At 35.8% G+C, this 60,948-nt stretch overlaps 1 protein-coding gene across 2 annotated transcripts; it reads left to right on the top strand.

The window, feature by feature from the left end:
• The first annotated feature begins 1,035 nt into the window (after positions 1 to 1,035).
• On the top strand, positions 1,036 to 43,509 carry TSC10A (NAD(P)-binding Rossmann-fold superfamily protein). Of its 2 annotated transcripts, none has more exons than XM_089802265.1 (4): positions 1,036 to 1,642; positions 11,279 to 11,426; positions 11,825 to 12,116; positions 43,098 to 43,509. In XM_089802265.1, exons 1-4 carry the CDS (start codon positions 1,100 to 1,102, stop codon positions 43,105 to 43,107), a joined length of 993 nt encoding a protein of 330 aa, XP_089658391.1. In that variant the 5' UTR covers positions 1,036 to 1,099; the 3' UTR covers positions 43,108 to 43,509. The 2 variants fall into 2 exon arrangements, with proteins under 2 accessions (XP_089658391.1, XP_089658390.1); XM_089802264.1 differs by lacking the exon at positions 43,098 to 43,509 and adding an exon at positions 32,701 to 33,098.
• The last annotated feature ends 17,439 nt before the right edge of the window (positions 43,510 to 60,948 follow it).

The raw sequence follows: 60,948 nt of genomic DNA, 5'->3' as shown, positions 1-60,948 counted from the left end.
GCAAGCACCAACGTAGCCAAGAGTATGAAGGAAGCAAGGATGCAAGCACATATGCAAACTCTAAGGAGACGTTGTATCACATCCCAAAGCACACCAACAAAACTCCTCCCCAAATTCTCAGTCATAAATACTATATTATTAGAAATATTAAATATGTCACCATACCCACTAAAACATCATCAATGAGTATATTCCCTCTCCAAATTATCAATACAAACAACATAGCCATTGCGTTTCAACAAAGCTACATAAGTAGGGGGGTCCAATACAATTTCTTTTTTATGAAAATGCTAACTAAAAGTCATTAATCTATTTGACATATACCAATAGCCACACACTTGTGGCCTTAGCAAAATTTGTAGACATTAGTTGAAGTTGAGTAACTTTATTAGTATCCATAGTGTATGTCCACCACTATTGATAAAAAAAATTATTAAAGGAAAATGCATTAGTTCTTAGAATAATTTGCATTAGATTAGTTGGAGGAATTTAGAAGTGGTTGGAGATCATAATCAATTATTATGACATATATAAGTAGGTATAAGACAACACATCTAAATGACACTTTTTATCCATACATACCTAATTATTTCACAATGCTCAACTTGACTATTAAGATAGATTTTATAAAAATATAATAAGTTATTTAAAAAAAACAAAACCAAATATTTCAATAAATCTAAAACTACCTCATTACAATAACGAATTCCCAATTTAAAGTACACAAAATGCTATAATACCCATGATAACCTTGACCTAATCTAATATTTACCAGTCATTCAGAAGTACATATATGAAACCACTAAAATACAGGCCGTGCAATATATATTGCAAGTCTAAACTTTTAAAATAAACTATACAATAAAACCACACCTACATTCTGGTGGCCCCATTGCGATTTACGCAATGTAACGGTAACGTACTCGGCTTTGAATTCGATCCCGACAGGGCGCTGGCAAGCCAGGTCAAATCACTGCGCTCTTCTTTACGATCTTCATCAACTTAAATAGCAGCATTTATTGCTTTGGTGCAGTTGTATCGACATTTATATTTTTGGGTATCGAAATCTATGGAAGCATAGCTTACACTCTGTAAATCAATGGCGACCTTGAGTCTCCTGTATCTGGTAGTATTAGTCCTTCCGGTTTTCATTCCTCTTATCCTTCTCGCTGTTTTGTGGTTCATAGCTCAACCACGGCCGATAAAGGTCCCTATCAAAGGCCGCCACGTGTTCATAACAGGAGGATCGAGCGGGATAGGCCTGGCTCTGGCCCATGCCGCTGCCAAAGAGGGCGCCAGGGTTTCGATCCTCGCACGCAATCAGGACAAGCTAGAGAAAGCCAGACAAGAAGTGTTGGATTCCACGGGGCAACAAATCAGCATTTTCAGCGCGGATGTGAGAGATTTTGAACAGGTGAAGGAAGCATTGGGGGAAGCAGGGCCCATAGACGTGCTGATTTGCAATCACGGCGTTTATACGCCGCAAGAATTGGATCTTCAGCCCCTGGAGACCATACAGGCCATGATGGACATCAATTTTATGGGAACTGTTCATCTGATTAAAGCTGCCCTTCCTCGCATGAAGGACAGGACGGATGGGCTGCCTTGTTCGATTGCTTTGATGTCTTCTCAGGCTGGCCAGGTACCATGCAAATTTCATGAAAACTCTCTCCATTTAGTCACTTTCGTACGAGGCTTTTTCGAACGAATATATCTAGATAGACATTCGATTAGAAATCGCTTAATATGTCACAAGTTGGCTAAGCCGTTGACAAGGAGACGGTATAAATGTTATGAGTTCCTTAGCCTTGAAAGAGTGGGTCATATATAATTGGGAACTACCCTTTACAACAGTAATTTTCTCGAAAACTTATTATAGTGGTTTCTACCAAGATGGCCCCCAATTCACTGACATCTCTCTCAACCCCTCACTTTTGGCCTTGACATCAGATATGACAAAGGAGCTTCTTATAGTTCCAGTTTGAGTTATAGATGTAGTGTGCTCCGTTCCAATATAGTTTATTGAGAGTCCAACATTACATACATGCAAACACAATTAGACAGTATGGAGTGACCTCTTGGCATCCTTTGCAGAAGTTCATATTTGATTACGCATAAATCTATCCGAAAGCTAGACCACACAAAACAAAACTTGCTTTGACTAGTATGCCTGGGAATAACCATTTGATTGGAAAACAAAACTTCTAATCATCATAGTATGCCTATGTATTTTGTGTAGATTAAAAACGAGCTGAGAAACATAATGAAAAACAACTACTAAAACATAAAAAATAAACAAGAAGAATAATCAAAGACACAAGACACAAGACACAAGACACAAGAAGTTATAGTGGTTCACCACAACTTGTGGCTACATCCACTCTCAACAGGGAATCCATTTCATTATTCGTCAATCACTATGCAATACATGACTATGCACATGTATTTATACAATTATATTGAGCTAGAGGACGAAATGAAGGGAATGCGAAGGGTCATGGGACAGTTGGGCTTCACAGTCCCAACAATCTCCCCCTTGAAGTCCAACCAACATAGCCATGCACTCTGAATCCCCTGTGTTCCATTTCTAAATTCACAGCAGTAACATGCCGGTCAAAGACCTGAGAATCGCCAAAATTTGTTCACAAACAGTACGAATTAGCCTTTGCCATGATAGACCTGAATCAAAAACCTCATCTTCTACAACATTCACATTCATTAGACTGTATTCGCCAATAAAACTTTCAGCTTGTGCAAAATGCACTCCATATGTTCCTGTTTTGTGGCTCCCCCTTAACAGAGTATCATAAAATAGATCAAGATCATTATCCACCATAAAATTTACCTCCATTGCTAAGGCCACGTGGAGTTGCATCACAAAACATATTGCCTTCACCAACTGTACCATGTGATGACAAACTACCAAATAATAGCAAGCATATATGCTTTTGTAGGTCTCAGCTAGAACATTACTGTTATTAACCCCTGCAACCTCTTTCATACTGACGTAGGCAATGTCCATTGTAACTCTTTTACCGACTTCTGTATTATGCTCCGTCAACTTGTCAGTTTCATCATAACTAATGCACCTACAGCCTTTTACAAGAGATGATAATCCTATTTTTATCTTCTCTGCACCCTGATTTTTACATCCAATCTGCAGGCGGTCCTCCAAAGTTATCACAATTATGGTATTTACAGAGCCACAGAGCTGCATGCAGCAGCAACCCACATATGTTACTAAATCCTTCCCTGGAACTGGCATCGCTTCCTCAACCCACCAGTCCTTGACCAGGGCTTTCTCTATGGCTGTGGGTAGGGGAAGGAAAAGCCACGAGTACTTTGGCCATCTATCTGGGCCTCATTACCTTAACAATTTTTATAACTGGTGCAAAAAACTCTTTAGCAGGTAACTGCGTCCCAATACCTGGGACTCTTGTTTCTTGTATTGGTCTCTTCCCAATAAACAACCACAGAAGGTATTGATCTCTTCCCCTCTGCGTTGGCTGCATGTTGAGGAGTAATGTTTTGTACCTCAGGAATCCCTTTTACCAGCCTCAGCTTTAAGGCAGATTCTTGTCCAGCTGCATGGTTAATTTCTAAACTAAACTTCTGTAACTCCTCTGAGTTGCACCATCGAGAACTTTCTCCAGCATCAACAAAGACAACATTAAGCAGATTCGATTGAGGAAAACGAGCCACAGATGTAGGCATAGTCTTAAGTAACGAACAAAATGGAATTAGGTTCACAGTACAAGCAGCAACAATCTTCCTGTGCTCAATATCAGTTAAATAACTTGGTATTGCAGTGCAACAATCTACAGTGTACATCTTAAAAATGGCTTTTGTTGTACATATTCGCTTGGATTTTATAATTGGCTGCTCGGAATCTCCATTTCCTTCTATTTTTCTCTCAAACTCACTGTCTTCTGTATCTAAACATAAATCAAACTTCTCACTTGCCAATTGCTTTTCAGATCTCATGCTACACTCTTTTGTAAAGTTTCTGCAAATTCTGTACTAAATAATTCAGACTTGTATAATATCCTTGGTAGCTGAAATGAACTTCTTAATATTCTAAGTATGGAGGAGTTGTCAACTTTTATTCTGAACTGAATGTTATTTATCTCTGCAATAAATTCGAATTGGTATTATTGCTTGAGGGAGCAGATTTGTAATTATTGTGTGTCCTCAAACTTCAATAATTCCTACCTTTAATACCATGACCAAAGGGCATGTCCCTCAAAGGGACATGACCCTCCTTAGGTTGGCTTATACTCCTCTCCAAAAATCGGTGACTTCAAGAAGATGACTAATCATAAACACAACTAACATAATATGTTAAGTTAGGCTTAACATTAACTTATCCTAAAAATCACCGCCCATCCTAGAGGTGTATGACATATATATAATGTCTTGAAATGATATTAAAGGAAGAAGACTAAGTGCGGTCTGCACTCTCAGACTAGCATATTATCACAGTTATAAACTTAACACTCCCTCTTAACTTGATAATCATACTGAGAGATAACATATCTAGCATCATCAATTACGATGAATAAGCATAGATTGATACTCTATATCTATTTGAATCTTCTTGAGCAAATGACATCATGGAATACATGATACTGAATCATATAACTATCTCGTGATATGACTTATCACTTATACTAGTGATGTCAGTATTGCATGTAATGCAATACACACAGGATAAAATCTGAAGAATGATTAAATTCTTCATTTGTCTGGGTTGGGACTCACAGGTACTGGTAACCCTATATCACAACTTGATCTTGAGTTAAGATCTACTAGAGAACAGGATAAAGTTTGAAGAATAAATTCTTCCTTTATCCAAGTTACGATTAATAGGCATAGAAATGCTTATTAGTCACAAATGATCTTGAACTTACCTAGATCTAATAGTAGTTCTATACTATTCAATACATTATCCGAGGGATTGTCATCTCTCATAATGTCTTTTATACAAGTATTCATTACTTCAGAGATCGTCATCTCTCATAGTGTCTTTTATACAAGTATTCATTACTTTAGAGATCAATTAATAGGCATAGAAATGCTTATTAGTCACAAATGACCTCGAACTTACCTAGATCTAATAGTAGTTCTATACTATTCAAAACATTATCTGAGGGATCATCATCTCTCATAATGTCTTTTATACAAGTATTCATCACTTCAGAGATCATCATCTCTCATAGTGTCTTTTATACAAGTATTCATTACTACAGAGATCGTTATCTCTTAAATAATGAATACATATGGTGGAGCCCATAATAGTCAATAGCCTGACAATAAAATTATTTCATTAATAATTTAAAGAATACAAATGAATTACAATTCAACCATACCAAGACTTTTTTTGAAGTGATCTATCTTCACTCTAGATAGAGGTTTGGTGAGTATGTCTGCTATTTGATTTGCAGTGCAAATGTATTCCAATTTTACAATATTCCTATCTACCATATTTTCTTACATAATGGTAAGGAATTTCGATACGCTTGGACCTGTCATGAAAAATTGGATTCACCGAAAGCTTGATGAAACTTTGATTATCACAATGAATAATCATAGGATTCATGGCTTGCCCAAATAATCCCACAATTAACTTCCTTAGCCAAACCGCTTCTCGAGAGGCCATTGCTGTTGCAATGTAATTGGGCTTCTATGGAGCTTTGAGCTATTGAAGACTGCTTTCTTCATATCCAAGATATCATTGCTGATCCTAAACTGAAACAACATCTTGAAGTACTTTTTCTGTCTTTAACACTTCCACCCCAATGTGAGTTAGGGAATCCATGTAAATCTAAGTCAACTTTCTCATATTTGAGCCCAAGATTAAGAGTGCCTTGTAAGTATCTCATAATGTGTTTAACTGCGACTTGGTGAATCTCCTTTGGCTCACACATAAACTGATTTAAGGCATTAACAACATAGCAAATATCAAGTCTTGTATTTACCAAGTACATAAGGGATCCAATCATCCGTCTGTAGAGAGTAGAATCTATGGAAGGTGATTCTGCTGCTGCTTCTTTAAGTTTATGTAGACTAGTCTCCATTGGAGATGACATAGACTTGCAATTCCACATTCGAAATCACTTCAAAATATTTGATGTATACTTCCTTTGATTAAGTATAATGCTGTAGAATTCTGTTGTACTTCCAGTCCTAAGAAGTAATGAAGGAGTCCTAAGTCGTTCATCTCAAATTCTCTAATTAGATCTTTCTTGCATTGATCTATGAGATGATCATCACCTGTTATTAGTAAATCATCAACATATAGTATCAGAATTACAATATCATTTTAATCTTTTTTATAATATAAATTTAGATCGGCTTCATTTTTGGAGAGTCCTAAGCCGGTGAGATACTTATTATTTCTTTCATACTAAGCCCTTGAAGCCTGCTTAAGCCAATAGAGAGCTTTCTTGAGCTTGCAAACGAAAACGGTAGGATCATGAGTTTCAAATCCTTTAGGTTCCTCCAAATATACTTCTTCTATAATCTTTCCATTTAGGAATGCTGTTTTTACATCCATCTGATGTACTTTCCATCCCTTCAATGCTGCAATTGCTAGGACTGCTCTTACAAAGGTATATCTGGCAACAAGAGCAAAAGCTTCTTCATAATTAATCCCTTCTTTTTGAGAGAATCCTCTAGTTACAAATATAGCTTTATATTTCTCAATGCTACTGTCAGTAGCATGCTTTATTTTAAATATCCACTTGGAAGAAACAACAGATTTTCTTTTAGGTCTTGGAACAATTTCACAAATATCATTCTTCATAATAGATTGGTATTCTTTTGCCATAGCTTCTTTCCAAGCTGTATGTTTAATAGCATTTGAAAGATTGGCTGGTTCTTATTTGGACAAATCATTCATGTTTGCTGTATAACTAGAAAATCTTTTAGGTCTTTGCTTTCTTTGACTGTTCCAGAAGGTGCAACAAACTCTTGTGCTTCCTCGATTGTTTGAATTGCCCAAAGTGGTCTTTTCTTTGAATTTTGAGTTTCTCCAAGATTTAGATTTTGAATTTCATCTTCAATTTCTTCTATGTTCTCCCTCTGAGACTCAGACTCAGACCTAGGTAAAGGAGAAAGAACCCAATGTTGTTTCAGAACTAGGTAAAGGAGAAGATTCTTCAGAACTTAGGGCTCTTTTGAATGTTAGATCTTCTTCAAAAATAACATCCCTACTAAGTTCAATACTTTCTTGTCCAGGTATGAAAACCCTATATGCTTTAGATGTTTCACTATACCCTACAAAGATATCTTTCTTCCCGGAGGGTTCTAACTTAGTTCTCTTTTCTTTTGGAACATGGATATATACGGGGCACCCAAAAATCCTAAAATACTTATATTGGGTTTAACCTTAGTAAAGGCTTTTTCAGGAGTTTTATCTCTAAGGTAAGAGTGAGGGCTTCTGTTTGGAATATAGACAGTAGTACAAGAGGCTTCTGCCCAAAGATAATATTCTAGATTTTTATCAAATATCATAGCTCTAGCAGCTTTTATAATTGTTCTATTCTTTCTTTCTGCTACCTTGTTTTGTTCTGGATTATAAGGAACGATGTACTCCCTCTTAATTCCTGTTTCTTTACAAAACCTTTTAAACAAATCAGAGGTGTATTCCCCTCCATTATCAGTTCTAAGAGTTTTAATTTTATGTCCAGATAAGTTTTTAGTTAATGTTTTGAATTATTTAAATCTCTTTAGGATTTCTTCTGATTCTTTGCATTTTAAGAAGTAAATCCATGTTTTCCTAGAGAAGTCATCTATGAACAAAATATAGTACTAGAATCCTCCAAGAGAAGGAACAGACATAGGTCTACATAAATCTAAATGAATTAAGGTCCACATAAATTTAAATGAATTAATTCCAAAACATTGTTGGTTTTTCTAGTGCTATCATGAAATGGACTTTTGGTGTTCTTACCCAGAGTGCACCTTTTGCATATGCTTGAGTGGTCTTTATTTAGTTTAGGTAAACGAGTAACCATCTTCTCCATAATTGAAAAGGTTTTGAAATTTAGATGTTCTAACCTTCTGTACCATATTTCATTTATGTTTGTAGCTTCATGAATTAAAGCTTGAATGGGTCGACTAGGTTTTGAATTTAATTCATACAAATACCCTTTTCTTTGACCAATCAACTTTGCTTTCTTAATTAAGGAGTTCTTTGCCCAGGTTATTACTTTACCGTCCATGAAAGCAACATTATGTCCATCATCTTCAAGTGTTGTAATCGAGATTAGATTTCTTTTTATTCCTGGTACGTAGAGTACTCCTTTGAGAAGAAGGGAATTTCCTGATTTTAGTTTCAAGTTGCAATTTCCAATTCTTTTGATAGAATGTGTTGAATTATCACCAATGGTGACTTCGCCATTAACCTTTTTTGATATAGAGTCTAGTGCTTCTTTGTATCTTGTTATATCTCTAGAAGATCCACTATCAATTACCCATGCTTTACTTGAGATTTCATTTGATAGTGATGAATACAATACATGATTCTCGGGATCATAGTTATCTTCTTCCTTGGTAACATTTGTTCAGTTTGCTTGTTGTTTAATAGGACAATTAGATCTGTAGTATCCAAACTTTTCACATCTTGAACACTTTATTTTGGATAGATCTTTCTTGGGTTTGCCATTCTTTTGATTTCCCCTTTTCTTCTTAAAATGCTTCTTTTTGTCCTTATAGGAGTTTGTATTAAGAACATGAAGTTCTTCTTCTTCTGTTTTCAATTTCCCTCCTTTTTTTAGTTTTCTAGATTCTTCTTGAAGACAATCTCCCTTAAGTCTGTTGAAGTCATGAAGTTTATCTTTGGCATTTATTTTTTGTGCAGAAGTTTCCCATGAATCTGGTAATCCATCTATAGCCATCAGTGTTAGTTCCATGTCACTAATAATGGTTCCTATATTTGATAGTTCATCTCTTATGCCGGCAACCCTTAGGAAGTAAGAATTCATTGATTCTCCTTTCTTTATTTGTATGTGATTTAGTTGCCTTTTCAGTGCGAGAACTCTAGTTGCATTGTTGACCTCATATGCATTTAGTAATGCATTCATCATATCAAATGTTGTCTGATTTTTTTTAGCATAGGTACAATATCATTCTTTACTCCATCTAATATGATCTGAATGGCTTTTCTATTTCCTTTACTCCATATAGTTTTATGAGCTTCAACATTAGGTTGTTTGGATGTTGAACCAACAAATTGTTTTCCATCATTTTCTTCAAGAATCATCATGATTCTGAATTTCCAGGCATCAAAGTGTTCTTTCCCATCAAACCTGTCCTCGGGTCTGATTATATATGCCATTGAAGATAGGAGAATGATGCTATATATAAGGTCTGATTACTTAAATTTGCAGAGCCTAGGTTCGACTACCAGAGCTCTAATACCATGTAAAGTTTCTGTAAATTTTGTACTAAATAATTCAGACTTGTATAATATCCTTGGTTGCTGAAAATGAACTTCTTAATATTCTGAAGTATGGAGGAGTTGTCAACTTTTATTCTGAATTGAATGTTATTTATCTCTGCAATAAATTTGAATTGGTATTATTGCTTGAGGGAGCAGACTTGTAATTATTGTGTGTCCTCAAATTGCAATAATTTCTATCTTTAATACCATGACCAAAGGGCATGTCCCTCAAAGGCAGATGACCCTCCCTAGGTCGGCTTATACTCCTCTCCAGAAATTTGCAACTTGAAGAAGATGACTAATCATAAACACAACTAACAAATATGTTAAGTTTAGTTTAACATTAACTTATACTAAAAATTGCCACCCATCTTAGAGGTGTATGACATATATAATGTCTTGAAATGATATTAAAGGAAGAAGACTAAGTGCAATCTGCACTCTCAGACCAGCATATTATCACAGTTATAAACTTAACATCTTTGGCCTCCTCTATCTCCAAAGTGGGCTTCGCAAATCTCAGGATGATCAATAGTTTGGACCTTTCGAGATTGTTCCACTGCAATTAATGCATTCCACTCTGCCTCTACTTTTTCAATCCGTAGCACCAAATCATCAGACTCTTCATTTTTTGGCATATCAAAAACTTCTAGATCTTTTACAACAGACATTTCATCTGCCTTTTCATCTTCTTCTATCAGGAACTTTGCATGCAGCATCCTATGAACTCTAGAAGCAAAATTAATTTTATCATTGAAGCTGAAACCAGAAGCAAGAGAAGCCATTTCAAAAATGGTCAATACCAGATCCTTTACAGACTTGCCTGTTTTGTCTGTCATTGCCCTCTTCTGCAATTCTTCCATGATGTTTTTCTTATTGTACGTATTGCCTATACATTCAAGAATTGCACTCAGCTGAAATTTGAGATCTTCAAAGTTTTCTTTTGGTTCAGATGTTGGCTTATTTTTCCAGCCATCCCACCAGTGCACATGGTGATTACTTTTGCTCTTTGCATGCAAAACCTCACTCTCTACTGAGTTTAAGTTCCCAAGAAATTCGTTGATAATGAAATCAACTTCATCTTCTTCCATCTGTGCTCAAGCCAATCTGGCTCTGATACCAATTGTAGATTCAAAATGAGCAGAGAAACATAATGAATAACAACTAAACTAAAACATAAAAAATAAACAAGAAGAATAATCAAAGACACAAGACACAAGACACAAGACACAAGACACAAGAAGTTATAGTGGTTCACCACAACTTGTGGCTACTTCCACTCTCAACAAGGAATCCATTTTATTATTCATCAATCAATATGCAATACATGACTATGCACATGTATTTATACAGTTATATTCAGCTAGAGTACGAAACGAAGGGAATGCGAAGGGTCATGGGACAGTTGGGCTTCACATTCCCAACATTTCGAACAATCTCTGGAGTGGCAGTCCAGAGTGACATCCTTTATTGTCATAGATTTCTCCTGAATTCTATCCTTGCATTACATCTTGAACCCAAGGCTAGCCATTTAAACATACTAGAATAAAAGGCAAGGTAGAGGTATCTAAGCCCTTTCTGTTTTTGGGTCAGTAGGAAATTCCGTCCTTTATGGCTCTTTAGTCCTTTATGACTTTGCGAAAACATGTAAATTGAGATGGCATTAATAAACATTAAGAATAATATTCTTCATTTTCACCTTTGGTTCTGCTCGGCTCAGCATGGTTCTAAATTTGACTTTACTCTGCAGTTGCAGAAATTAGACTGTGATTTGATGATGGTCAAAAGTGTTTATCTTTCTGAGATTAATCCCTGTGATTTGTCAATGAAAAGGTGGGCGTATATGGATATACAGCATATTCTGCAAGTAAGTTTGCTCTTCGTGGTCTGGCTGAGGCACTGCAGCAGGAGGTTATACCACATAATGTTCGTGTCTCTCTTATTTTTCCTCCAGATACAGATACTCCGGGCCTAGTTGAAGGTACTAAACATTTCCGATGTTCATGAATACATTGTATTGTCATACATAGAGGTACTGACAATTTTTTCATGGGAAGTACCAAAATTGAATATTAAAACATTTCTTATCCTTTTCACATTGTTTTCACTTTCCAATCTCAAATCATTCATTGCTGACCTTTGAGCGTGTTAGCAACCAAGCTGTTATTTTCTGTATTCTCTAAACGATAGTATCTGTAACCGAGATTTGTTTGAATACTGGAAACCATACTAAATATAACTTAGGGTCATCTGGATTAAACAAAATGCTATTTCCATACCTTTCAACAACTACTGATATCTTCTGTTTCATTATTGTTTTCCCTAAAAAACCCTTGTGTCTGTCAATTATGAAAGAGTGGTATGGTTGTTTGATTGCAGAAAACAAAATGAGGCCAGAGATCACAAAACTATTAGCAGCTTCTTCCAGTTCCATGGATGCTAAAGAGGTTGCAGAGAAAACTTTAAATGGCATCAAGTCAGGGAAGTTCATGATCACATGCAACTTTGATGGGTTTATGCTGTCTATTGCAACTGCGGGGATGTCTCCTCAGCCATCAGCTACCATGGCATTTCTTGAAGTCTCTGCTGCAGGCCTCATACGGATTGTTGCACTATGTATACTCTGGGGTTGGTACAGTACTGTGCAGAGATGGCACAATAATCAAAGAAAGTAGGTTCTTGCACTTTTATTCCATTAATGTAATATGTTATGTTCTGTTTGAAATTTCTGTAGAAATTATAGCACTTTTGGGGAACACAATGAATATTTGTATGCCAGCAATTTGGTCAGGAAATGAACTTATTCCCCAAACAAAATGGAGTGAATTGTTTGAAGCTGGATCATTTCAATTGTACAGCTCAAGGAATTTGGATCACTTGGTATTCCCATTTTAACTGTCAAGCATTTGCTACAATGTTCTATCTAGTAATGATAGTTGTTAGATGTGATTAATTTTTGTTAGAATTACCAACAGCATTTTGTATACTCAACTGTCTGCTGAGACTTAAATGCCCAGATTGGCCCAAGATAAACAGTTTATTAGTATCAGATATAGCTTTTTAACCATGAGAGGGAGATGTGTTTGGCCAAAATTTTCTTGGACTGTAACACTTAAACTGTAGAAGTTCCATTGGGATCATGAAGTGTTTCAATCTAAAAGTTCTTAAATTTGAGGGATGGCATGCTTGGATGAACTTCAATTTAATTAAATTTAATTTGTTTCAGCTAACATGGAATTATATTTGCATGGATAATTGAATAGGCAAGTGAATCCTATATTTGACAAGGAGCTGTCCTTGACCCTTCAGAAAGTCCTCTATATCAAGATATATTCAGATTGTGATATTGCTATCAGGATTTAACTGTGTAGTTTTTGAGTCAAACTCATTGACCCATATATAATGAGTAGTGATTCACACATGAATCCATCTCCCATGAGAATAAATGGAACACTTAGCACTCATCGGATCTAGGTATCTCTGTGAGCATCACCTAGATCTGATGAGTGCTAAGTGTTCCATTTATTTTCATGGGAGATGGATTCATGTGTGAATCACTACTCCGGTGCTTCACCTCTATGAGCATCACCTAGATCCGATGAGTGCTAAGTGTTCCATTTATTCTCATGGGAGTTGGATTCATGTGTGAATCACTACTCTTTATATATGGGTCTATGAGATTTTGTTCTTTTGATTGGTAAACGGCTGAAGCCTAGACTAATTATTATTATTTGTTAGAATTAATTATTATTATATGTTAAGTGAAGGTAGATTCAAACCCAAGACCTCTCACATGAGAGGCCCGCAAGTTACTGTTGTGTTGTAGGCTTTTGCCTACATATATGGGTCTATGAGTTTGACTCAAAAACTACACAGTTAAATTCTGATAGCAATATCACAATATGACTTGCAGTGGAAAATACCTCCTACTTATTAATATTCCCATGTCATGTCCAAAATCTGCCCTAGACATGCCAGTTGTGAATCTTGAAGGACGTAGTAGTTCTGTGAAGATATATAGGCTAGAATTCAATTAATGTGGCTGATACACTTATGATCAAATGGAGGGGATGGAAAAACAAAAAAAATTGGAGGGGGTGGAATGTGAATTTTTTTGGAGTGTCACATGTCCCTCAAATCTAGGGAGTAATCCTAAAAAGATAAGAAATTGTAAGTCTCGATCTGGTATTACTTCAGGGTTTTATGCCAATCAAATCTTCAAGAGCCAAAGCATTTTTTTTGGATGACAATATTGAAATATTCAGTTTAAATAAAAGCTTATCTTATTTCTATTTGTTGATGTTTGGTAGTTTCAGTCGGATAAAACTATGGCTATACGTAATTATATATGAGATCTAATTACATATGAGATATAAAATTATAATGTGAGAGAAATTAATTTAATAATGATATATATATAAATTATCTAATTAATGAATAGACATGTCCCTTGATTTATGGCCTATTCTCAATATATATATGGATGTTGCGTTTGGAACATACATACCACATATTATGGCAGTACTATTATATGTGCAGCAGATCCAGGAAAAGTAACATTGTATCACAGCCAGACTGCAAATGAAGAAGCATTCTGTATCATGGCAGTTCTCGTGGCAGCTTGAACACTGTTATCGTAGCCAACATGTCTACCCAACTTGTCTTATATGAAACTCAAGAGTCTCCTGCAGCAGTCTTGTTTCAGCGTTATGTAATGAGTATTCAAATAATATCATAATACCATGGAGAAGTTGATATTCATTGATACATCGTAGAAAGGGAAACACAAATACATAGTGAGTAGAATCGATAACAATACAAAAGATTCCTGTTAAATGCTGATAAATGACACTGGATAGTTCGCAGACCAACTGGAGCAGATTTCCGAGTCACCAAAATCATATCAATGCAAAGGGAAAAACAAGCTAATAATCAATGTGTAATATTGTAGTGACTTCAGTATCATGCGTACCATATAATTAGTGGCTAACATATTAAAATATATAAGAAATAATTATGAGGTGCGATTAACTTATCTTTGAAAAGATAATAATTCATTAACTGATCAAGAGTGTGAAAAGATGTGTTTATGGAGAGGCATGAAACGTAACTCCAAAACTGCAAACAGTTCCTTTCAATTGATAAGATATAAGAGGGTAATCAATCATTTTGGGAGAGATATATAAGGATAGAGTGCTTTTGAAATAATCACTTCTTGTAACACAGGGATGAAGATACTATTACTAGAGTAGCGATAATAATATTCAAACATCGCAGTGATGAATACACTATGTTCCGATTTGTTCGCTAAGTTCGTACTATGCTAACAAAGATGTTCTTAATGTCGAAACAATAAAATGAGTTAACGACATTAAGATTTTAAAATGAGTTTGGTCTTGAATGAAAGGAGGCACGCAATATGAATTCCCAACTCGGTAGAAGGAATGTAATTCCAAATAACCAAGACAATATTCCAAATAACTAAGACAATATTTGAAAAGTCACTATTGATAGTGGTTGCTATGGTAGCAGAAACAAATATTATCATCACCAAGCAAGCTCTAAGGTGAAGGACAAGAACGGTGCCATCGAGGACTTCCTATTGACCACCAATAGAATTCATGGATGGTTTGTACAAACCAACGGGTTACTACATGCATGCACCCTACGCATGTATTGGCTTAGTAATGTCGACCAAGATGAATAATTTAATAATAACACTACATATGTTGAATTGAGAATTAAAAATGATCTATAAATAAAATAATCAAATATTCATATTATTGGTAATATGATAAATCTTAATGTTTATATGGAGGCATTTTTTTGGTTTTTTAATCTGATGCATATGAACCTTCATTGGAGCAACTTATACATATAAGTATTTAATTTATCTACTCATTGTAGTCTCACTTATTTTTATTTATTTATTTCAGTACGTTCTATAAGAGATATTTGCTTTGATCTTTTTTTCCAAGTACGTTCTTGCAGAAAAGGGGAGACTGATATCAGATTCAAAGGGAGTGACACTTCTTCTAAGGTAAAGGAGCTCAAAAGATTGATGTTTAGAGGGAGTCTAACACATTTGTTTGAAGGAGTGGATAGAGGACATCTTTCAGTTGATCTTTGAAGATCTTGATCATATCAAATTTAGAGGGAGTATGACACTTCATCAAAGGCAACTTTGGTTGAGGAGCTTAGATGATTGATTTTCAAAGGGAGTTCAAAAGTAATTGTGTGTGACTATATGATTTTAATGGGCCTACCCCGGGTGTACATCATGAAGAAGTGACAATCTCCAAATGATGTCACTTGTATTTGCAGAAGTTATTGAAAGGTGACTATCTTTACAATAACTTAATATTCTATTATGATGGATATCTTATGATGTCTATGCAGATCATGATGGATTATACCATGCATGGTGATGTTTCTATAGTAACCATTATGAGAATGTGTGTGCACATACCTTATAAACATTTTTTGAGTATAGGTGAATGTTATGCAAATTGATGTTCTAGAGGCCATTACACATAGTACGCGGTGAATATCATATGACTTGATGTTCTGAAGGCCATTATTCACAGTATTTGGTGAATATCTTGTAATTCATTTTGGAGGCCATTACTCAAAGAGTATCTAGTGAATATCATATGTTGATATTTTGGAGACCAATACTCAATTGTGATATCAAAATGGTGAATATCATATGTTGATATTCTGCAGACTATTACCTTATTGGGTACATGGCGAATATCAAGTGTTATTTTGGAGACCATTACTTAGAGTATTTGGTGAATATCATATCTTGATATTTTGAAGGCCAATACTCATGATATCAAAATAGTGGATCAAAGATATTCTTAATGTGTCATTCTTAAAGATTGCCAGTGGTGTAATAATAATGGTCTTGTGTTTATCCTCCCTAGCTAAGAGGGAGTGTTGATGTTTGGTAGCTTCAGCCAGAGAAAACTATGGCTATATATATTTATATATGAGATATAATTACATATGAGATATAAGTTTATTATGTGAGAGAAATTAATATAATAATGATATATATATATTGAATAGACATGGACATGTCCCATGAAGGGACACGTCTATTCATGGCCTATTCTCATATATATATGAGGATGTTGCATTTGGAACATACATATCACATATTATAGCAGTACTATTATATTTGTAGCAGATCCGGAAAAACTAACACTATTGAATATATTTTAGAAGGAACAATATAGAAAATTCTTTGCAAAAAATGTTCAAGATTTGATGACTCTCTTTTGTATGACAATATTCATTATTTTTAAAAGTGTATTTGTCTCCTATTGAGTATATTTTAGAAGGAATCATGTAGGAAAATCCTTGTAAAAAATGGAAATAATTCTGAACTTTCATGGGGAAAAAAGTGTCTTGAATAGCTTCCTGCTACCTATATGCAAGCAAGATACAACTCTTACCTTTACACCTCATACATTAGACTACCCGATAGCCAATCAATGGGGAAAGATGGGCTTAGGGATTTTGTGTTACACAAATGTATATTCATAAGAGATTAATTACAACATGGAGACAAAGTCTCCTCATATAGAGAATAATTCAGAAGAGAATAATTACAGCATGAAAGTTTTCATATTATTTGGGAACTAAATAAAATTATATAACTAAAACTTGCCTAAAAGACTAAATATCTAAAATATCTAAATGTCTAAATATCTAAATGACCATTAATGTTAAATACTGTATTACCCTCCCTTAATGGTCATTCTACTAACTACCCAAAAACTTTCAAATCAAAATGCATAAAAGGCTAATTCCTTCTCCTTAGGTTGCTTTGCCGCATGAGCTTGCCGCCAAGACTCTCCTTGGCTGGTCTCTCGAGCGGCCAAGTGCTTTCTACAAAATCTTTGGATCTGACCAAGCTTCACACAATAGTGATAGGTGATCTTCTTGCTTCTCAGATGCGTGCTGTCCTTTCTGCTGAGTGGACATGCCTTTATATGTGGTAGAAAATGCTTGCTCGACACTAACCACGTCACTACTACTACTAAACTGCTGCCTCAACCTATCTTGTTGCAATAGCTTAATGCACAACTCGTCAAATTTCAAGTTAACATTAGTGGAGGTAATGTTGAGTGTTTCAACAAAGTGTTCATAGGACTGTGGTATACTTAACGTAATCACTACCATGTTATCCTCTTCCATCTTGCGACCAATAGTGTCCAGTTGATTGTGAGTATCCTTAATCTTCATAAGATGCTCTCGCAAAGACATCTTCTCATCCATTACAAGAGAAAATAACATATTCTTCAAAAAGAAAGCTCAACTTTTATCCAATGTTTCATGAAGATTGTTCAGGTGCATCCAAATCTCCATTGCAGACTTGCATACTTCTGGAAGCATCTCATCAGTATAAATATCTTCAACCACATAATCGCTTCTTGGTTACATTCATCAAACTTGTCTTGGTCTTTGTCCACTACTATAGGAGTAGAGTTACCCAGAACAAGCTGATCCAAGCATTGATACTCAAAAATTGAAAGCATCCTACGCTTTCAGGTATTGGAATTCTTTTTGTTGAACCACTGATTTCCCTCCAACATGATGTTGGCCAACGATGCTATCCCTCCCATTTTCCTATGCACAAAAAATGAGGCAAACTCAAGCTTTACAAATTGCAATTTTTCTATCAAAAAACAATATAAATACCTTTAGTGAAGAGCTAGCACAAATCCCATGACAAAAGCACACCAAGTACAAAACTTCATTTTTTTTTTGTAAATAACTGTAAAAACCATTTTGCAAACCTTACCTTTCATCAAATTTTTTTCTCCAAAATCTTAACTGGAACTGAAACTCGCCTGCAACATAACACATCTCTGCATAAAGAAAACTTAATCACAGAAACCCAGAAAACAACAGCATACGAAAAGCAAGAAATCCACGATTTTTAATAAAAAACCAAGAATTTTTTTTTGGTGAAATTCCAGGTAGATAGAGCTTCAATTTTTATAAAAAATTCAAAGAAAACATCCTGAGCTTTAGTACCATGTTACAAAAATGTATATTCATAAAAAGATTAATTACAATATGGAGACCAAGACTCTTTATATAGAGAATAACTCAAAAGAAATGAAAACTTTCTACAAGATTGACAACAAGAAAGTTTCCATATTATTTAGAAACTAACTAAAATTAAAACTTGCCTAAAATACTAAATATCTAAAATATCTAAATGTCTAAATATCTAAATGACCATTGATATCAATTATTTCATTATTTGTTTGTTGGGATGATTAGGAAAGAGAAGGGGAAAGGAGCTCATGCTCGCATTTAATTTAAATTGCAAAAAGGTAAGGGTACACTATTGCAAATCACACTGAGAGATGAGGGGGATCCTTTGCTTCTTGCTTTGTATGTGGATGATTTGGTGAAGCAAATCTATAGGAAGCATATACAAACTATAAACAAGATCTTGAATCTCTAAAGAAATTTGATCGCCAGATGGAATTACTCAAGATTGGAAACAAGGTTTTTCTTTCTTCATTCCAATTGTGAAATTCTAGAGGGTTCTCATCTCGAAGAACTTGCGATTTTCCCCTTGGATGCCTTAGATTGAACAAATTGCCCAAATTTAAATTTTATGCAGAATACATCTGCTGTGCCAAATTTCTACATCACTCCACCATGCACATAAGCCATAGACACGGTTCTCATAGTGAAAGTAGATCATTTGGGTTTAATGTTTGAGGGGTCATTACAAACTAGAAGGAAAATTGAAATGGCAGAAGTGACCATGACTATCATCATCCATTTCCCAGACCTGGTTTTTGTTTTTTGGCAAAGGTGATCAAACTACAAATAACAACAGGAAGAAATCGCCATGCCACAAGTGCAACTTACTAAACACAGAAACACTACAGAAAGTGAAATGCCAAAAGTGCCTTTGATTTTTCATCATCCATTTCACATACTTGGTTTTTCTTTTTTGGCAAAAGTGACAAGACTGCCAATGACAACAGGGAGAAATACCCATGCTATAAGTGCAACTGATCAAAAACAACAAGACTATAGAAAGCCAAATAGGGGTCAACATGACCTTAACAAGGCACATCAAGTAGAGATAGAAGCAAGTAGAAGATGAAAAGCTGTTGAATAGCACTGAAAACGGTGCTGGAACATGTTACCTGTTAAGGAGTTTTGTTAAGTAAAGAGTGGACATGAATTTGGCATTGCAACAAAATCAAGTGCATATGATATGTTCAATTTGAAATATATCGTTTAGAACTAGGCCTTATTCATTTATGGATCAGAGGGCAATAGGTTTTATAGAAGTCAAAGGAACAGCTATTTTCCCAATCTTGTCAATGGGGTTTTGTGAGGAAGGTTTCTTGTTACAATTTTACGAGTTATATGCACATGATTATTGGTGTTGAAGGAATATGTCATGAAACAATATGACCCTTTTGAGTGTAACATCCACTTTTCCCAGGTCTTAATTAACAACTAACATATTAAAAACTACAGTTATTACTTCATTTTCATAGGAAGACAGTTATATCAGTTATGTTCATGTGAATGAGGTTAACAATTATAATTACTTAAACAAAAACTCATCTGAAAATAGCATCAATGAATTTGCTATGGAAATTAAAATCTACATAACGTGGAATTTGATCCAAAAAATTAATATAGGGATGCTTCTACAATCACCCAGATTAGTCCACAAATATCACTTAGGATCAATTGATGATTACCATTAAATACCATTATATCAAAATCAATGACGATTACCATCAAATACCACTATATCAAAATCAAATGACGATTACCATCAAATACCACTATATCATTTAGGGCATCACATACCACTGTATCAATTAGGGCATCAATTTTCATTGAATCATTTAGGGCATCAGATACCACTGTATAATTTAGGGCTTCAGATACCACTGTATCATTTGGGGCATCAATACCACTATATCGTTCCTTTTCTTCCGATTGCTTAATTGTTACCGACAAATGTTTGAATGCATAACTTATCTTTATCTGATGCATGTCCGACATCTTGTGGAGAGGCGAAACATTGTCAGGGGCTTAACCACCCAACCTCAGACCATAATTTATTCTCACACAATCTCAAATGAGAAAGACCCTTCCTATCCGGAATAGACATGTAACACCTTGTCATCCACTAAGCATCCTGGTATCTAATCACACCACTTGATCAAGCATGAGCTATTAAATGATTCCTTTTAAAAAATGATAAACATTGTTGTGTTACATCTGATTTTGTTTCATGTTATTGCAGATTCACCTGTTCATCTTTTCCATGGCTATACAACCGGTGAGTCCTAGGTGTTCGGAATCTCAGAGCAATTCGGCTCTGTCCGTTGATTCTAAACTGAATCATAAATAATATATATTCCAGCTTATCACAATCTGTGATTTGAAGAATGTGCTCTTGAGATTACAGAGAATATCATTTGAATTCCAATGGCATATTAAATCATGATTTCACAACATGGTTACTTGGCTTTTTATTTGCCATAGATAACTCCTATTAAGCAAGATAATTTACAACATGTCATAAGCTGTAGCTTATTGCTATATAAATTGGAATGCTGTAGCAAATTTGGTAGAATTACATTGCAATATTTGGTTTTAGGTTAATCACATAACTTGATATATTTTGAAAGAAGAATGGAGTTTTGCTGAAATTATAACAACTCGCCTTGAATGCCTGTTTCCAGTATAAATGTTGCTCACGATTTGTGCAGATCTTCTGAATAATCAGAATTCGTGGTTGGAAAAACAATGCAAAGATTACTAATTGACAGAGCTATCGGGTGCCAAGGTAGACGTGGTTGATAATGTTGAGAAGTCGGGTGCTTGAAACATATGGAAGTCGAGTGCATGAAAAATAAATGTCAGATGCTTGAAAAGACATAAAAGTTAGGTGCTTGAAAAACATATGGAAGTTGGGTGCATGAAAGAATAGATATATATCCGCCTCTCACTCTTCACATCTATTAAAAAGAAATAATGTGACTCCTTGGCTTCCATAACATAAATAATATCTTGGCTCTTTGAACACCAAATAAATGAGCCAAGTGTTCAATCAGTTTCAAACAAGAAAAGAATAAAAAGATGGAAGAAGATTGAAGGCTATAATTCAAAAAATATTATAGTTTATATCTATCTACGTACACATAGATATATTAATGAGGTGGCATCATTTTATTATAAAGAAAATAATATTTTTGGTGCCACTTTATATTTATCTCTGTGTACGTACATAGGTATATATATTGTTGTTCGTGAACATATATTAAAATAATATGGAGAAAGATCAATCAAAACCTTTAAGGTATGTATTATATTTTAATTAAATCATTTTATCTTTTAAATTGTTTATTTAATAGCTCATGTGGTTCCATCGTTTGTATCCTGATGTTCAAGTCTCTAGGTCCTCAACCATGGTGATTCATGATTCAGACCCATTTGCCCAGTGATGGTGATACTTTTGTGCCTAATTCTTTTTTAACAATGCTTCCACCCCTTCGACGTGCTTCCTACAAGGAAATTCTCCACAGTTAAATCATAACAAGTTATTTAGTCATAAATAATCATAACGACTAGTTGCCTTTTCAATTCTATGAATTTGTGATAAATAATCAATAAGCATGTTATGTTTACATGAAATTATAATGACTAACCATCTTACCATTTCGCAGGATTATAACAAATTTAACTGTCAACTGACTTCATGTGAACCTCAACAGCTATATGAACATTTTAATTTAGGTCAAAAATTGGGATGTAACATTGAGAGCAAGAGTAATCAACACATAGAGATGTTTTCTTTATGTAGATTAGCTCATCTAGAATTTTAGGCACACAAATAAACCTGCTTTGATTCCACATGTAGCTGATGCAAGCATGATACAAACATACTCTAATTCTACTTTTAGAGCATGCAAATTACTACTCTTTGGCTATGACTTATTTAGGGAACACTTCATGAAGGATTGTATTCAATCAAAATTCAAAATACATGTTTGGGCTACTACCTCAATCATCTGTGTTTGTGTTGTCTTACAGCTGGTATTTGAAATTAAATACCATTTACGTAAGTCAGACATATTGATCCAATCCTCCTCTTCTTAGTACCCTTTCTTAATATTTTCTAGATGGTTTTCCAAGATGGAAGCTGTAGATATGATGGTCACTTTTTGTTGAAGGGAAGTTATTCCTATGACTGTGGAAGCAATGAATTTTGTTAGATGGGGATGAGTCCTTAGGTCTGTTCTAGATGCAATACTCTATGACATGTTTGGTGATGCCCCTTTGAAATCCCCCCAGGTCCTTGATTGGACTAGAAACAACCAAGAGGTGTGGGAAATGCCCTCCTATGAACAAAACAACAATATATAGCAAGGAAAATTTACTATTTAAAATACATGTTTGAAGTAGTAGGGCTACTACCTCAATCATCTATGATTATGTTGTCTTACAGCTGGCATGTGAAATTAAATGCCATTTACATAAGTCAGAGATTATTGATCTAATTCTCCTCTTCTTAGTACCTTTATTTAATATATTTCTAGATGGTTTTCTCTAATGGAAGCTGTGGACATGTCATTTGATCACTTTTTGTTGAAGGGAAGTTTTTGCTTTGACTGTGTATTGACGATAGTTGTGGAAGCAATGAGCTTTGTTAGATGGGGATGTGTCCTCAAGTTTGTTCTAGATGCAATCCTGTATGACATGTTTGGGGATGCCTTTGAAATCCCTCGAGGCCTTTGACTGGACTGGAAACAACCAAGAGGTGTGGAGTATCTTTCCTATGAACAAAACAACAATAGATAGCAAGGAGAATTTAGTACTCAAAGAAAAAGGGCAATCGACAGTAGGAAATTAGTGGAAGTTCACTGAGGGGGGAAAGTGTAGAGACAAGCCACAATGAGTATGAAAATGCTCAACTAAAATTGAAGAAATTGACTTTGATTGGGAATGGCCAAATGGTATTAGCAGTACAAGACTCGCGAGTCCTGAGCCGAGGTGGGCAAAACGAAGCGAATGGCCTCTAGAATAGGACTCACCGAGGTAGCTGACTCGGTTGACTCACCGAGTCCCGTCAAGGAAGCCTCGGCTGGCGAGTAGCATCCAAAGAGGACATTGAAACAAAATTTTAATGTCTTTTTTTTGTGTTTTTGGTTGGTAAAACATGAGTAAGACATAAAAAGGTCATTCTATCACTTGCAAACACAAAGAATAGAGAAAGAAGAGTCAAGGAAAGAGTATTGAGGTTTTGAGAGATAGATTAGCAAATTGGTTGGCTCTCATTGATCTGTTGCTGATTGTTTGTGCCAATTTGTAGCTTGCATCTAAGCATATTGAGAAGAGTTAAAAAAACATTGGGGGAAGGCTTATTCAAACTTGGGTTAGATTTCCATTTCTAGAGCAAATTTGAAGAGGTAAGATACTTCTTTTTTTGTTATTTTGCAAATTTTTTTACAGTCATGAATCTTTTTTTGTTTGTATTTGTTTGGACTCTTTAAATTTGTTCCATTTTATGCCGAGGAAGAACTTGAAAAGTAAGCAGCCCTAGTATGTGTAAATTCAATTTTCTATATTCTAGATACTTATTTTTTTTCATTTATGGTATATTGCAGTAGTAGCAACATCATGTCTCAACTTGAGGGTAGTGAAACTAGGCCTAAAACTAACCCTAATGCTGACCTTAGTGCAGTAGCAAGGGATAGGGCTTGGAAACATGCCATTCCTGGCCATAAATAAGGAGTTGTGAGATGTTGCCATTGTATGATAACATATAATGGGGGAGGCATTAATAGATTGAAATATCACATTGCACATATACCAAGACGTGATATCAAAGCATGCAAGGCGGTCTTTCAAGAGGTTATGTGTGATATGCAAGCTCTCTTAGAGCAAGCTGCAAAGAAGAAGGAATAAAAAAGAAGAAGAAGAGATTAGCCGGAACTAGAAGTGTAGAGGGCTCTTCAAGTTATCATGGACACGGTCACCCTCCAGTTCCACCTTTTAGTACCACTGTATCTCAGACTGTGAGCATTGAGCCTTAGGTGTGTAAGCAAAGATCCTCACTTGATTCCATCTTTGTTCCACGCACAACTCTAGGTGCACAACCATCCCTTGAGAACATAGCTTGCAATAAGGAGAAGCATGAGCAAACAAAGTTGGCACTTGGAGATTTCTTATTCTACAACAACCTTCCATTTAATGCAACAAGGTACTTAAAATTTTAATTTTTAATTTGTATGTCTTCTCTTGCTTGCATTAAAAGTGTACTTATTAGTTATTTGTTTATTTAATTTGTTTTAGGCCTCCTTATTGGCAGATTGCCATAGATGTTGTTATTGTGGTCTGGGGTTCAAAGTCCGTAATGATGAGGAGCTAAAAGGTCCTATTTTGGCCCATTGAGTTGCTGATGTAAAAGTTGAAATTGAGGAACAACGTAAAATATGATTCGCGAAGGGTTGCACCATCATGACCGATGGTTGGACTGATAGAAGAAATTGAACACTACTGAATTTTCTTGTCTCCTCATCATGTAATTCCATATTGTACTTAGAAAGTAAGAATTTAGTAAGCTAGTTGTAAATTGATTGATCATTGTGATTGTACTAAATTTCTTTATTTTTTCTTAGGTTCCACAATGTTTTTGAAATCAATTGATGCCTCAGGGAAGACTAAAAATGTTGAGTATCTTTGTGAGGTAATGGAGGAAGTATTAAAGGAGGAGGGTGAGGAGAATGTGTTGTAAATTGTGGCAAATAATGCCACAAATTATGTTGCTGTCGGTAAACTTCTTATGGAGAGGCATTGCCACTTGTTTTGGACCCCTCGTGTTGCCAATTGCATTGACCTCATGTTGGAGGATCTAGGTAAAATTCTTTGGATAAAAAAAAGTATAGAGCAAGCAAGAATATTCGCAAATTCATATATAATCATACTCGGGTCCTCAACCTTATGAGGTAACATACAAAGAAAATAGAGTTATCTCGTCCAGTGGTCAGTAGATTTGCAACCAATTTTCTCATGTTGAAATATTGTCTTAACGCAAAGGTGGTTTGAAAGGTATGTTTGTATGTGAGGAGTGGACAAGTTCATCATATGCAAAGCTCAATGCAACAGTTGAGGTGGTTGATTGGGTTTATGATGAGAGTGGCTTTTGGAAACCCGCCAAGGAGATTGTGGAGGTAATTTTCCTTTTTGTGCTCATTTCTATTTCATTTCACTATTTTTGTTAAAGTTTTAAACACTTGTTTATGTTCATTGACATTCACATTGTTCATTTTTGAACGAAAAACTTAAAGCTTAATGTTTTGTTTTTCACAATGATTGCAGTTCATAGAGCCTCCTATTGTTATTCTATGAATTGCTGATGAAGAGAAGCCTTCAATGGGTTACATTTATGAGGGCATAGATAGTGCAAAAGAGGCCATTTGAGCTTTTTATGTAGGAATTAAGAAAAATATGGTTCCATATGGGATGTCATTGATAAGTGATGACACAATCTACTTCATAGGCCTATACATGCAGTTGCCCACTTTCTTAATCCAACTTACCAATTCAACCTAGATTTTAAAGTTGATAAAGAGGTGTTGAATGGCCTCTATGATGTTATAGAGAGAATTTCACCTGATGAAACTCTTGGAACAATTATAGTCTGTGGGATACAAATGTATAAGAAAGCACTAAGAGACCTATTTTCACGAGACTTATGTTAGAAAAATCAGACAAAACAGATGCCTGGTAAAAATCAATGATTCCAAATTCTAATTTCTATTTTATTACCTTTTTAGAATCTAAAGTCTAGATTGATAAAGTCAAAGTTATAGAACTGATTTAAAATTTTCTTCTTTTAGATGTATGGTGGGAGATGTTTGGCAATAATGTGCCAAATCTACAGAGGATTGTAGTTCGTATCTTGAGCCAGCCATTTAGTGCTTCGGGATGCAAACACAATTGGAGTATGTTCGAGCATACACACTCAAAGAGGTGTAATAGGTTGGGAGCAAAAAAGTTGAATGATCTTGTTTTTGTTCACTACTACCTTCGCTTCTATCACAAACAGATTTTGATCACCAACACATCTCCCATTGTATTAAAGAAGGTTGATATACAAACAGGGTGAAACACAGAGGTTGATGATCCTATCTTCGGTGATGAAGACTTGGAGTGGATTGATCAGGTGGATCAAGAGGTAGAGGCAGTGGCGATGTTGGTGGAGGAGGCTAGTGCACGAGGAGACCTAGTATAGGACCCTAAGGCTAAGAATGATGGATCTGGTTGATGATGAGGATTATGAGGATGGGGAGGATGATCATGATGAACATGTCAATGAGGTTCAACCTCAGACACAGGGAGAGAGGATGGTTCTAGAGTCTTCAATGACCTAGCTTAGGCGTACTTGTAGGAAGACATAGGCAACAATGAGCCTTTCCTTTGATATATGTTTTGAACTTTTGATTCCATGGATTGCATATTCCATGGATATCGTACACATTTGACAGTTAAACTATATTTCAGAGTTTTATTATGTTATTCAGTTTGACTGTAAGTATTTTCTTTCAAAAACTTGCATTTAGACTTATGTGATCTATGAAAAATTGTGTATGTGTGCAAAGTAGCTTCTATTTATCTCAATTATTGTGTATTTGATGTTAATTGGCTAGACAATGCATGAAAAAAACTTGAAATCCTTAAAAATCTTTGAATTTCATGGATTTTTTAATTTGCTGAGTCCAACTGCCAAGTCCAAGTCGAAGCTTAATTTGGGCTTGATTGAGTCTGAGACAATTTCGAGGTTGGTAACATTGGTTGGTACTAATGTGGGCTATCTTAGGCGTACTCATAGGAAGACATAAGCTACGATGAGCCTTTCTTTTGATATATGTTTTGAACTTTTGATTCCATGGATTGCATATTCCATAGATATTGTAGACATTTGACAGTTACACTATATTTCAGATTTCTATTATCAATTATGTTATTCAGTTTAACTAAGTAATTTCTTTTAGAAACTTGCATTTATACTTATGTTATCTATGAAAAGTTGTGTATGTGTGCAAAGTAGTTTTTATTTATCTCAATTATTCTGTATTTGATGTTAATTGGCTAGACAATGCATGAAAAAAACTTGAAATCCTTGAAAGTCTTTGAATTTCATGGGTTCTTTAATTTGCTGAGTCCAATTGCTGAGTCCAAGTCGAAGCCTAATTTGGGCCTGACCAAGTTCGAGCCGATTCTGAGGTTGATAACACTGGTTGGTATAATGTGGAGGAATGACAACTTTGTATTCAATGTGAGAGGTGATAATGACAAGTGTGAAAATTTTAGGAATCAAATGCTATATAAGTGATTGAAATTTTCTTTGATACCAATTGATATAATGAATTGATAGAAGAGAATTTGAGACCTGAGCAATCCTGGATCACAAAAATAGAATGAGTAGGTTGAGGTGAATTTTGGCTTTATGTTTAGGTTTTGGGGCATGCTTGGATGAGTTTAGAGACAAAAAATAACTTTTTGACTATCCTCGGTAGCAAAAGAATATTGTTGCAACTTCTATTGCAAGGTAAACCACCCATTTTGTTTGTTTTCAATGTACTTTGTCAGGATATGTGAGTCACCTCATCAACCTTTGTCTGTCCACTTTTAGCAACAAGGATTCTCATGAGCAACTAGGACAACTTCAGTAGCATAGTGGTATTCACTTTGTTAGCACTATAACCTCAACATCACAAGCAACTTCATCAGCAGTGCAACTTTAGTAGCAAGGTGAACACAACAATTGGTTGTGTTGATATGTCAAAGGCATTATGAGAGTGATTATCATTGCCTTTGACAATTCAATTGATGAAAGAACAAAGTAGTGAATTGAATGGAAATAATAGCTAGGAAGAGCAATTTGTAGACTTTTCTTTTGGCAAATGATTATCTTCATATTGGGTTGTTTGTAGTTTTGCGAGTCCGGTTACCCCCGCCGGTTCAAAATGACTATGACAGTGACTTGCCAAGTCATCAAAGATCTTATATTCCTATATGGTATTTCTATTAATATACCCTTGCTCGCCGAGTCACGACCAAGTTCAAGCTGGGTCACGAGTTGAATTGCCCTTGTCGAGCCAGAGCCGTGTCTGAGTCTCGTTAATTTGTAAATTTCGCTTACTCATATTATATATATATAGTTTTATCTTCTATTATTCTTTTTCATTTCTTGCCCTTTCAATTTCTTATTCTTTTCTTTTGATCGTTCTCCTCCCTTAATAAGGCTTACTATATATATATGTATATGTATTTATATTTTTAGTTATTTATTTATTTGTAATTGTTTATTTTTATGTATATATATCATGTATATCTTCGTATATCTATTTAGGTGTATGTATTTATTTATTTATCTTGTTGTGGTTGAGCTTTCCCTTTTCAATTTTCTGTTCCTTTTGTCTTTGGTTAGGTAGTTTCTTGTTTGTTTAATTTTTTTTATTTTTTTTGCTCTTGGTAGTTTTATCTTCCTGGGTCTCCGTGTCTTTCTGCTCTCTCCCTGCGTTCTCCTTTTTTACCGTTGCCCCAGTCTGCAATCTACATTTTTCATGTTCCTTCGCTCTCCTTTGCCCTGAGGATGGGTAATTTAGTATGATCCAAAACGTTGGTGATAAAAATTGTTTACACAATCTATCCCAGAAAGAATACATGCATCAAAATTTATTGTGAGAATCTGATAGACTTAATTGAAACAAGTCTGCCATTAAAGCTACCACAAGCAACCAAAAGTACCATCTGCTGTTGCTAAAAACTAATACTAACATGATGAGTCATATCTTTTCTTCACAAAACTGCGCTGAAACTACTTTTAGCAACTGCTAGAGACTAAAAATAACAAGCTTTGCCAAGCCCCTTCACAAACAAGAAGTGATAATAAGAGCCGGTACAAAAATTCTAACCACGACTATAGTAATCTATAAATCACCAGAGCTGCCTACTTGCTAACCTTGTCTATGAAACCAAAATCCTTGGAATTTTCTTGAATGAAGAGGCCACCTATAGTATCCAGCCAAGCCTTCTTGGCAATCCTTGAATCCTTCTTCCATCTGCTGCAGGATCTCCTTTAACATTTCCCATCCAACTTTTACTTCCTCAATTCTTTTTTCTTGCACAGTTGAAGCACTCCAAACAAGAAAGAGCTTATAGCTCTTCGTTGTTCCTTTCATTGCCCTCCAAAATCCTTCGCTGCCCTCAAACCCATAATCATACTTAGATATATATATATATAATTTTATATCTCTCACACACACGCGCACACACACACACACACACACATACACACACATATATGTAGTATACACACAATACTATACACACACACACACACACACACACACAATAGTATTGTTTTGTAGGTTTATCTGACTGAAGCTACCAAACATCAATACATCCATAAACATACGTCACACCATTTTACTAGAGTACAACTATTCTTCTTTATAACATCATTTTGGTTTAGGTGTATGGACAATGGGCAACTATTAATCACTGTAGATTCTCCTTACAAGTATAATCATCTGCATAGAAAAGCAAAGGAAATACTGAGCATGGGTATGATTATGTGTCATGGGATCACACAAACTAGTCTACACCAAATCCAAATGAACAAAAGAGCGTGTTTCTATAGTAGGAAAATGAGTGCGGTGTTGCCTCCAAGCAGTATAATTGGAGGAATGAACTTTCATTTTTGTTATGAGGAATGTCCTTGTACCATGTCTCTACTACTCAATGCAAGAGGGTAACCCAAATTGAGATGATTGACTCGTTTATGCCAAACAGAAGAGGATGGGATAATTGGTAGCTGATTGTGTTTTGCTGAAATGGCTCCTGTTGTGTATTCTTTGTCATGCGTTAGATGACCTCTACATGCCTCTACAATCCTCTACTCTGATTCATGGGATTCTCAATTGCCTACTTTCATACATAGGCACTTGGCTTTTTGTTGTATGTTGATAACTTGATATTAAAATTAAATTGGAAAAATGCAATGAGCAGATTTATTATTGAAGAGGCAAATATACAGAAGCATAATTAATTCAGAATGGAAACTGAACAACTAACAATCAACTGCCGTTGTATGTGTTAATAATAATATCGAATATTACAGTAGATATGTTGTAATATAATAATACTATAAGAGTATTATAATATTCCAACACTTTCTTCACAGTATTTGTCAAATACATTTATAAGGATATTCATGTGTGCTGGTTAGATAAGGCCACCTATTTTTGTAACTTGCATGCAGTCATTGAGGTCCAATGAATTTATCTCCACTTCAGTCTGTAATTTTCTTCCTGTGAGTGAGGCTCTTGTGAACAAGGTGAGTATACATGTAGGAACTTACTATGATATAGATAACTACAAGAGAGATCCATGGCCACTATGGCAAATGTATGTCTTGACTCATTTCTTCTGCCACCTCTTTCTCTATACAAGGGACCTCTTTTTACTTCTGTTATTGAATTATTGCTATGATGCATCTTTACAATTGAAGCATTGCTAGATCATTAATTAGGCTGAGAAAATGCTTGAAACCTGGCTATAATTGTTTTTACGTAGAGAAATTTGAACGAAAGTCTAATGACTTCTGTTAGAAGATATATAATTGAAGCTCTACATTTGCAACCCTGACAAAAATTAAATCTGAAAACTTGTTGAGAAATTAAATTATAAAAATACGAAACTGCTAAAAAATCATAAATGGAATTGTTCCTTATATAGATAAGAAAAAATTAGTCATGAAATTGATAAAAGAGGATAAGTAACAATTTTGGAAGCTGGAAGGAAAAAAAAAATTGCTGCTGATGGAAAGTAATTCAGGTAGTAAATAGATGGGAAACTTTTTGTAGCTCCAAGGAAACATGTTTTTGACAACTGTGCAATCTTTCCCTTTACAAAAGGACCAACTTTTTTGCTTTTATAATTGTGACAATGGATGTTTGTTGCCACTTTTACGTTTTGTTTTATTGTTTTAGGGGTTTATTAACGTTCCAAATGCTTTTATTAAAGTTAAAAAAACATTTTCTATTTAAAAAAAAGATGAATGATGCAGATAGAGAGTTGGATGCAATTGGGCACAGGTGGGATGCCTGAGCACAGCAAACACACGACCTTGTTGCCCAGGTATCCTATGGGTATGTTCTAGACATACCCACAGTTTGGGAAAGTAGGACTATGCCTTGTGTATCTTGTGGGCAAACCTTAGCCCACTCTTGAATCTGTATGTCCGTTCCTATATCAAGTGCCAAACAAGACGTTTCCAGTACCATGGTTTAAACCTTAAATATCAACTTGGGAATTAGGCTTGTTATTGACATAACTCTGGAAAGGATCAAGCGGTTCCAGTCCACCTAATGTCTCATTACTATCATTTAGGTCTGTTGGCTGCCGTTGCACCAAAAGATTGACCTGTTAATGACCAGTATAACCACTTTGACTTATACAAGCATAGGAGGCGGTTAAGCCATGTCAGGAACCACCGCTACGTTGTACAACACAAGGAGATCAAGTGCACACACCTTGCAACAACCCCCCCTGGAGTGCATGCGCGAGGTTCAAACCTGTGATCTCGTCTCTGATACCAATTGTTGGTTGCCATTGCACCAAAAGATTGACCTGTTAATGCCTGATACAACCACTTGACTTATACAAGCACAAAAGTCGATTAAGCCATGCACGAACTACTACTGTGCTGCATAGCACAAGGAGTAGAAGTGCACACACCTTGCAACAGGTCTTCTCTGAGAGCCAATTGGAGCAATATATCTGCAAGATTGAATACTGGAATTAGTAGGAATTGTTAAATAATTCTCAAAATTTTCTTTTTGAATTCAGGAGGCACTAATCATTTGGCATTGCCAAAACCATCATACCACCAACTTGACCATTCTCAATTCATTTATTTTCTGAGAAAATAAGGTTATTAGTGACAAGTCAAAGACCTGTGTGCTTTACATATGTTTGTGTCTTTTATTGCCATAAGATTTCAATTTGCCTGTCCAATCTGTACACCAACTTTAGCTTTTACATCTTATCATTTGCCACAAATAAAAAATATGAAAATGAAGGTTTATAATTTGTCAAAGGTAATAAAATGAGCTTTGGGAAATTGATTTAGGAAGTTTAATATCCTTGGTTTGTGTGTGATCAAACAGGATGGAGAAGAAAACTTCCTACCGTGAATGCAATGTGGATACATTGTCAACAAATCTGATTTCAGCTGCTAATTAGTTTGCTCTAATAATGCTTTGTTGAATAATAAATGTTGTTATAACTTATAACCAATATAGTCTTAGTATGTAATTCTATGATGTACAACGGCCATAGGCGAAAAACAACTCTATATATTATTTTGTTATAGCCAAGGATATTTTGGTTTCATATTTATGGTGAGGAGTGGCTGTATGCCAAACGACTCCCATGTATTTTTGATTAATTGGTTGTAAGAAATGAGCTATAAAAACTATATAAAGTTCAACATAAGAAGGGATGCATGATCTGCACAAGTATATTCTATCTAAAAGAAATAACAGTCCAGTTGAATTTTCAAGAATTTGTAGAAAGAGTCACCTTGTGGAACATGAGGATGGTCCATTCTCTTCAAGTGCTGGTGGTGTTATTTTCTATAGTTTTATTTTATGCTATTGATGTGAGATTGTAATTTGTAAAATTTCTGGATTGGTTTCAATACGAGAAGTGTGATACTGGTAATAGTAGTTTGTATGACTCACTAAAGCAGTGTCCATTGGAATAATGAGATTGGAGTCACCAAAGGAAAAGACTTTCAAATTTAGAGATTGGAATCACTAAACCAGTGTCCTTTGACCATATTCTTGAAAGACCTGAACCATTGATGAAACATGGACTTCATTTTGCCCTTCGTTCATGACATATTGTTAGCCAGTTAGGATTTTATGAATACAAACATCTCTCCTATCATTTTTGTGCAAGCTTGTTGATATTAGTTTTTGTGATCAATGAGGATGGGTATGACATCATAATTGGGTTAAAATTCAGAAAATGGTAAGCAGATTCTGCACTTAATAAATGAATCAGTAAACTGAAATGTTAGTGAAAACTGCAGTCTTCTGAGTACGTTACCTTGCAAAATAAATTTGCTGATTACAAAAGCCAACAAATAAGATGGAATAAAATTATATGACTTGCTTTCTGAATATTCTGAATACTATAGATTTTATCATATTGTCTTACAAAAGTGATTGCTAATGGTCATTACATAAATCTGCTGTCTTTGGATTCACAAAAACAGAGCTAAAGTGCTAATTAAAACTGGAGCCTTGTCATGCTTTCCATCTCTTAAAAACCAGACTAGAAAAAATGGGTCCTACATACCCACAATTAAAAAACAAAATAAAAACAGAAATAAAACAATTTCAAAAATGTCGAAGAGTAGAGCAGACACCACCTAAACATAGGAAAGCTAATGTTAAATATTAATTCCCAAATTGGGAAAAACCATCACTAAATAAAGGTACACAACTATTGCAGTTTACTTTAGTAAGTGTGGGATGTCCCAGTGCCCAAGTTCAAGACTAACAGCTTTTACGCCAGCTGGAGAGAGCATCAGGTGAGAGATTCAGAAATTAACACAAAACGGAAACCGACACTTAACAAAGGTCTTATTGATGGACCTATAATTTGCACGGGCTTGGAGAAGTAAATTTATGAATCTCTGTTATATATTACAATTTTTATATGGTTCTAAATATGTTTTTGATTATCATCATTGAACACAAAGTGATCTATTAAAGGACTGATATTTTTTGGATCAGTAGATGCTTATTTTGATTTACATGATATATTTTTCTCTCAGAAAGTGTGGCAATAATAATGACTAGTCATTCCCTAACAAACTTAAGGATTTTTCCAATCAGATTTTGTATTGAAATTGCTTATTATTCTAATTGTCAATCAGTTTATGATTATAATTGTTAATCAAACTTGGGAGTGCCTGCATTTCTATTGATCAATTTGTTTTTGTGAGTTCAGTTTGCCTTTTTCAGATTGATTTTGTTGATGTTTTATAGCTCCAGTCAGATAAATACCGAGTCAAAACTAGTGAAAATATGTATATATATTTAGTATATATGAACTGGGTATACATATACTAAATTCATACATACATACATACATATATATATAATTGTCGTTATATTAATGACATAATAATGAATAGACATGTCTCCCCTTCGCTCATCCTCAATATAAATGCAAGAGAGATTGCTGCCATTGGAATGCACAAAAAATATAGTCATAGCTATTACATTTGCAGCAATCTTTATTCCTCAGCAGATTTTTTTTAAAAAAACAAACTTTTTTTTTTGTGAATTGTTGACTGATATTAAGAACTTTATTGATTTTTAAGCTGATTCTCCATTCATGTTTTGATTAAATGGATGCATCATGATCATTATCACCCCCACTTTCCAAAGGGTAGATAATACATCAGAATTGATTTAAAAAAATATATCTGGGCTTATAAATTTTTCTACATCAGAAATTTGGTGATGCAATGATTCCTCGTTTTCGTTGAAAATTCTATTAACAGTATCATGGGCTCTAATGTCCAATGGTTGATTCTTGCTGGTTTCATGTTCTAGGTCCATGTGGCATATTTGTTTATGGTCTCGTGTCATTAAAAATGTAGTCTGGTTTCAGTACCATGTGACTGTAGTTGAAGGTACATGGGTGTATCTAACGTGTCAAGGGCCAGGTACTTTATGTTATATAGGTATGTAGTTGACATATAATTAGCTTAAGGGGCTTTCTAATGAATGGTTCATAAGGCACAACACTTGGTGAAGGTTTTGCAAATGGGGTTGCAAGCTTTGGGTTTAACTATGGAGGAAACTCTGTAGTTAAGCGCGCTCAAGCTGGAGTAGTACTGGGATGGGTGACCTCCCGGGAAGTCTCGGTGCTTCACCCCTGTGAGCATCACCTAGATCCAATGAGTGCTAAGTGTTCCATTTATTCTCATGAGAGATGGATTCATGTTGAATCACTACTCATGGAACATGGGTCATCGAGTTTGACTCAAAAATCACACAGTTAAATCCTGATATTCATATCACAATTTGACTAGCTGTGGAAATTATCTCCTACTTATCAATTGATGAGCTTAAGGGGCTTTCTAATGAATGGTTCATAAGGCACAACACTTGGTGAAGGTTTTGCAAATGGGGTTGCAAGCTTTGGGTTTAACTATGGAGGAAACTCTGTAGTTAAGCGCGCTCAGGCTGGAGTAGTACTGGGATGGGTGACCTCCCGGGAAGTCCCGGTGCTTCACCCCTGTGAGCATCACCTAGATCCAATGAGTGCTAAGTGTTCCATTTATTCTCATGAGAGATGGATTCATGTTGAATCACTACTCATGAAACATGGGTCATCGAGTTTGACTCAAAAATCACACAGTTAAATCCTGATATTCATATCACAATATAATTAGCTTTCATACGAATAGTTATGCAATTCTTTTTGGGATTAATTAATAATAATGATATACATGTGCAACAGTTCTCAAAGATGCAATGAAGGATGAGTATAAAGTGTACAAGTAAAAATACTGTACCTCATGTCAATTTAATATTTGCACATATTTAACTCATAATGATCAATTCTAGAAGTGTGGACTGAAAAGTAAGTTGTCTTGGTTGTGGTTGGAGTTAGAGGTAGATATCCAAATACTTGATCAATAATTTAAAAATGGAAAGATGAATGCAATAGGGTTCTTTTCTCTGTGTCTTGGCAGACTTTGTGTTTTTAGGATTTGAATAATGAGATTTCGATCCCTTCCATGCAGTTAGAAATGTCGAGTACTTAATTTTTCCTGATGATGATTTTTGTTGCTTCTTTCAAGCTATACATTTATCAAGTATTTCCATTTGCATTATGGAAGGAGTTCACACTTTTTGTTTTCCATTTCTTAGGATCTCTCTTTTTCTTTATAGTTCACATTCTTTTTCCTCTTTTTAAATTGTGTTCAAAGTTATAAACCTAAGAGCTCCCTCTCTTAAACACTGAGGGCAATCATCTACTTGATGGTGATCTTGTCACGCCTACAAATTTCATGGTGATCGTCTAGTATCTGTTGTTCATAGTGTAATTTATGTTCTAATGGGGTTTGGGGATGTTTCCTTGGAGGGATGAGAAAATGTGTTTCAAGGATAGGGGTTCTTGGGTCCTAAGTTTGGCAATGCCAGAGGGATGGTGATAGGGGAGTGCTGCTGAGATAATGATAATACATATAGTATTACTATTAGCACATGAAACATTAGTAATAGTATTAAAGAAATAAACATGTATATTATAATAACTAGAGTCTAGTAGTAGTATTCAAATGACAAATGTCAAGATAAAAAAATATGAATATAGAATATCGACATTGCAACAACAATTTTCAATATTTTAAATTCTATATTTCACAATTGTATTAATCATGATTGAATCTTCATTAAAATAACAATCAGGCTAATCAAGTTATCAAGATTCGACAATGTTAAAGCTTAAAACTTCAAAAACAAAATACAAAATAGTAAATAGCAAGGTTGTGCAGGGACGGGGGTACTTGGGGTACGGGTATGGGTACGGGTACGGGAACAACTATTTCTCATAATATGGGACGGGGGTACTTGGGTATGTCAAGCTTTATTTTTAATTATACTTTTATATTTATAGAAAATCTGAAATTATGAGTCATGACAATGGTTTTCCAAAATAAGAATAATGATAAAGCTTGCAAATGTAATGTATTGTTTTCAATTTCAGATTTGCAATATGTTTGTCATAATAATATATGATAAACTTTTAGATGCATAATAGAGAAGGTAGAATTTTAACATGAACAAGAATATCATAAATCATATGACAATGACATATTGCAAATGATAAACGTTTGGCTTGAACAATGATAAAGTTTATAGTTAATCAATATCGTATCAAAGTTTCAAATTGATTAGGTATTGAATTAAGCTTGATAAACAAGAAGCTACTTTGCACAAACAAAATATCGAAAAGTAATAATTAGGAATCTTAATCAAGGTCCTTAGCTATGATGCTCTCGATCGAGTACCTGGTACTTGGGATACGTGTAACCAGTATTTGGGTACATGCAACCTTGGTAAATAGTAAATACTAGAAGTCGAGAGTAATGATTCGAATCATCCCCAAGCTCCTTGTCTATCTCCTCAATGTCTTGATCAATTAAACTATTGGATCCCACAAGTTCATCCATTCCAATAACAACCACCTCGCCTTTGTAGCATCGTCATCAATTTGTCTGGGCTTTGAGCTTCCTTTGGCTGTTGGACCCCCCTTGTATGTAGAAGTGTTGTGGTCAATAAGATGTAATGCACTATGTACTTCCACAATCTTCTTGCCCTTCTAGAAGTAAGCTTGTTCCTCTTTTAATATTTTATTATCTTTGAAAACAACTTAGGGTTGTATGTTTATAGTTTATTTAACTTATTTTTTATTTTTATTTTTATTATTTTTCACCTTTTCAGAGGAAAATGCCTAAAAGTTTCTTTGATGTCTAGGGACTTTGGGGCATCTCAAAGATTTTCCAACACCCCCTTTTAAGAAAATGTTTCTTTTTGGCTTGAAATCAAGAGAAATATGTACGAGTTGATAGAGAAACATGGTGGAGGTGGGGTGCAATGGAGAGATGTTTTGGAGGCATCCTCTTGTCCTCGTCGAAGAAACTCGTGTTTTTTTTCTTTGTTGTTTATTGGGTGGTACTTCCCTGTGGGACACTTGGTGTAAGTGGAAGCTTAAGTTTGCTTTTGTTTCTAGGTCTCAAATGTCATCTTGAAAATGTTAAGATATAAATAAAGCTTAAGTTTACAAGCTTAACATATTGCATAATTCGGGTCTCACTACTGAGATTGACTGCAACCTTGAATTATGATAATTGGTTAAAATATTTAATGGTTTGGTCTGATAAAGCTCAAAACAGGTGAGCAGGCATCTTGAAAAATTTCTAACAGAAAATTTAGACTACAAAAGCATAGTTACAAACCTCATTTGTGCTTCAAGGTAGTTATGAATTATTTGGAAAGTGTCGTAATATTCACATTACATGAGTTAATGGATATTTTAGATTTCCTTTGGTCAACAGAAGGAAAAAAATAGCAATTTTGATAATTTGGAGGTGAATTGTCAACAAGTTTGGATGTTGCTATTATGGTTCACTCGAACTTAAAATGTTTGCTTGGCTAGCAAAGACGAGTAGGATGGCATAGTAGACTAGGACCTTGCCTCTCTTAAATTTTCTTGGCATTTCCCAAAAGTCTTGGGTAAGCCACTATGGACTCAAAAGAACTAAATTTTCAAATAAACAATTCCTACGGTTGTGCTTGGTGCTTTCTCTACTTTCCACTTTTATGTCTAAAAGCAAAGTGTTGGAGTGATCAACTCCACTGCCAAGACTTGCAACTTGCAAAACAATCTTCACAAAAGAGATATCATAGTTCACCAGGAGATGATAATTGATATTGAGATGAATTACAAATGTACATAAGCTTGCTTATATAGGCCAGGCAGGAGAGAATGAGGGTTACAAAAAGTGCCATGTGGCCAAATGAAATGTAAGGTTAGGTAGGATTTGGTAAACTCAACTACTTGACAACCATATGGCACAAATAATAATGTAATCTAGGAAATAATAAATGCCAACTAAACTAAGGTTGGACTTAAGGTATGGTATAATTTACTCCCCCTTGAGTGCTACTTAGGGAGTAACTTATTATGCAATATGAGCAAGATGCAAGATGAGTCCTGAAAACTAGGCCATTTTAGTTACCATGTACAATGCAAATGCATGAAAGAAGTAATGAATTCTCACATAGACTGAGAAAAGGAGAAAACCATATGGCAGAAAACTCACTTTCGAAAGAGAGAAACAAACAAGATGCATTGATGAAGGACTCAATCACAACACCCTAGGACTACATACATAATGTATACAACACAAGCAATGACCCCCCCATATGAAGGAAGAAAGGAGACAACATAGTCCCTTCATAATGAAAAAACTCTAATGTTGATGGAGGATTCTTGTAAGCAAAAGACAACCCAATGCTTACAAGCAACATATTTTTCATTTGGAAGAAACAAAGTCCATTGAACAGCGAAGAAGCCATGCCATGTCCATTTGAAAGGAGGAAGGAAGTCTCCAACTAGTAATCTCTCAAAAGTAAGCAGGAATCTCCAAGCACAAATAAGCCTCCACATACTCATGATCAAATTTATCCAAGGAATGCAATGAAGCAAGTGGATGAGGAAACTGATCAATATCAATCTCCAGAGACAGAAGTATCCAAATCTGTGTTGAAACTGTCATCAAATAGGAGAGACAACCCCTCAAGTAGGTATCACGAATTTGCAAGACGAGACTCGACAAACAAGTTCGAAATTCCTGCCAAATGCTCATCCCCATAGCATGATCTGGAACAGAATGATCAACCTTGATGAGCAGAAGCAATCTCAAACTCAAAAGAAGTAGGATGTGATGGAGGAGGAAGCCAACACTAGGCTCAAGAACTCCAAGGCTTGAATGACCAAATTTCTCCTCACTAGCATAATTCACCCTAGGTGGAGAGGTATGAAAATGGAGATACAGATGAGGGTGGTGGTATATTGTGCTTTTGAAGAAGGTGAGAGCTCATCAATCTTCTTAATATAACATTTATGGTCATCTTGTCCTTGTTTCTTGCAATATGCACATCTGATCTTTTTGGATAATTGCTCTTGATATGAGGTCTCGGACTTGGGAGTCGGTTGTGAAGGAGGATCCTTTTCTCTCATTAGATTTAGTATCTTTATCCCATTTCTTGCCCTTGCCACTAGATGCCTTACGGTGTGGGTCCTTTGCATGAAGTGCTTGAGATTGTGGAGGCATCGATGTGCCCATTTGTGCCAGCTTTGCTTGTTTCCTTGTGAGCTGTGCTGCAAAACCATCAAGAGAAGGCATTTTGCATGCACTATCTAGAGCATCTATAGTAGCATAAAATGAAGAAGCAAATACTGAATAATCCAGACCAAGTTTAGAGAGAATAGGAAGAATTAACTAGGCATCATATTTTGTACACACATTCAACCAACTACTTGCGATGAGAATTTAGTTTGGTGAATAAGTCCTCGATACGATCAAAATTTCTAGTGTCAAGGCTCATTAGTTCATTCTCCAATTGAAACTTCATCTTATCTCTCTTACCAGAGTGATCCTCCAAGATGGCCCAAATCTGATTGGGATGTGTACAAGATGCAACATGATAGTGAAGATAAGGAGAAATGGACAAATAAAGAGTACCAAGAGCTTCATCTCTTCTGTTAAGCCATAATCTCTTTTCTACAACACTTAGTAGGGGTTCAGGATCTTGACTAAATGTGATTCTATACAACTTCGATGTTAACAAAAACAGCTCCATTTGTGATTTCCAGTGATGATAATTCTATGGAGTTACAACTTTTGACCAATCCATGATCAAACAAGAGAATGCAGCAAATATACTTAACAATATAGCCAATCAACTCCTTTATATGCGCCAAATCCAACGTGCAACTTCAAGGGGAAAATACCTCAACGACCATGAAGTTGGTGAAAAGAGCTTTTTGATGATATATGATGTGCCAAAATGGACTCTGGATGCAAAAGTTGTGTTAGTTTGGAAAAAAGGGCTGTAAAAGGCACTTTTGGAGACCAAATACAAGCTCCTGGTTCTACTATTTGACCATCAAGGCAGTGAGGGCAAGCAAAAAAGCTTCTTCAGGCTGTGAGCAAGACAGGAAGGCACAATTAAGTGGTGGATATCCATGGCACAGAGAGTCTCCACAATCCACCTCAAATGGCAGCTTTAAGGCAAACAAACTCCTGGGCTCAAGATGCTTTACAAAAGAATCAGCACATTGCAGCTTATAAAGTATTCAACACAAGAGGAATACGAGATTAAAGTTCCCTTCATTATATCACTGCCTGAGAACTAACACAGCTTATTGATATAGCTGCAAGTGGTGAGTAGTGAACAACCAAGCATGAAAGCCGTGGGCAAGGGAAACATACCTGCCAAAAGAATAATGCTACACACCTTTAATTTTTGCTGCTTCAGATCAGAATTCAAATGAAGGTTGATTCTTTTGCAAGTCAGATAACTAGAATGGCTTCTCGCGGTGCCTGATCTCATGGATATAAGCCAATCCAAGGACATGAAATCACAAAGAAAAATATGAAGTGTACCCCTGATTGAACTGCTAGCCACAAATCTCTCAAAGATCTCCAAGTCACTACACACGGTCAATGCAAACCTCCTTGCAAGCAACAAGTAAAAAAGATTTGGCAAGATGATGCAGTGCCTGCCAATGCCAATAAATATGATGCCCTGCATAAAGATGTCACCAAGAAATGCAAACAACGCCAATAAATACAATGCCCTGCATAAAGATGTCACCAAGTAATGCAAAGACCCCTGCCAATTTTGAATGGTAGAGAGTCCGATAAAGATTATATCGACCGCAGATAAATACAAAGGGCACCAATCAGAATTAATAGAAGTGCTAATAGAAACAAGAAGGTAAAGCCAACAATATCGCTGATCTAGACAATGCGCAGACATATTTAGATCCCACGCAAGAGAGCAAATCGATTTTGTCCAATGATAGGGACAAATTAATTGACAAACAGAATGCCCTTTTCTGGAAATAATTAGACCTTGATCAAACACTGTTAAAGGCTTCCCAAATATGGAAGGAGATGCAGACCGGAAGCTTTTTGTTGGGGTGATCAGCTCCATGGCGAGGATCTGCAACCTGTGAAGCAATCTTCATGGGATAAATAATTTTTCAATAGAAGAATGAGAATGAAGGGCACAAAAGGTGTCATGTGGCCAAATAAAATGTAAGGTTAGGGAGGAGTAGGTAAAACTCAAATACCTGACAACTATATGGCACAAATAATTATGTAATCTAGGAAATGATAATTGTCAACTAACATAAGATTGGATTTCAGTCACCAGTAAAGATAAATTACTCCAACACAGAGAACTTCAACGTTGAAAGCTTCAATAACTTTATCTTTCCTAGCTGTTTCAGTGCTCCATGTCTAACATGGACTACTTGTAAGATCCTCTTCAATAGTACGGTCATTATAAGGTGTAAGCTTGGTTTGCTTTAGGTACAACTTGATGATCAGCATTGTATGCAGCTTCTAACCTACTTAAATTATACACTAGCGTATTATGATTTTCTGTTGATATGTTTTTAGTAATCATCTCTTGTTCTGCTAATAAATAAAAAACAGTAAGTTGTAAAATTAATGGTTTCCTTTTAACAAATGGCATAAAAAAGCTTCCTTGTCTTATTCCAATGGCTTTTATATTTGCAGTACACAACTTTTGTTTGGAAATCCACTTATATTCTGACTTCATTTTCCTTATTACATTCCAGTAGAGTAATATTCCAGTACTATTCAGTAATTGATACAAAATTACCATGAATCTTAACTGTTGCCTTGTTAGTAACTTTGAAGCTGTTGTTGCAGGTTCAAGTAAGAAACATGAGGATATTCTACCCAGCTCTTTGACAACAGATCAATTGACCAATGTTTTAGGGTAAAGCACAAGCGAGTACATATTTCACCATTTAGAACTTATTACTGCGAATAAAGAACTCCCCAGTCAGGATTTGTAAGAAATTGAATCTCGGCGATCTTCATTTTCTCCTGAACATTATGACATTTTATATCTAAAATGTGTTTTATGTAAGATTTCTTACACGAGTTGGTATAAACTGCGAGTTTGGGAGCTATCATTTGAGTTCATTGTAAATTAGTTGTTTTCCATATGGAGTAGGAAAATGGAAGATTTTCTCAAAACATGTTTCTGTTAACTGTTAAAAAACTAAGAGAGAATTAATGATTTTATGGAGGACATGATTCATCCGGATGGTAAAAACTGTTTGTTAATATTGATAATGTTAAAAGATTAACATTAACTAATCTAGAAGTTTCTAGCAGATTCACTGAATTGTAGATTTATATTGACAGTGTTACATTTAATGCTAGATAGAAAGACAGATTAAGGTGAAAAATGGAATCCATGTTACAATCTTTGGTTTGTATTTGTTTTTTAAATTATCAGATTTCTTTGAAACCACTAATAAGCCATTGTCAAATTTTATTTAATGACGAGTTAAAGATAAAAGAGAAGTAGGTTATAAACCATAATATTAATTTCCATCTTTTATACATAAGATGCGTCCATAACTCTCTATAAACCTTTTTCAAGAGTTATGTATAACAGGAGGATTCTAGAATTAACCACCAAAGCAACAAATTTCTTGAGATCTATTTAGTTTCATTTTCAATAATATATCTGATTTATTTAGCCATAGTTTTCTGAAGGAAGCATGAATATGAATTTGCTTTCACTTGAGAAGAACATTGCAAGGCAACATTGATTGGGAATATCGTGTCTATGCTATTGGCTTCTTTTGAGAATGTTCTTGTGCATTGGAAAGACAAAAATGCTCCATTTTTAGGCCTCAATGCCTTGGGGTTGCCCAAGATTTTTTAATATCTTCAGTGCCTGTTTGGCAATGAGAATTAGAGTGGAATAGGCTTTTCCTAATTTTTAAAAATTTATATTTTCTGTTTGGGTGCCGCCACTAGGAATTAGGAATACGAATATATATGCCAATTTTACCTCAAAAATGGGCATTTGCTATTCCACCAAAAGAGGTGGAATTGGAATATATATTCCTGTTTTAACTTTTATTTTTTCACAAAATATAATCTATCGGGTCCGTGAAATTTTTGCCTTCAAATTTGGTTGCTCATTCATCCCGCGCAACTCCATTTTTTGTTTCTAGTTCGTGAAATTTAGGTGCTCAACTTGGGCCATGTCCATTGTTTTGCATAACTTGTGCTAGTCTAAGCTGTTTTGTAGTGTGTGCTCGTCGGCTTAGCTATTTTGAGGAGTGTGCTCGATGGTTTAGTTGTTTTGCAGAGGTGCATTTCTTCCTCCGTGGGTTTAGCAAGTACATTCTTCTAGGTAATGTTTTCCATTCCAAAACCTTGTTTGTGTTCTTCCCGTTTTGGTTGTAATTTTCCGGTAATGTGTTTTCCATTCCTCAAAGCTCGTCCATCAAAGCCCTCTCTATTTTTGTAATACATTTGCGTTTGATAATTTAATTCTGTTAAATAAAAAAAAAATTAATTTAAAAACAATAATAATAATAAAATAAACCAACTCAAAAAAATGTAAAAGGGGCAAAATATTAAATTAAAACAAAAAATAACTTAATAAATGATTGTATTCCAATTCCATTTTTGCACAACCAAACATGGGATAAACATATTCCTCATCGAATTCTAGGTGAACCAAACAAATCAAGAATTGCGAATTTGGAATAACAAATGTAAGAATAGTGAATCTAGAATAACAAATGCTTATTCTTAATTCCTATACCTGCAACCAAACGGGCCCTCAATGTCAAAGAAGTTTTAAGCCAAACATTCAAAAACCCCAATTTTGTCATTAGTAATACTCATTTCTTTGGTTTAAAATACATTTTTGCCTAATTTTATAAATAGAAGTTGGTGAAAGCAATTTTTTCAAAGGCCAATGTTAAAGGGGTTTTAAGCCAAACATTCAAAAACCCTATTTTTGTTATTAAGTGATACTCATTTCTTTAGTTTAAAAGACATTTTTGCCCAATTTCATAAATAGAAGTTGGTTAAAGCAATTTCTTCAAAGGCCAAGGTTGATGAGAGCCATTCACAATCTTAAGGATGCTATAATTTAACCATTTTCATATGTTCTCATACTCATTTCCATGTTCTATTTTTGTACCTAATCGTACCATTTTACCTCTTTATGCTGCCCATGATAAACAAATAAGTAATATTTAACTTATTTCTTTCACAAAACAAGCAAATAATATAAATTCTATTGTATTTATTAATATTATTAAGAAAATATATTGTGTGGTATATTGATTGGAGGAAAATAATGTAGACTTCTTATTGCAATTAGTTGCTCATAAAACACTTTGGATTTTTAGTTATGTCCAATCAATCTTCACTTTTAATTCTATGGAGGAGAGCATGTCCTCATGCTAAAAATAATATTCTATTTTATTGATTGTAAACAAGAGCTTTGTTATTATTTCTATAGCAAATTTTATTAGTCCTTGTTATTGTCTTAAATAGTTGTTTTTGCTTTCATAGATTGCTAGGTACATGAGGCCTTGCAACAGATATTGTCGATGACATTCCACTTCTAGCGGTCCAGGGTTCTTCTTAGCCTTGGACCTTATCATTTGGTGTTGGATTTTTTCTCACTTAGAAAGGATCCTTAGCCTTTCTACTTCGGTTGTTCTGTTTTCCTTTTTTATTTCTTCCTAGACATCGTTTGGTTATCTTATTGCTGGTTGTTGCCCTACTTATTTGCTTTCAATCACTTAGACCGTTTTCGGTCTCTTGTTGGAAAATAAATTTATCTTATCTTGTAGCAGCTTCTACCATAGTTCTTCCCACATTTCCCATCACAAAAGCAAAGTAGAAATATGGATATGATTTTCAAATTAGGTAGTTGATTGAATAATAAAAAACAAATTTCATTCCTTTTAACTGGTGCAGGAGCACACAACCTTTAAGATATTTCGTAATGTCAAGTTGCATTTGTTCTTATTTGTAATGTTTCATTAATTTTATGCAAGGTCCTAAGGACCTTTTGAGTAAAATCAAATCATTTTGTAAGGCTTTAAGAGCCATTTTGTTCAAAGAAACATAGAAGGTCCTTTGGTAGATTCAAAAGGGGTCAAAATATGCAAAATGCCCAAAGAGGGTTGGAACTGGTGTGATGAAGGGTGCTCCCCCTAATACCACAAATACACGCAAAAATAGAAATCAACACATTTTTTCGTAAGAACAAAAAATGGGCTTCTTATTATCTCCGCAAATGTGAAATTACAATTTTTTTAGAAATACAATATGAAAAGCCACATGGGCGATTTCTTTACAATATTCTTCAACACATAGCCACAAATTCCACCCAAAACTACCTCGACATCACAACAGGCCTTCCTTACATAAGTAATATTAACTACCCAAGAAGGTTCTAGATATTAAACCTAACCCTTGAAGCCGACAAAACCTCTATTAAATATTATTTTTTTATTTATTACACAAGGTTGGCCATAACTATATTTTTAAGTACCCCAACTTTCAGAGTCCACAAATTGTGCATACGAGCCCCGATTTTCAAATATAAGTACTTTTCAAAATTGTCAGCTTTTACACTATAACACCTAACATGTGCAACCACCAGTTAGGCCAGGTTCGACCTATTTTTGGAGCCTCTAAGGCCTTCAAAATTGAGCTCAAAGGTTTCATACCCAAAAACCTCAATAACTTATGCAATACATATGGTATGATGATGAAACTCCATTGGTAGGCTGATATGACTAAGATGAACCTCCACTTGTGAAATAATATGTCCCAGTTACTAAAAATAGTGATTTTCCATAAATAGCAACTCTGTACTGAAATAACCTTTATTAAAAATGACAAAACATAATTTTTTTTGGGTGATGCAGGATTGCCCTTATACCTAGGTTGCTCTTGCATCATAGTGTAACAGGGCTTAATTTGTTTTAGAGCGTTTAAAGTGCCCCTAAGTGATATGGTTAGTTCTGGAGGAGCGATTTCAATTCATGGACCTATCTTGAAGTAGTAGTACATATGATTCATCTCAAAAAGGCGAATTCTTCCATCTTTTCCAAGAAGTGTTAAATCAGGCATTGACATCGTTACTCCAATTGTTCGTGTTCCATCTATATCAAGCTTCATGTAAATATTCAAGGCACCACATGCTGCTAAAAAAAGGTAGCTATTTTGTTGAGCCAGTAAATGGTTTCATTTGAGAATTTGCATTTTTGAATAATTTTAATTAGGTCAATTTTCTCTTTGTTTTTAATAAGTGCCTTTTCACATTTTCATTTTATTTTAACTATATTTTCTTTGCTTTTCTTTAGTTGCATTAGATCTTTTTTGTTTTTGGTCACCTGACTCTGTGGCCCAATAAAATGAAAGAAGGCACTTAGAGGACTAGATTCTCTTTGTTTCCAAAAAAAAATGAATAACATCCCCAGACAAAGCCAACTGTTGTCCTACATTTTGTCACCACAAAATGTAGGTAACAATACATAACTTTTTCAACTCAATTTCATTTGTTCTTTGAGTTGATTCATTATTTAATTGACTAACTTTGATCAACTAATTGACCTCTGCAGTGCCTCTCGCATTTGCAGTCTCTACCTTGTCTATTTTGATTCAAGAGATACTTGATACTCTTATTGTTATTTGTACCTTGAGACAACCTAAGGGTCAGATGTTATATTTTGATTCAGTACCATAGATGCTATATTGCTATGTTGTTCAGTTTATCATTTTTGCATGTTGATGCTATTTTGAGATGACAATAGATCTATGATGATATCTGGTTAGATGGTTTATTGGACATAATTGCTGGTTATGTTATGAGATGGATTTTATGCTACGATTATTTACTTCATTCTTGTTCTTTAAGCTTTATGTGAACCTGAGTGGTGTAAATGGATTAATTGCTTCAGCTATTATATTATATGCAATTGCACTTGATCATGTGTTTTAGTGTGTAGGAATTATATCCTTAGTAGTAGCCTATGGAGTTAGTGATTCAACCATTCATATTTTACCAATGTTGTCCCTATATGGTCGACGTATCCTTATTTTTTTGTTTTAAATTAAAACCTTCCAATGATTAGTAAATCCAAACTCATTTGCATTATGTGATTAGACATGTGAGTGTGTCTGTGCATTTAGAGGTTTGCTCTATCGTGAAAGTGTTAAGTGATTTTCTATGTTTTTGAGTTTTCGAGCTTAAAATCTTTTTGGATTTAATTTCTAGTAGCTTTGCCTTAGGTGAATTTTCGTTACGGATAATAACCTGTTTTCGTTTGGGTCGATTCGAAGTTTAGCTACTCCAGCTGGCTATTTTCCATAATCAACTATCCACTCGAAAAGTGAATAAGTATTGGAAAAGTGAATTCATTATTCACTTCTCACTTCTCAGAAATAGAAATTTGAGAGCTATTTTGGAAATCCTCTTCTAAAGGATTCGTTTTCTATTCATTCTGAGAGTTGTGAGCATGGGATTTTCACGAGGTCAATCTCATTGGATCTGGCTCAGGGAGACCTTGCTTTGCCACCACTTTTGGTAGTTTCAGTGGGTTATTTATTTTATCAGGCTGTTTATGAATTTTACCCCTTTTGTTGTCAGGTATGGCCTTTTCGTTTTGTTGCTTTTGCTCCCTTTCAACTTCCATTTCTGGTAGTAGTATGTTTGGGGGTTGAGAACTAGTGTTACCCTCTGAATCTGTTTGCTAGGTCTGCCTGGTTGGATGGGTACAGACATTTTCCTTGTTTTCAGGATGCAGGTTTGGGGTTTTGAGCCGTTATGCTGACCGTTTTTGCATACGGTGTCCGAACTTAATTTGTATTGGATTTTCAAGGTTTTTGCACCCAAAGACTAAATGGGTTTTAATTTCAAATTTTTTTTTCCAGTTTTCGAAGTTTTCACCTCGTTTTGCATGCTACCCAATTTTCTCAAGTTTTCTCAGCATGAGTTTGGTCGCAGGCTTGGACGATTTGTTTGTATGTCAGTCAAAACTTTATTGCATTTTGGTTTTGCATTAGGATGCATGTAGCATCTGTCATCTTGATTATGTTTTCGATTAATTGTATTTTTTCTTTGTGTTCTCATCCTGTCCTTTTGTTATGATCTTCGTGATGGTGGTGCACCACACAAGAGTACATTTTTCGGGTGACCTACGAGGCTCAATCTTCTGTGGTACTTTCGAAAGTTATGATCATTGGGGTTGGGTTGGAAATTTGCGTGCCTACGGGCACTCATCCTTGGATAAGCATGGGTAGGGTAGGGTAGCATATGGAGGGGAATTTTGTCGTGCATCCTAGTGTCCATTTCCCAGTTGACTACAGAAGTTTTTAATCAAGTGATAACTAAAGAAAATATTGGGTGGTAAATAAATTAAAGATAATAAAATGTATGTGTGAGAGCCTTACCATTGAGGGAGTTGTATCCACACGATCCAAGCTTGGGCTTTTCAATGCCAAGCAACTCTCCATGATGTCGGCCCCTACATAGTAGCCCATTGAGATGTCTAACCAGGACCTGTAGATTATGCATTGTCTTTTTCTTGGTTTTAGTCATCATACTACCTAATGTGAGTGTTAGCCATGGATGTTTGTTTTGCGTGTGTTTGTTGTTGGATCATTATCTCCATCAGTATGATGGGTGTGGACCTACGGGTGCCACGTGGTTGGGAGGCATAGCTACCTTCACCACTGCTAGGGACCGGTGTACAAAGACGGTCCATTGTTCTAGCCGAACCATTGTTGGATGATTTCACTTGGTACTTCGGGTTCCAGAGTATGCTTTCTTGTGATTTATGCTTTGATTGGGATGCTTGTTTATCATGTTTAGATGATCTTAGTTTTGATGCATTCCTTATTATGATGATTAGCATGTGATAGATGATGTTATCTACTTTGTAGGATTATCTTATGCTTTACTATTAGCATGTTAGATTTCTTTATGCTTATGTTGTAGCATGTTTTAGTAGTGATGTCCCTATTACGATAGTACCGATGATCTGATCGGTGGCTTGGGATGTTACGTGTGGGGGATGGCTAGGACCCACGATGGTCTTATGATGCCATTGACGGTTGGGAGGAACCACATACTTAGTTTGGTTATTTTTCTCACTGCGATGTTATTCTTGTTTAACTGGGATGTTGCTTTCACTTCACTGTGATGTTTCCTTTCTGTTCTTCCCTTCGCTGTTGATTAGATGGTTAGACTTTGCTTCTAGTTTTTCATCTTTCAGGTATGGTTTGAGTGTTCTTGTCTCGAAATGTGGATCTAGTACTCCCCAATGTAGAGGAAATTTGTTTCATAGTTTCCTTAGCTTTTTGTTGCATTTTGTTCTTGCGTGCTGATTTGGGATCTCATGCGAGATTGCACTTTCTTATGCGAGGATGCACATCTTCATGCGACATGTTGGGTTTCTTTGCATAGAAATGCACTTCTTTGCGCGACACATGGTACTTCTTTGTGTGAGAATTTGGTATTCTTGGGCTTTGCACAAAAAATAGGGGCTATATAGGCTTGTTGGACAAAAGTTTGAAAATTAGTTTTGGATACCCTTTTTGGTTTTACACCTTTCTAGTTCAAAACAGATTTCCTAAGGGGTTTAAAATATATCGTTTAAGTATAAGTTGATGTGCATTTCCTTATACTTAAGATATATTTTAATATATGCGACGATTCATTTGAGATAGGTTCCAGAGCTCTATGAGCTAAGATAAAGATTCTAGGAAATTTCAAGGCTTTAGAAATTTAGACTAAGCCAAATTTTAGGGCTTTAGGATTTCAAGCATAGCCAATTTTCAGGAGTCAACATTTTTCTGTCAGCTTGGTTGATCTCTTATGATTTCTTATTTATGTTTTGGTTAGTAGTGGCGTTTGGAGATCTGTTGGTGTTTGGTTGATTTTCAGTCTTCCGTTGCGATCTTTATGATTTGTGTATGTTGTTATCATGTGCACTTACACTTGGTTTTAAAAAAGAATATCTTGCTTGTAGTTCATCCTTGTTCCAAGGATCTCAGGGCAGGGCATTACATCTGGTATCGGAGCCCATGTTGCAACATTGGGATCTCTGTGTTATGCTTCCACTATGGTTTTGGTTTCCGTTGTGTATTGTTATATTATGTTTTATTATTTGATATCTTGTTTGTTCATGGTTTTGACTCATATGCTGTTGATCCATTTGTTCTGACAGTATCTTGTTGTTCCTGTAGGGATGCCTCCTGTACGTAGACCTAGTGGCTGTGGTGGTATCCATAGTGGTAATCGTGGAGATGAACACCAAGAAGAGGAATGTTAGGAAGGAGAGGAAGAACAGGGTAACGATGCTAATTAGAATCTCTCGGGGCACTGATGCCAGTGCTCTAGGAAATTCTTACTCGAATGGGCCCTTGTGTTGAGGAGTGCCAACATGATCAAGAGAGGGAAGAGGGATCTCATGATGGAGAGTCCTACCGTTCGAAGCATAGAGAGGAGGAACATGAGTGTGCACATGAACGTTCTCGTACACCACTCAGTGAAAGAAGGCACCGATGGAGGGGCGGGGCCGGGATGATGTTGATATCACTCAGATTGAGATGATGTAGGAACTTCAGAGGTCCAAACCACTAGAGTTTGATGGCAAGGGAACATGACTCAAGGCTGAGACTTGGTTACTTGATATGGGGTGTTGTTTCTCATTATTACCTTATGGGAGCAACATAAAGGCCCATTGTGCGATTACGCAATTGAGGGAACATGGTTCTATTCTGTGGGATGGAGAGAGAGAAAGGCTTGGTATCAATGTCGTAGATCTCACCTAGGAGATCTTCAAGGAAAGGTTTAGAGAGAACTTTCTGTCGCCATAGTATCGTGAAGCTCACATTGATGCATTCCATGAGCTCAAACAAGGCTTTATGAAAGTTGATCAATATAAGAGGAAGTTTCTTGGTCTGAAAGAGTATTCAAGCTATAGGCATGATGATGCACTCATTACCCATCATTTTGTTAGGGGCCTCAGAGACTCCATCATTTGAGATTTCTATGCTCATCAATCAAGGACACTTTCTCTTGCCGTGGAGAAGGCAAGGATCATAGAGAGCAATGTGGCTAGAGGATATGGTAGAAAGTCAGGTTCTTAGAACCAGAGTGCATGGAATTCAGGGTAGGATGAATAGTTTACCCAGTCCTTAAGGAAGGGCCAAGCCCAATCATCACCCCCTCAAGATGGTTATTGTGGCCGCAATCGTAACAGGGGTAAAGGAAAATGGCCTAAAGGTGGACAAAATTCTGATACCTTAGGTAAGAAAGGAGGTAACTAGCAACAAGGACAAAAATCTTAGCAAGATCATCCTCCTCAGAGTGTTTAGAAGAATTCCAGCAAGGTAGTGCACCTTACCGTAGTGCTACTTAGGGTGGCCATGGGACAGGTCCCAACCTTTTAGGAAACTGCTATTCTTGTGGCCAGTTGGGCCATAAATCTTTTGATTGTTCCATCAAACCATCCATAGGACCTAGTAAGGGTGGAGCAAGATCTGAGCCTACTGTAGGAGATGCGGGCCAAAATCACAGAGTCTTTGTGGTGGTTGACAACTATTAAGATGAGCATTAAGGTACAATAGTTGAGGCTACAGGTATGTTGCATGGCATTTAAGCTTTAGTTTTGTTTGACTCTAGTGCTTCAGATTCTTTTATTTCACCTTCTCTTATTCAACGATGTGGGCTAGTGGCAGTGCATCAGGTCAATAGGTGGCAAGTTGAGTTAGCCATAGGTTCTAAGGTGGTTATTGACTCATTGGTCAAAGGTTGTAGTTTGAATTTGGGAACATTCACCACCACAGTGGATCTATGGATTCTACCTCTGGGATCATATAACATTGTGTTGGTCATGGATTGGTAGGCCGCCCATTAGGCGAATATCGATTTCCATCGTAAGGTGGTATAGTGTGTGGATGACATAGGTGGGCAGGTAGAACTTTTGGGAGTTCAGAGACTAGTCTCACTTCGTATGATCTCAGCTAATCAGTTGAAGTAGAGTGTGCGGAAGGGTTGTCAGTTGTTCCTAGTTTCTGTCAGTGATCTTGAGCAAGCCAAGAGCCATATGGTGACACTTGATGATCACCCACTCCTTCGTGAGTATGCCGATGTGTTTCCTGATGAGATTCCAGGTATGCCACCGTAGCTTGACATAGACTTTTAGATTGATCTTGTACTAGGAGAAGAGCTAATTTCATGAGCTCCTTACCACATGACTACTCAGGAGCTGAGTGAGCTCAGATTGCAGTTGGAGGAATTGTTGGCCAAGGGCCATATTCAGCCTAGTGTATCCCCATGGGGTGCACCAGTCATCTTCGTGAAGAAGAAGGATGGTTCATTGCGCTTGTGCATCAACTACTGGCAGTTGAATTAGGTGACGATGAAGAATTGTTATCCTTTGCCGAGGATAGATGACTTGTTTGATCAGATGAAGGGAGCATGAGTGTTCTCAATGATTGACTTGAAGTCGAGATACCACTAGCTTCGTATCTAGGAGGCTGATATTCATCAAATGACTTTTTGTACTTGGTATGGGCATTATGAGTTCACGATTGTACCCTTTGGGTTAACCAATGCACCATCAGTAGTTATGCATTTGATGAATGGTGTATTTCACACTTACCTCAATCAGTGTGTCATTGTATTCCTAGATGACATATTGATCTATTCAAAGATTGTGGAGGAGCATGAAGTCCATTTACATCAAGTATTGCAGTGCTTGAGAGACCATTAGTTGTATGGAAACTTGAGTAAATGTGGGTTCTTCCAGTAAGAGGTGAAGTATTTGGGACATATCATCACTGGTGATTGAAGTGCAGTGGATCCAGAGAAGATTCGTGCTATCATGGAGTGGCTGATACCCACTAATGTCTTAGAAGTTCATAGTTTCATGGGATTGGTGGGTTACTACTGTCACTTCATGAAGGATTTTTCATGAGTAGCTCATCCCATCACTTCTCTTCAGTGTAAAGGGAAGAATTTTGTTTGGTCAGACCAGTGTAAGGCAATATTTAATACTCTTAAAGAGTGTTTGACTAGTGCACCAGTCCTTGTAGTGCCTAATCCTGTAGGAGATTTCATGGTTTGCACAGATGCTTCGTTGGGAGGCGTGGGTGCGGTGTTGATGCAAGATGGTTGAGTGATTGCATATGAGTCTAGGAAGCTCAAGGACCATGAGCTTAACTACCCCACTCATGATTTGGAACTCGCGGCCGTAGTGCATGCCCTTGTCCATTGGAGGCATTTTCTTTTGGGACACAAGTTTGAGTTGCATAGCGATCATAGGAGCTTGAAGTACATTTTTACTCAACCAAACCTAAATGCACGACAACGTCATTGGATGGAGTTCCTATGCGAGTATGAATTTGATGTTCATTACATTAAAGGGAAGGAGAATGTCATTGCAGATGCTTTGAGAAAAAGGCAACATGAGGTATCAGTGATGTCATTGGGAGTGGATTTGCAAAGCCATATATTGGAGGCTTTGCTTAGTGACACTTGGTATTAGGAGGTGAGGGTGGAGATTGAGTCTGGGCATACCCTTGAGGGGAGATTTTTGGGTTATATGCTTGAGTCCAATGGACTACTGCGACACATGGGGCATATCTATGTACCCATTTTTGGTGATCTTTGTACCTTAGTTTTTTTGGAAGTGCATTGTGCATTGTATTCCACACATCCTGGAGTCAAGAAGATGCATGCTAATCTCAAACAGTTGTACTTCTAGACAAGGATGAGATGTGATGTTGCTGATTTTGTTGCTAGATGTCTTGAGTGCCAGAGAGTGAAGGCAGAGCATCAGCATCCGACGGGTCTTTTGAAACTGCATACCATTCTTGAGTGGAAGTGGGATACAATATTGTAGATGTTTAAAATCATCCCAAAAGACTATATTAGTTTATTTAATATTTTCCTTGACATTGTAATTAATTATTTATTAATTAATTATACTTGTCATATTCTTCTACCTATTTAATTAAATACATGCTCCCCCATAATCCCCCTTTTAAAATAAATTCTATTTATTTAAATCCCTCCATCTCATTAATTCCTCTAAACCTATGATTAAATTAAATCTTGTTTAATTTAATCTTAAGCCTAGCCTAAAACCTAGTCTACACCTATCACTTTCATCCTCCTAAGCCTATCCACCCTTTAATCCCACTTAATTACCTTAATCATCTTGCTAATCCATCCTTAAGCCTAAGTGTGTGCTCACACGTGTGAGACCACTCCCTCTTGCAAGCTTTGTCCCCCACTCTTCTCTCCAAGTTTACTCACACATGTTGACCTCTTGCATGCCTTGCTTATGTGTCTCCTTGTGGCACTATGTGGATGCCACATAGATGCCACCTCACTCAAGGTCTCTCTCAAGCCTATAAATAGAGCCCTTGTCTCAAGCATTTTCATCTCTCATAGTTGCATTTTTATTATTCTAGTTTGAGTTTTGAGTTTTCATAGTAGAGCTTTCATAGTGATTTCTAGGTTGCATACTAACTCTTGGTAGTTGGTTTTTAGATTGTATTTGCATCATTAGTCTAGTTTGCTTATGCACTTGCATCTCCATTTCACTTGCATGTTAGTGTAGCTTGCACATTAATTTAGTTTCTTTTGTTGCATTTCACATCTTCATCCTTGAATGCCTTCAAACATGGCTTCTTCCATAGCCATTGTTTGAGGTGTTATTTATTTCATATAGCATAGGTTCATGGTTTCATCACTCACATTTGCACATTCACCATTCAAGAGATTCAATCACATAGTTGTGTTTGGGAGAGCACACCAAACATACCTCCAATCTTAACACATCAACAAGGCCTCTTATGGGTGCCTTTGTTGAGCTGTTTGAGGTTGCTTGAGGATTTGGTTTGTTGGTTGCTATGAGTTGCAAAACTCAAGCAAGCATTGGCTAGTTCTTTTATTTTGATAAGTACTTGATGCATATGTAATTTAAACTAATGTTTGTTTGTTAATTCATGCTCCCAACATGTCACTTCTTCTAGCATACATTTTGGCACACCTGGTGGGACCCACATCCTTGTTTTCATCTCAAAAATCTATCAAGAATTTGTAGTCTGTCACAAAAAACTTCACATTATTGTCTGTGTTGAACACATTGTCATCTTCATTTTGTCGTCTTCATAGACTAGCATTTGCATAGACCAGCATCTGCGTATTTCAACATCTCTGTGTCATTTACTCGCATTGCATTTGGGGACATAGTTTTAACATTTGCATAGATTATTCTATTATTTGCATTGGGTGTGGGTTTCAAAAAATTCAAAAATCAATTTGTCATCTGCGTGTAAGATTCTGTCATTTGTAATCTTCATATTGTCGTCTGTGTTGTGTGCTAGGTGTCCTTTTGTCATTTGCATTTTAGCATCTCTAAGCGTTCAACTATCGTCTGTGCCTGAAAAATAGTACCATTTGACTGCAAATTGTACATTGTTGTCTTTTGTCCTCTGCATTTTTTTGGCATCTCCGAGTTCTAGCATCTACATGTTTCAGCATCTCTATGTTTTGGCATCTGCACCTGAGATCTGTCGTCTACACTTTTTTTGACAAAATTGCGAAACTTTGAAACATTATTATTTCAAAACTTTTTGGTTTGCTGGGATTGCTAACGAATTTTCATGTAGGAAACAGATCTTGAAACACTTAAAACAAACCAATAGTGATTTTTATCACTAAGCAAATTTGTAGTGATTTTCATCACTTTAGGATTAAAGGTTAATTAACTTGCATGTTATAATCATTTGTCTTTTGAATGAATGCTGCAAATTATTGAGTAATCTCCAAACACACTCTTGAGTGCCTAATTTTTTTTTTTTTTTTTTCATCCAATCTTGAATGCCTTAAAGGAATTTACTCATACTTCATTGGAATGGATGTTTAGGTAGAAAACTCAATCTTCAATGCCCTTAAGGAATGAACCATCTTTTCATTGGAATGTATGTGTAGGGTAGAAAACATTTGGAATTGGTGTTTAAAATGAACTCATACACTCTTGAATGCCTTAAGGAAATTGACATGAATGTCTAGGCTAGAAAACATTTGGAATTGGTGCTTAAAATGAATTCACATACTCTTGAATGCCTTAAAGGAAATTGATTTTATTTTTAGCATTTTTTTTATGCACACGCTCGATTTAATTTCTTGTTGACGAATCCATGCTTTTATTTATGTTGGCGATGATTTCAAGTTGGAAAGAACATTGTATGCTTTAAAAACGTGTGTCTTCAAGTAGATTACAAAATCTAAAGCTTTATTGGGAAAGAACGCGTGTCTTTTAAACCCCAAGGCCACTTACGTGTTCTCTCCCCTTGTGCCTTAGGGTGATCTTGGGTCCACAAGAAATAAGTGGTCTTGTTTTTCTTTTTTAGGAGGCCCGCTTAGGGATTTCATCATCTCTTGGAATGATGTCAACATAAGTGTTCTGGCAGAGTATAAAAATTGGGAGGTGAATCGAAAGACACCTCTCTTGGAAGGGAAATCTTGTCACTCTTGGCTAAGCCCCAAAGAATTTTATACCTCTGGGAAGTGAAGGAGGAGATTTGGGTTACTGTCTCCCCTTGGCTATGTGGCATTATTTCCTTTCATCTATAGATTTGGGCCTCACATACCTTGCATATATCGAGGATGCCCTTTAGATAAGCCTTGAATATCCTAGTTGTAGCCTTATTAGGATTGTTGGCGTGTTCTGTGTCTATTTTTTTAAACATTCAAAACCAATACCAAACATCAAACAAGTGCAAAACGAGTAAAATTGTAAGCTAAACTTCAATGAGAGAAACAATGGTTATTTTCAAAAGTCTTATATTGGTCTAGTATTTGAAATTGGTTGAGTCTAGTTTGTGCTTGAAATTGAGTCTTGTTTTGTTCCTGCCATGACCGACAAAGTCAAACATAAGAAGGTGAAATTGTCCAAACCATTTGTTTACAAGGAAAGGAAGAACCTAGCACATGGTGACAAACAATTCTGATATGCTATCAAAGACATTCTAAAGGAAGAAGCTAAAGAAGACTGCTACGATAGAATTGAGTACAATGCAAAACTTCAAAATTGGTCTACCTTCCCAGGAGTAAAACCTAGGTTTTTGTTTCCAGTGAGCGAGGATTGAGTTAACCATATAAGTGACCACCACACTAGCACTTTTCACATATCATTTTCTTTTTCCACACTTCTAGTCTTCCATTTGCAAATTTCCTCTAGAGAACTTGATCATTTGAACCTAAAGACTTGGGCACAAAAACACCTTCCGAGATCACAACAATAGACCTTTTATCCACAAGCAAACACCTATCACTTATTTGGGATCACAATTCCATCATCAAATAGTGAGTAATCATTGTTTACTAAACCAAGGTCTTTTGTTTACATCTAGGTTGTTGATCCCCTTTCATTGCATAAGGTTCAATAGTTCTCTCCCACATTCCCCTTTTTCTTCCATAGTCTTCCACCCATTGGTTTGGTCACTATTGTATGGTACATACATGATCCAACAGATTCACATTTAATCCCATGTCTCATTTATTGGACTCATTAAGACAAAAAGAGATGGAGAATCCTTTCCCTCCACATGTAAAATTATTAGGGGGAGGATTTCCCTCTAGTTCAAACTTTGGCATGCCTAGCTTAACATCCACACAAGAACCAGAAGATCCTTTTCACAACACAACTTTGAGAAATGATGATGATGAAGTATACCAAGAGGAAAACCCTATTGACCACAACAATATACCTAACGATGTTCAAACATTCCTTGTAGATCCATACAATGTTGAAATGATGGAAAAATCTATTAGGGAAAACAAAACTAAGATCTTCCTCAACTTGGTTAAAGATAGTGTTAATGTCCCTACAAGTTTTGATGAGACCACCTTGTTTAGAAAGATTACGAAAGGTGGTGCTCCCGTATTACAAAACACAACCCAAGCATCTAGTCAAGGACCAATAGTGGCAACTAGTGCTACATCCACATCAAGTGGCACCACACAACCAACATTCCAATTGAGTGTGGAACATATCTAACAAATCATTAGTGCCATACCCAACACTACTATGTTTGCTAGTATTCCCTAGTCCACCTTAATAGGTCCTACTATGGGATGCTTAAACATCGGGCAAATGTCTACTCAACAAATGGAAATTCCAACACAACCAATGTATTTTGCTTATTCACAAATTTTGACAAGTATGGTAAAAACATCTGTGCTAATTCTGATGACTGCATATCAATACATTGGCTAGAGTGGATCACTTCCACCATCCTATAATATTTTTGGACCTCCCTATATCTTGGGAGGTGGGATTGAAAATTCTCAATAGTCACAAGTGCAACCAAGCCAAGATTTAGCCCAACAACTACAAGAACTTCGAAACTTGGTGCATTCCATGGCCAACAAAGGGGAGAAGGATTTTTCTTTTGAGGAAGTTTGTCCCTTCCCATTTGATAAATCCATTAGCATGATACCATTCCCACCAAATTTTGAGATTCCTAAATTTGACAAATACATAGGAGAAACATGTCCTATCACACATCTCAAGGAATTCTTGGTTTTGTGTCAAGAAGTAGCCTATAATGAAGATTATCTTAAGAGGCTCTTCACATGAAGTCTTGGAGGCCCTGCACTAGAATGGGTAATGAACTTACCCAAGGGTTACATTACTTGTTTCAATGACCTAACAAAAAAGTTTGAAGCACAATACTCTTGCAACATTGAACATCATGCGTCATTAAGTGATTTGTGCAACACAAAACAATGAAATGGTGAAACATTTGCCAACTTTCTACAATGGTGGAGGCATCTTGCTAACCACATGCCCTACAAAATTGAGGATTCCCACCTTGTGGACATATTTATCAAAAAATTGAGACCAGAGATGTCTTTTCACATGAAGATGGCTAGCCTTGAGGATTTCGCTACATTAGTCAAGAGGGGCAAAAGCATTGAAAATGGGATTTTAGACAAAGGTGCCATCAAACATTATAGCTCATCATCCTCAAAAAATGACACAAACAACAATAAAAACAAACCCAAATTTTGGTCCAAGAAAAAAGGTGTCACACATGATGGTGTCACTGATGTTAAAAATGTGCAAAACCTTCAAGGAGGAAACAACAACAACTATCATAACTGAAACAACAATAGTTCAAACCGTGACAATCAGAATCAAAACAATCAACAATCTCATAATCAAACACATTTTTTCTCTAGCAACAATAACAATACCAACAAAAATTACAACCAAGACTATGATCACAATAGGATGTTCACTAACTTTCATGAACCCTTGGAAGCCATATTCCAAAAACTAGTGGATCACAATCTGATGGTATTTCCCAACACGCGGCCCTTTGATGAGAATCAACCCAAGTCAAAATGGTATAGGGAAAATGAATATTGCAAATACCACCACATCAAAGGACATGACACAAAGAAGTGTATAAAACTCAAAGTCTTCATCCAAAATCTTGTCAATGATGGAGAAATTGAGTTAGAAGGAGGACCATCCTCTAAAAATGCTAAGTTGAAGATATTTCAAAAAACCATTTCCTGATAACAACAATAAAAATAAAAATAATGAAAAAATAATACGAACAATGCAAATCAAGCTTCCACATCAAATGCCTTACCCTATGACTATTCTACGAACCACATATT

This window comes from Cupressus sempervirens, chromosome 9, assembly GCF_028749045.1.
Source record: "Cupressus sempervirens isolate cs-2001-9-10 chromosome 9, ASM2874904v1, whole genome shotgun sequence".
NCBI lineage: Eukaryota > Viridiplantae > Streptophyta > Pinopsida > Cupressales > Cupressaceae > Cupressus > Cupressus sempervirens.
This window is presented reverse-complemented; position numbering and strand designations above follow the sequence as displayed.

Excerpts from the sequence above, each read along its gene's own strand:
- TSC10A (XM_089802264.1), top strand. The coding sequence starts at position 1,100 with ATGGCGACCTTGAGTCTCCTGTATCTGGTAGTATTAGTCCTTCCGGTT. Across the intron at positions 11,427-11,824 it reads TACTCCGGGCCTAGTTGAAG|AAAACAAAATGAGGCCAGAG; the intron begins GTACTAAACATT and ends GTTTGATTGCAG. Across the intron at positions 12,117-32,700 it reads TGGCACAATAATCAAAGAAA|GATGGAGAAGAAAACTTCCT; the intron begins GTAGGTTCTTGC and ends GTGATCAAACAG.